This window comes from Colossoma macropomum, unplaced genomic scaffold (genome assembly GCF_904425465.1).
Source record: "Colossoma macropomum unplaced genomic scaffold, Colossoma_macropomum, whole genome shotgun sequence".
Taxonomy (NCBI): Eukaryota; Metazoa; Chordata; class Actinopteri; order Characiformes; family Serrasalmidae; genus Colossoma; species Colossoma macropomum.
In genome coordinates this window covers 19,348,366-19,419,462 of record NW_023494802.1, presented here as the reverse complement: position 1 = coordinate 19,419,462, position 71,097 = coordinate 19,348,366, and the positions used below count along the sequence as shown (strand labels likewise).

Below are 71,097 nucleotides of genomic sequence, written 5' to 3'. Positions count from 1 at the left end.
CGGCTCTTTCAGTGCGATTTCGGAGATCATCCAGTGTTGTGGAACCAACGACGAACGCTCTGAGCTGTTGGAGGTTCACTGCCCACGGAAATCACACTGCACAGTTATGACGGATTCACTCTTGTTGAAGTGGAGAACGCATAATGCTTTCTGCTCAGGGGTCTCATCTCCTCTCAGACTGAAGGGAGCCATCTTCCACTGACAGTCAGAAACTCTATGACCCCCTCTTTCAATTGGATTGTGATTGGTTCCTCTGCGCCTCACAGATGTAAAAAATATGGCGCTTTGAAATCGGATGAATCTTTTTGAATCACCCTGTATGTCATTTTTACAGGTTTGATACTGCCCCCTAGTGTACACGTTCACATTATGTGCACACATGAAGTACAACTTGGCTTCAACATTGCAATATCAATCTGTAAAGAAGCCTGTTAGAGTCTGAAAAACTGCCAAATCCAGCCCCACCGTTTTGACCTTTGAATGAACATTGTAGGCTTTACAAGGTGACTTGCTGCAGCACAAGGACACCAAGTTTTAGATTATTCTTTCTCTACTGACTCAGTAATACTCATTTCCAACAGACAGTCTTGCTTAGTGCAGCCAGAAGTGAGAACTGCAACTGAACAGGCTTGACTTTGGGCCTAATTTATCTACCCAACTGAGAAATCCTGCTTTGTGACATCCCCTCACAATATATTTTGTCCCCAGCAATCACTGTTTTTAATTGTACTGCTATTTGCAACCACTGCAAGATTTTACTTAGAAATTATGACCACCAATTTATCTAAGATAGATCTAAGCAAACTTTGAGAGGGAGAATAACTGGTGTTACCACTTACTACATATTTGGAGCTCATCTCTTGTACAACGTTGGCATCAGTCACTTCAAAAATGAGCTTTTCCGAAACACAGCGAGGCCTCAGGCTTCTCCAGCTCTCCTGCAGCTGCCTGGTGAGCATGTTCGAGCCCTTCAGGGTAGGGCTGGTAGGGCTTATGTCTAAAAAAGACAGCGCTAATTAAATGCAATTGTGAAACACCAAGAGAAGTGTGAACTCTTCTCACAGCTCTCTTATAAAAACAAGAAGTGAAAGCTAACTGCCCTTAAATATCTCCGTATATACCAGTTCATTTCTGGTTTCTTCTGGGTGCCGGCAGAGCAGCAGAAACCCATAAAATTTGCATTTTGGTTTAGAAAGGACTTTTGAGAAGACTGAAAATAAACCAAGATGAGCTTGTATGTGTTCAATATTACTTGGAGAAACATTTGTGTTGCAAATACAATCCAGTCTGTCTATTTTTGCGACCCAAATGACCACAAAGTCACTATAAACCATAATCTACTATCTACTTCCTTTGTGTACGACCAGTTATTACCGGACCTGAAGTGAATCCAGAAGTTGACAGAACTACTCACCTAGTAACACAACCTGAAAAACTCTCAGAACGATAGTAATATTGCTTTCGGTTGTTGTGTTCCACAGTGTAATAAAGTAAGTGGAAGGGTGGTAAGAACTACCTGTGCTGCTGCATGGATTATCCAAAGACTCCCCGAAGAAGTCTGAATCGCTGTCTTGGCCAGACGCTTCGCCTGCATCTTCAGAATCCAGGACTGCATCACCCTCAAAAGAGAGCGTTCCGCCAAGCCTGGCCGACACATAGTCCGTGTCGTCCTCGAGTTCAGAGCTTTCTGGAAAGTCGTCCGTTCCGTCTGCATCTCCGTCTGCATCTGCGGGGTGCTCTCCTTCTTTGAAAAGCGTGCGGCGAAGTCTGTCCAGCAGCTTAGAGGCCATCCCACGCTCAGAGACTATGGCACTGCGCATGCGAAAGCCAAAAACAAATGAAATTTCATACCCCAACCACAAAAAATGTTCAGTAGTACTGAATAATCTGTCACTTAGTTGCAATGGAAATAGTGAAGGCTCTACCCTTTCATGACATTCCACTGATCTGTGAAACCAGAGACCTAAACCTGGAAGAAGCTGAGCTGCCATTATGTTTAATTCATAGGGGGTGTGTGGCATTGAGTCTAAATAAACAAATAACTCCGGCTTTGGCAGATAAGGACCCAGTAACACTGACACAGTTTGGTATTTACCAGTGGTGGACAGTTGTCTGTACTTAAGTAGTTTTTTTGTGTATCTGTACTGAAGTTTTTCCATTTTGGGCGTCTGTTTACTTTCACTCCACTACATTTCAAAGTCAAATATCTCACTTTTTACTCCACTACATTATGAGAAATCTGTCGCTCCTTTTGGTTTGTGTGTGTATAAAAACGTAACATGTCAAAACGAAAGAAGAGTGAAGCAAGAACACCAATCAGGGCACAGGGGTCACTTTGTTTTGAGCTTGTTTTGACCTGTTGGTCATACCGACCCAGTGCAGCACACGGTTCAACATCAGTGCAGCAGCGTAAAATTTTGGGAGAGTCTATTCAACATAAATGATGAACTAACCTAACTTTGTGTAAATAGACCACAGTATAGAAATATGTACTCATATGCAGTTGTGACTGATGCGTCTTTTTTCTGAATTTATACAAACACTATTTAATTTTATAGTAAATTAGTTTTGGCTAGTTTATGTTTATGAACAGAGACCTACAGATGCAGTTTAGTAAAGGAAACTCATTTGTGAATCTGAGTTTAAAGTTTTTATTGAACTTAAACTTGTAACTAAGTTCAAATAAATCTTAAACTGAAACTTTGCTTGTTCGCAAAAAGTGATTTCAGAGCCACTCAGTTCTACCTGATGGAAACTGTTTGCCTCCAGTGTTTTGTGCTTATGATAATTTTAACAGACATCAGCGTCACTAATTAATGACATTCTATTAAAAGACTGGTTTACCAAGAGAGACACTGGAGTATTTTCACCTAAAATGAGTTAATGAAGCAGAGTCTTGTTACAAAAACAGTAATAGGACATCAGAGTCATGATTAATCTTTTACTTTTGATACTTAAGTACATTTGAAGGTGAATACTTTAGTACTTTTACTCAAGTGGAGGTCTAAAGGGAGGAACTTCTGCTTTTTCTGGAGTAATATTTTATCTTGGGTATCTCTACTTTAACTCAAGTACATGTTTTGCTGACGAAGCTAAAGTTAAATTGGCTTCTTATTCGAAATTCCGTTCCACCTTAAATGGTGCAGCGGTTACATTCTACTGTACAGGCGCCAGAATGGAACCCACGGCACCATTTAAGGTGGAACGGAAATTGAAATAACTTCAACGCCAACTTCAGCCTCGTCACTCATGAACTTCGTTTAAAACACACAGATTAATTCGCCAAATAAACAAAATAAACATCCCGTCGAGGGAAAACGACTGCGCTACACTGGCTAGCCCGCGTTAGCTACGTAGGTTCACTAGCAGAGGCGCTAATAACAGACATGCTGAATCAGCCGAAGTGGCTTAAAAACAACATGACAGTAAGAGCTCAAGCAGTAAAACCGCTTTCGCTTAGATAATCTGTACATTTCAGTAAGAGAACACTTAAAGAAACTTTGCTGAAGAGCAACAGGTCACCCGCTAACGACCAGCTAACAGGCTAATTCGGATGACAGAACTTCGGGAATACCAGACTGACGTTAACCTACACAGCTCCACGGAAAAAGCTGTGAAACGTGGACTTACCCGCTCTGCTGATCGCTACTGAGCACAGTCCATGTTCACAGACATGCCGTTAAAGTACGGTCCAAGAGGAGGTCGGACACGGACACTGGCTGAGCGCAGGACTGGGAAAACAGCAGGAGCGGATCCACCGGCCTGGGTGTGCTGAGGTAGGCGGACACTCACCCCCTCACACTGGAGCAGACAGGATGAGTTACACATGAGTGATAGTGGAGAGAGGAAGGCTCGCCAAGGCTGATAGCAGTGTGTATGAACAGGACCAGCTCTGTAAACGGCTTGAAGAACAATGGGTGACGAGGAATGAGCCTTATATATAGTGATTTATAAATTTAAACAGAAAAAGTTAATATGACTTTTAAAAAAAGAGAGTATTGGAAGAAAAAGTTAAACAAGAAAAGAATAATAGTCAATTAAGTCAGTTGCTGTGTCATATTTTGTAGCTCTACAGTTACAGACAGTCCATCTGTTCCTCTGCATACTGTGTTACCCTGTTCTTCAGTGGTCAGGACCCCCGTGGACCCTCACAGAGCAGGTACTGTTTGGGTACTACCTTGTCGGGCCGCCTTGTAGATGTGAAGTCAGAGACGATAGCTCATCTGCTGCTGCACAGTTTGTGTTGGTCGTCCTCTAGCCCTTCATCGGTGGTCACAGAACGCTGTTTGCTGGATATTTTTGGTTGGTGGACTATTCTCAGTCCAGCAGTGACACTGAGGTGTTTAAAAACTCCAGCAGCACTGCTGTGTCTGATCCACTCAGACCAGCGCAACACACACTAACGCACCACCATGTCAGTGTTACTGCAGTGCTGAGAATGACCCACCACCCTGTTCTGTGAGGGTCCGTGGGGTACCAGTCTGAGGTCCCGAGTGCTCTGGCTCAGGTTTTCATTAAGAATATCTCTGTATTTTGCTCCATTCAGCTTTCCCTCAACCCTGACCAGTCTCCCTGTCCCAGCTGCTGAAAATCAACCCCACAGCATTATGCTGCCGCCACCATGCTTTACTCTAGGGAGGGTGTTGGGCAGATGATGAGCAGTGCCTGGTTTCCTCCAGTCATGATGCTTAGAACTGAGGCCAAAAAGTTCAATCATGGTTTCATCAGACCAGAGAATCTTGTTTCTCACAGTCTGAGAGTCCTTTAGGTGCTTTTTTCAAACTCAAAGTGGGCTTTCATGTGTCTTTTACTGAGGACAGGCTTCTGCCATAAAGCCCAGATTGATGGCAAGCTGCAGTGATGGTTGACCTTCTGGAAGTTTCTCCCATCTGCACACAGGATCTTGGGAGCTCAGCCAGAGAGACCACTGGGTTCTTGGTCACCTCTCTCACCAAGGCCCTTCTCCCCCGATTACTTAGGCCCAATCCCATTTCACCCCTCGCACCTACCACTTAGCCCTTAACCCTCTGTTTTACGAGTACACGTCTAGGAGTAGGGAGTCCTGATTCTTGTTGAGATAGAGGGGGAGGGTGAAGTGTTGGGGCTACATGGCCCTCCAAACGGAGGTTTTTCAGAGACTCCAAACAGAGTGATAGGAGAAAAAAAGAAAAACCGGCAAGACGGCTGAACAAGAGACCAAAGAAACCCAAAAATGTGAGAATTTTCTCTGTTAAAAAATTACAATAACGACTGTATTATCTTAGTTTAATGTCGTTTCAGTGTATTATGATTGTTTTGTTCATAACAAGCATAAAAAATCGCTAATACCATGCTAATGTCTCGGTAGCTAGCTAACCTTCCCATTCCACCTTTAATAGTCCAGCAGTTCTGACGCCTGAAGCGCCAGAATGTAACTGCTGCACCATTTAAGGTGGAACGGGAAAATTCGACCAAGAAGCTGGTGAATATCTGACTTCAGCTTCATATCACTGAAGAATTAGGGGTGGGTGATAATAAATAATTGCCCCCCTCTTTGAAGTCATATGATGCCCTAAATGTAACTAAAGCCCAGCAGTGAGGAGCTGAACTTTACCCTCCTCTGCTGTCACTGCAGACTGGCAGGGTCGCCTACAGAGCAGTGCTGGTAGCTGTTAATGAAGCAATGTGTTTAATTTGAGGGTCCCATTTCGTAGGGCAAGATTTCAACCACTACCCCTTGTAACTCAGTTCCAAGGGGTTAGGGTGACACTCGAAAACAAGGGGTAGGGGTAAAAAGAAGAAATGGGATTGGGCCTTAGTTTGGTGGGGCAGCCAGCTCTGAGAAGAGTCCTGGTTGTTCCAAACCTCTTCCATTTAAGAATTATGGAGACCTCCACACAATCCTGTCTCTGAGCTCTACAGGCAGGTCTTTCCTCCTCATGGCTTGGTTTTTGCTCTGATATGCATTGTCAGCTGTGCGACCTTATATAGACAGGTGTGTCTTTCCAAATCATGTCCAATCAACTGAATTTACCACAGGTGGACTCTTATACATATAATAATATAAACTTGTACATATAAAGCGTCTCCTTGTTTCTACATTCACTTTTTCAGCTCTATTTCATCTGTTTCTCTGCATACTTTGTTAGCCCCCTTTTACCCTGTTCTTCAATGGTCAGGACCCCCATGGACCCTCACAGAGCAGGTACTATTTGGGTGGTGGATCGTTTTCAGCACTGCAGTAACACTGACGTGGTGGTGGTGTGTTAGAGTGTGTTGCGCTGGTCTGAGTGGATCAGACACAGCAGTGCTGCTGGAGTTTTTAAACACTGTGTCCACTCACTGTCCACTCTATTACACATCTAAGTTGTTGGTCTATCTTGTAGATCTAAAATCAGAGACGATAGTTATTGCTGCACAGTTTGTGTCGGTCATCCTCTAGTCCTTCATCAGTGGTCACAGGATGCTGCCTACAGGACGCTGTTGGCTGGATGTGGTTGGTGGACTGTTCTCAGTCCAGCAGTGACACTAAGGTGCATAAAGCGTCTCAAAATAATGACTTTTGAAATTTGAATTTCACCAATTCTTTGAAATTCTGCATAACTCATGTATCTCTCCACCATGGCTGGATTTTAAAAATTTGTTTCAGGCCCAATTTTTTTTTTTCCAAAGTTTTATAAAAGGCAACATAAGCATTTCAAGAAATAGCTTTCTGTGAGGGAGCTTTTAGAGGAATTAATTGCTTCAGACTTCTGGTTCTTATCAACACCACTGTGAAGAATTCTGACTCAGTAAGTTTCTCTGGAACGGAGTGTTCCACACCAAACCACTCTGAATGACCTTGTGTACAGTTTTCAAACAAATAGTGGAATTTCCCTTTTAAAAAGCTCCAAAACTAAGATAAGATGACTCAAAGCTGGCAAGCGACCCTGAAGTCTTGCCAGAAGAAAGGCTGACTTCTTATCAAATCATAAAAAGCCATTTAGAGTTTACTAAAATCACCAGAACTTTGATTTGAACTAAGATCAGATAAGAAATGGAGATATTAAGCCTTTTTGGTCACAAACACCAGGGGTGGAGTTGGGATAAAAAGGGAGATGCTTGTGCAGAAAAGAATGTAATATCCACAGTGAAGTGCGGACAGAGTAATGGACTCGAAGTCCAGGGTGAAGTATGGAAGTAACAAAACAAGTCATTTGCTCTGACTCTCCTACTGTAGGCCTACTAATAAGCCTGCAGCTATTTACATTGCAAAGCAGGCAGGATCTATTACATGAGTAGATACATGTCCATTACATACTGATCTGTGTCAGCTGAGAATACAATAACAAGGGTTTCAGTGCATACCAGCATAACGTGAGGGAATAAAGTATATAAGAAATGACTTTACATTTATTACTAAATCACTTTGTGGTAACCCAATGGTGTTTACAATGGCTACAAAAATAAAGACACACATGCATAAGAAACAAACAGACAGGCCTAAAACAAAACGGAAAACAATATGCTTTAATTTTCATACTTATGTTGAATCCAGAGTCTGAATCATACCAGAGAAGGAATAGTTTTGTAAGACCAGACATGGGTAGTTAGTTTGGTCATTTGGTCAGTTCCATTAACTAAAGTTAAAAACTGGTGGATTTTAAATGATAATACTTTTACTGAAGTATATTTGTGTATAAAGTAAACTTTTTACTCAGTTCCATTTTACTTGTTGACAGTATTACTAATCCCTTTTTGTGTTTAATTTCACTATGTTGCTTTATTTATGTGGCACAGTGGCGCAGTGGGTAGCTCTGTCGCCTCACAGCAAGAAGGGCCTGGGTTCGATTCCCGGCCAGGCGACCAGGGTCATTTCTGTGTGGAGTTTGCCTGTTCTCCCCGTGTCTGAATGGGTTTCCTCCGGGTACTCCAGTTTCCTCCCACAGTCCAAAGACATGCAGTCAGGCTGACTGGACATGCTAAATTGCCCCTAGATGTGTGTGTGATTGTATGTGTCTTTCTGTCTGCCCTGCAGTGGACTGGTGGACCCTGTCCAGGGTGTTTCCTGCCTTCCGCCCAATGACAGCTGGGATAGGCTCCAGTTCCCCCTGCAACCCAGAAGGATAAGCGGCTTAGAAAGTGTGTGTGCATGTGTGCGTGTGTGTGTGTGTGTGTACTTTATTTGCCTACTAACCTACCTAGGTCAACAGCTTTGGCCACACCACCACACCAAAATCTTTTTCTTGCTTTTTTTACTTTTCCTTCTTGCACTGATAATGGTACATGATAATGCACATGTTATATTACAGGTGTTGGTGAAGCTGTGTACCCACTGCTCAACTAGCCAGTCCCCTAAAACGGCGCACTCTTGTCAAACAAACAAAGAAAAATAAATAAATAAGTAAATAAATACATAAATATATGGGGAAAAAAAGATGGACATACAGATACACTCCGACAGACATAAACACAAACCTATGACATCTATAATTTAGATTGATATTAGATTGCATAGGAAATATTATCTTTTGTATTATTGCTGTTTTTTATACCTCAGTCCCTCAGTGTCCAGAAGTGGCTTGTCTTAAACATAACACCTGATATCCCATGAATTATGTCACATTGTTGACAACATCTATACTGCTCTACATTATTGATGAGGCCGTTCCTTGCTGTTACTGGTCGGCAGTTCTCTTCATGTACTTCTCCCGTTAATGTTCCATGAAAAATTCACTTATTTTGGCTCTCACCTCCTGCTTCAGACCACGGTCTCTCCCACAGTCCCATGCAAACAGTTTGACATATCCCAATAACAAAGTCTTGTAAATGCACGAATCCAGTACAACACAGATGCTAAGCTTATCACTTGTGAGGGTGAGAAGATTGTTCACCTGGATCGTTAAGAAATGCTAAGATTAATATCTGTTTCATCACATTCGTTTATCAGTCTACTCAGGCTTTAGCAGAAACTTGTAAAGAAGCTGTTTACTGAGTGTTTCACAGCAGGTCCTGGAGGCCCACTGCCCTGCACATTTTAGTGTTTGTCCTACTTTAACCCAACCACGAAATCTGATATCTTGAGATCACAACACAATTAAGTCATGATCTCAAAGTCAGAATCAGAATCAGAATCAAGCTTTATTGGCCAGGTTTGCTTACACATACAAGGAATTTGGCTTTGGTTACAGGAGCTCACAGTGCACAGAATCAGACAGACATTTACATGTAGTGAATAAAATAAAATAAAATAAAATACAATAACATAAAATATTTGATTGTATTTTATTTTATATGTATTTTGTTTTATTTTATATAACACTCCAGAAAATGATAGCCACATCTTATGACCTCTCTGGACTTCCATATCTCTGAGGCGTTGTGTGACAAGAACAAATTACGGAAAGATCAGGAATGCTACAAGCATAGCTAAAGAGCACAGAGCTTCAGCAAACATGTAAATGTTGTAAAGACTCCTTGAAAAAGCTCAGATAACAAACTGCCAGCTCAGCATTACCCTTTGCTCTTAACAGGCTCTCTTTAACTGGTTTACACTTTATTTTCTCTTTATAACTGGGTTCTGACCTTACCAGAGTAGGCTGAGCAGGTAGCGGAAAGCTAACCAGCTAACAGGCTAATGCTACAACAATAAAAGACAGACTTCAGGTTCAAACGGTTAAATAAAGCATTACTCAAAGACTGAGGCTTACAATATAAAGAATGTTACTTAGTCAAGTCAAATTTATTTATATGGCGCCTTTTACAACAGATGTTGTCACAAAGCAGCTTTACAGAGAATCCGGGTCCACGTCCCCAGTGAGCAAGCCTTGGCGACAGTGGCAAGGAAAAACTCCCTCAACAGAAGGAAGAAACCTCAAGAGGAACCAGACTCAAAAGGGGAACCCATCCTCCTCTGGTCGACACCGGATAACAGCACAGACACAAAACAGTATAAGTGGATACAGTTTTACACTTCTGTACACTGTTGGGTATGGAGTTGTACAGTGAAGACCACACAAGGATCCACATAGCACAAGGCTCTATGATGCACGCGAGCAGCCCATCCAGTCATGGCAGACGAAGCGACAGCACCACACAGGACGGAGCGCCGGCCGCATCAGACCCCCCTGGGACGGGATTGAGTGGTGTTCACATCAGACTCTCTTGGGACGGGCAGCCGCTCAGCTCAGGGAAAGAGAGGGGGAGGGGGAAGAGGGGGGAGGGGGGATAAGGGGGACAGATAGTTAGTTCTGTCATGGATGACCGAACAGAATAGAGAGTTGACAGAGTGCAGCGGTAGGCCTGGCTATGGCAGCATAACTAAGAGGGAGAGCCAGAAGGTAACAAGGACATGAGGGCTCCCTGAGAAGTCAGCGCCCCTCTGCTCCATCGTCAACAAACTTGAGTGAAGCAGTGGGACGACAGCACCAACATTCCCAGATTACCATAAGACTCTCTGTCCGTGAACCCCCAGATCTGCACCTTATTCTAACAGGAAAACTAATTAACCAATGGCTCGACTAAACAGGTAAGTTTTTAGCCTAGACTTAAAGATGGAGGCTGTGTCTGAGTCCCGAACACAGACTGGTGGGCTATTCCAAAGCTAGGGGGCTTTCTTTGAAAAGGCTCCTCCCCCTGATGTAACTTTATTTATTCTGGGTACTAATAATGAGCAGCACCTTGTGATCTAAGTGGGCGTGTCGGTTGATAATAGGAAATAAGGTCACTGAGGTACTGAGGATCAAGGCCATTCAGAGCTTTATACGTCAGCAGAAGAATTTTGTACTCAATGGGGAATTTAACTGGCAACCAATGTAAGGTACACAAAATTGGGCTAATGTGGTCAAATTTCCTGGTTTTGGTGAGAACTCTGGCTGCAGTGTTCTGGACTAACTGAAGCTTGTTAAGGTTTTGGCTGAAACAACCAGAAAGCAGAGCGTTACAGTAATCTAACCTGGACGTGATGAAGGCGTGAACTAACGTTTCTGCATCCTGTAGCGACAGTGCATTTCTTAATTTAGCGATGTTACGCAGGTGGAGGAAAGCTATTCTGGTAATATTGGTAATATGCTCATCGAAGGCCAGACTGGGATCGATCGTGACACCATGACTTTTTACAGATGTGCCTGGTGCAATAGAGAAACTATCGAGATTAAGAGTTAATGTAGGCAGATTATCTCTAGCAACCTTTGGACCAAGAAGAACTTCTGTTTTGTCCGAATTTAGTAAGAGGAAGTTACTTGACATCTATTCTTTAATGTCTTTGACACAGTCCTCTATCTTATTAAGTTCAGTTTTGTCCTCTGGTTTAGCTGAAATATACAATTGTGTATCATCGCATAGCAGTGGAAACTGATGCCATGTTTTCTAATGATGGTACCTAGTGGTAGCATATATAAGATAAATAATATGGGTCCTAAGAAGAGCCCTGTGGAACACCATACTTTACTCTTGTGAGAGCTTTACCTGTCACTCCTAATAGCTTTTCAAGCCTGTCTAATAGAATGGAATGGTCTATTTGTCAAAAGCTGCACTAAGATCAAGTAGAACCAGTAGGGATATGTTTTCATTTGTCAGCAGTTAATAAAAGATCATTCACAATTTTCACTAACGCTGTTTCAGTACTATGGTGAGGCCTAAAGCCAGACTGAAATTTTTCATATATATCACTCCTATGCAGATGGGAACATAATTGTTTTGCCACAGCTTTCTCTAAAGTTTTTGATAAAAAGGAAAGATTTGAAATAGGTCTACAGTTTGATAACTCAGAGGGATAAAGATTAGGTTTCTTAATTAGGGGTTTAATTACAGCTAATTTAAGAGACTTACAGCAATATAGCCGAGGCTGAGAGAAGAGTTATTATAGATAGAAAAGGCTTGGTTATTTCTGGCCAAACGTCTCTAAGTAAACCTGTAGAAATAGGATCTAGTATACAAGTTGTTATTTTTGAAGATGAAATAATTTGGACAAGCTCTGTTTGTTGGAGTAAAGTAAAAGACTCCAGCATCTCTGTAGTGGTTATACTGCACTCTAGATCTAGATTACTTAGAGGCCTGTTAGGAGCTTAAATGTCTGTATTTAAACCAGAGCTGACAAAAATCTCACATAGCACTGAGCTTGATGCTAACATACACTATTTTGCCAAAAGTATTCACTCACCCATCTAAATCATTCAATTCAGGTGTTCCAATCACTTCCATGGCCACACGTGTATAAAACCAAGTACCTAGGCGTGCAGACTGCTTCTACAAACATTAGTGAAAGAATTGGTCGCTCTCAGGAGCTCAGTGAACTCCAGCGTGGTTCCGTGATAGGACGACACCTGTGCAACAAGTCCAGTCGTGATATTTCCTCGCTACTAAATATTCCACAGTCAACTGTCAGTGGTATTATAACAAAGTGGAAGCGATTGGGAACGACAGCAACTCAGCCACGAAGTGATCGGCCACGTAAAATGACAGAGCGTGGTCAGCGGATGCTGAGGCGCATAGTGCGCAGAGGTCGCCAACTTTCTGCCGAGTCGATCGCTACAGACCTCCTAACTTCATGTGGCCTTCAGATCAGCTCAAGAACAGCGTAGAGAGCTTCATGGAATGGGTTTCCATGGCTGAGCAGCTGCATCCAAGCCTTACATCACCGAGCGCAATGCAAAGCGCCGAATGCAGTGGTGTAAAGCGCCGCCACTGGACTCTAGAGCAGTGGAGACATGTTCTCTGGAGTGACGAATCACGCTTCTCCATCTGGCAATCCAATGGACGAGTCTGGGTTTGGCGGTTGCCAGGAGACGGTACTTGTCTGACTGCATTGTGCCGAGTGTAAAGTTTGGTGGAGGGGGGATTATGGTGAGGGGTTGTTTTTCAGGAGTTGGGCTCGGCCCCTTAGTTCCAGTGAAAGGAGCTCTTAATGCTTCAGCACCAAGAGACTTTGGACAATTTCATGCTCCCAACTTTGTGGGAACAGTTTGGGGACGACCCCTTCCTGTTCCAACATGACTGCGCACCAGTGCACAAAGCAAGGTCCATAAAGACATGGATGAGCGAGTCCTGACCTCAACCCGATAGAACACCTTTGGGATGAATTAGAGCGGAGACTGCGAGCCAGGCCTTCTCGTCCAACATCAGTGTCTGACCTCACAAATGCGCTTCTGGAAGAACGGTCAAAAATTCCCATAAACACTCCCAAACATTGTGAAAAGCCTTCCCAGAAGAGTTGAAGCTGTTATAGCTGCAAAGGGTGGGCCGACATCATATTAAACCCTGTGGACTAAGAATGGGATGTCACTCAAGTTCATATGCGTGTGAAGGCAGACGAGTGAATACTTTTGGCAATATAGCATAGCTAACCTAGCTGACATGGTGAAAGGACAAGGAGCATTATGGAAGCATAGGTTGAAAAAACAGATTTCTCCGTTAGACATTGCTGTGTAATGGCTTTGCTCTGTGATTCTCTGCCTGTACCTGACTCTGAGTGTAAACACAATTGATAAGTTTAAATGAAATGACTTTATTCGCATGAATAATTGCTGTAATGTTAACTTAGTGTATATGATGTCAGCAGTTTGATGTCACTAAGCTACACGAAACTAAGACGGTGCTCTGACGAGCTGTGCTACCTTATCGAAATGTTCCACCGTAGCACATAATTACAGGTACACCCGTAAATAAAACCTCTAGGTGGGATATTTTAATAGACTAAAACTCCTTATCAAAATACTACTGGTGTTAAACTACAAGGCTGAATTTAGCTTCTTTTTTTGCCAGTTTCTTGTTTGAATGTTCCCATTTCACCTTAAATGCTGCAGCAGCTGCGACTAGCTATCACAAACATTAGCAAACGAGACAAAATACTGACCTGTCGGTTCTGTGAAACAGCAAAAATGTGATGTGAATGTGATGATTAAGTCGTGGCCATGACTTAGTAAAGCATGGGAACAAGATCCTAATGCATGGCCACGACTTAGTAAGCCTCGATCTCATTCCCACGCCTTACTAAGTCATGGCCACACATTAGGATCTTGTTCCCACACGTTAATAAGGCGTGGCCACGCATTATTTTTATTTATACAGGATTTCATCATCAGGGCTCCGTAAATCTAACAATATTATTACATGATTTTTTTCAAGTGATGCGCTTTTGAAGTCTCACGCCGCAATCCAGCTCAGTAGGGGGCGGTAATGCGCCACACGTTGGCCTGCCAACCTCCATTCACATGAAAGAAGAAGAAGAAGAAGAAGATCAAACGCGGAGGGAAGCCGCGAAAAGCTTTGTTTACAGAATGGCGACCAAGAAGAGTCTAAATGTTCGGAAAGTGCAGAAAACGGCCGCTGAAGACTCTCAGAAGTAAGAAATCAATACTCTAACAGTTTACAGGACTGGTAGAATGAACCAGCTGGCTGAGGGGAAACGTTGGTGCCTTTATAGCAAAACAATACGCAGATTTCTGTTCAGTAACGAAGCTATAAACACTGTTATTAACGTTACCACTGATGGACTGACTGACTCACACCAGACAGCCATGAGATTAAATAACTCAACCATACCCAGAATATTGTCTTTGTGTTTTGCTGAAACAGTAGCAGAGGTAGACGAAGTACACAAACCCTGTACTTGAGTTAAAGTAGAGATACCCAAGGTAAAATATTACTCCAGTAAAAGTAGAAGTTCCTCCTTTTAGACCTCCACTTGAGTAAAAGTGCTAAAGTATTTGCCTTCAAATGTACTTAAGTATCCAAAGTGAAAGTACTAAAAGATTAATTATGACTCTGATGTCCTATTATCATTTTTGTAACTCATTTTAGGTGAAAATACTCCAGTGTCTCTCTTGGTAAACCAGTCTTGTAATAGAATGTCATTAATTAGTGACGCTGATGTCTATTAAAATTATCATAAGCACAAAACACTGAAGGCAAACAGTTTCCATCAGGTAGAACTGAGTGGCTCTGAAATCACTTTATGCAAACAAGCAAAGTTTCAGTTTAAGATTTATTTGCAACTTAGTTACAAGTTTAAGTTTAATAAAAACTTTAAACTCAGGTTCACAAATGAGTTTCCTTTACTAAACTGCATCTGTAGGTCTCTGTTCATAAACATAAACTAGCCAAAACTAATTTACTATAAAATGAAATATTGTTTGTATAAATTCAGAAAAAAGACACGTCAGTCACAACTGCATATGTGTACATATTTCTATATTGTGGTCTGTTTACACAAAGTTAGGTTAGTTCATCATTTATGTTGAATAGACTCTCCCACAATTTTACGCTGCTGCACTGATGTTGAACCGTGTGCTGCACTGGGTCGGTATGTCCAACAGGTCAAAACAAGCTCAAAACTAAGTGACCGCTGTGCCCTGATTGGTGTTGTTGCTTCGCGCTTCTTTCGTTTTGACATGTTACGTTTTTATACACACATAAACCAAAAGGAACGACAGATTTCTCATAATGTAGTGGAGTAAAAAGTGAGATATTAGACTTTGAAATGTAGTGGAGTGAAAGTAAAAAAGTCGCCCAAAATGGAAATACTTCAGTACAGATACATGAAAAACTACTTAAGTACAGAAATGAATTACATTTACTTCATTACTGTCCACCACTGTCTAAACTTCGCTTTCTTTTCGTTTCAGTTCAGCTTCTGGAAATGACACCAGCTGTGGAAACAACAGCAGCGGAGCTCGAAGGAAGACTAAATGTAAAGTATTTAAACCGAATAGTCGATTAACTGAATGTTGTATTTGAACAGAACAGAATATTCGATTAAATATGTCTGTGGTGTTAAATTACTTTTTGCTGTCTTCTGCCATCTGTTGTCTTTTTCAGCATCTGGAACAATTGTGAAGTCTCGATATATGCAGACTGAAAAGAAAACATCTGTGGCAAAGGTAGTTTTTTCATTTATCATTTTATTATACATATTTATATAAAGTACAGGGTGTCCCAAAAAATTGACATCATTTGAGATCTCAATATCTAAGTAACTACATGTCGTAGGCAAACAAAATTAAATAGGCTTCATGTTGAACAATACAAGATTTATTTATCAAAATTAGAACAAGAAATTCAGAGGGATGTAGATTTTATAACCGATTTCACAGCTTCACAAACGTAATATCTTCCGATACTGGTGGTCGTCCAGACAGACAGCCTTCCTCTTTGAGTTTTTTGTGCCATGTCCAGATCTGCTTTCCAGTTGGTGCATTTTTAGAGAATTTTCTCGAAAATGCTGCTGCACTCTCTCGTTTGACTGTGTTTGAGCATATTCTAACACACAAAATGCCTCTTCATTTCTAGTGAACGCCATTCTTCAACCTGAAAAAACATTAAAAATTAAACTTGGTTAGTTTTTACACATTTTATTAAAATTTGAGATCATTTGAGGGAGAATTGGCTGTTATTAGACCACGAAATGATGTAAATTTTTTTGGGACACCCTGTACTTCTGTTTCAGAGAGGCTGTCTGCACACTGCAGAATGTCAGAACAGGTTATTTAATGCAGTTCTTTCCCTCTGTACCAGGATATGGTAGTACTGAGGCCTCATCTGTGTTCTGTGCTCTGTTTTTCTTTCAGAATAATATGCAGAATGAGTCTGTCCTTGTACCACCCAGGCCTGCTTCCCCTAAAGCAAGTGGTGCCCACAAACCCAGAGTTGGTACTCCACCAAGACGAACATTAACCGGATTATCCGGGCAACCTGATCAAAACTCCATGCGTATGTCATTGGCTCTGTTTGTGCTAATGCAGGGCAGTTGATTATGTTTTGTAATATTTTTATCTGTTGCTCACATTTTTGCAGCTCATCAGTACTTCTTTATTCAGATGACCTACAGATCGTTTGTATTTAGCTCATGTACAAGTTTAATAATGCTAGGATATCAGATGTTAATACTTATACAGTTTTATGTGATGGAAAATCTCTCCCACCGGCAGTTATGCCAAGCATTTTAGAGACCTCAGCTTTCGGAGGAAATGTCTTGCAGTCAACAGTGCTGGACGGCCACTGTTTGCGCCCAGACTTTGACCTCTCTGTGATTAAAGGTACGCCTTGACATTTGCACGATTTAGAAATACAGGAATACAGAATGCAGGTCTCTGTGATTCATACGAGGCAATATCTTTTTCAGAAAATGCAGCACCACCAAGTTCAGTGGACCCTAAAGCTCAGAAGAGGAACTTGGAGTTGGAGACGTTCTTGCTGGCCTTCCTCACTGCTAAGGTTAGGTCCAGGGGTGATCAAGGATAATAAGTCATTAATGTGGTTTGCAGTATTGTTTTTAAAGAAATTTGCTCAAAGTTGCTTTGTTTACATGCAAAGATTTTTGCCGATCTAATTGAATACATTCCGATTACAGATTAATACTGAGGTGTTTATGCTCACTCAACAATCTGATGGAAAATCTTCGTTAACATGCTCACTACAAGTAATCCGACCCAAAATGATGCGCATGCATAGAGAACCACTTGGAGTAAACGTTACCATGACAGTGAACATCACGTGAGGTCCAGTCAGAGTGAGATGAGTTTTCAGTAGGTGCGCTTGTGTTTTGAATTGCTTTAAATATGTCAGACTCAGGAAAACGTCCTTCACATGTCCTTATTAAAGAAGGCCGAGAGGAAGACGTCGTGTTCTGAGACACGTAAACTGGACGTCCGTCCCACCGCCGTCTTTTAAAGATCAGAGCATAAACTTCGTCTCCTCTGCAGACCAGTTTCTGCTCCGCCATGTTGAACAGTATAAACTTTCACTATGACGCGACGAACATGATCAGAACGGACTTAAACTTTCCGACAGGGAATGTAATCAGATACAGGCGTTTACACGGATATTATTCTTCTATTTAACGGATTATTTACAGGATTACCCACCTCGTTCAGTCGGATAGAGATTGTATTCCGAATGGCCTCAATCGGACTAGTCTATTCCATGGACGTTTACATGGACGTATTCTATTCCGATTGAGCTATTAGTCGGATTATTAACAGATTATTAGGCTGCTTGTAAACGTAGCTACTGAGCTTGAGCCAATAAAGTTGCTGGTCCAAGCTCCTGGAGATCTGCTGTCTTGCAGATATCATTTTCAAACATAATGAAACATGTCTGATCTGGTTCATTAGTGCCTTTAGGAGCGTCTGAATAATAATAGCCGTGTTTTGTCAAATTTGAGTTGCTTGGGCTGTTGTAGAGCTTCCTTTTCTATCGGCTTTCCTTGATTTTGCCTGATCTGTGGCCTCACTAAAGAGCTCATTAGAATTTGCATCCATATGGCATAGATCAGGAAGATATCCAGCAACGGAGATGGCAAAGGAAGTCTCATTCTGGATGTGGCTCTGGTCTGCAGTTGGAATGGACACAGGAGATGTTTTACTACCATTAGTGAATGAGATTATGGGATTTACTGATTAATGTAACATTACAGTTAGATTTGTACAAATGCAATGATAACAGAATAACCAAATGGTCATCTGAGCTGTGTTCCTTCACCCCTCTTATCACTGTTTGCTGTGCAACCTGTCATCTAGCCACTTTAAGCTGTTTGTTTTTATGCAGATTGAACATAATACCCATAAACTGAAGGAAGAGGCAGAGAGGAATCTCCTTATAATGATGGAGGAAGAGGAAAAGTTGCGTTTGAAAGTCATGAGCAAGAAGCGACAGTACCTCCTTCTTGAAAAACACAAGCAGCTCAACGATTTGCTCAACCTGCAGGTTACTTTTACGAATTCCAAAGTTCGTTTTCTATAGTCATGCGAATGTTTTTCAGTATTTATGTCATGCTTTTTTGGGGTGTTGTCTTCTGTCCGCAGATCACAGCACTAACTCCTGCAGCTGCCACTGCAAAACAATTCACAGAGGAGTACAAGACGTTTGCCACAGCCATAGACACGACTCGCCATGAGTTACCCGTGAAGAACCTGCACATTGAAGAGGATCGGGGGAAATTTCTGGGTTGGTGAAATGTTTCTCTATAAGAACAGAAAAACAGTAAAATTTTTATAATTGTCGCTGCCAGTGAGTAGAATTTCCGTCAGCATTCAAGAACAAGACTTGTAAAACATTTGTTATATTCTGTACATCTATAGTCCCAAAGGTGTTGTGCAGTTGGTGTTAAAGCAGTAGATCAAAAAACCTGCTAGAGCTTCAGAATTTCATCAAAAGCTCTATTTATTAATAGCAGGGTCATCACTTTATTACAAAAATGCACTGTCCACTTCATGTTACATATACACTGACCAGGCATAACATTATGACCACCTCCTTGTTTCTATGCACCCTGTAGTCCATCTGTTTCTCTGCATACTTTGTTAGTCCAATTTTTCCCTGTTCTTCAGTGGTCAAGACCCCCATGGACCCTCACAGAGCAGGTACTATTTGGGTGGTGGATCATTCTCAGCACTGCAGTAACACTGACGCGGTGGTGGTGTGTTAGTGTGTGTTGTGCTGGTACGAGTGGATCAGCTGGGGTTTTTAAACACCTCAGTGTCACTGCTGGACTAATAGTCCACCAACCAAAAATATCCAGCCAACAGCGTCCTGTGGGCAGCGTCCTGTGGGCAGCGTCTTGTGACCACTGATGAAGGACTAGAGGATGACCAACACAAACTGTGCAGCAGCAGATGAGCTATCGTCTCTGACTTTACATCTACAAGGTGGACTGGCAAGGTAGGAGTGTCTAATAGAGTGGACAGTGAGTGGACACAGTGTTTAAAAACTCCAGCAGCTCTGCTGTGTCTGATCCACTCAGACCAGCGCAACATACACTAACACACCACCACCACATCAGTGTCACTGCAGTGCTGAACATGACCCACCACCCAAATAGTACCTGCTCTGTGAGGGTCCATGGGGGTCCTGACCACTGAAGAACAGGGTAAAAGGGGGCTAACAAAGTATGCAAAGAAACAGATGGACTACAGGGTGCATAGAAACAAGGAGGTGGTCATAATGTTAGGCCTGATCGGTGTGTTCAAGAAAAAGACTTGTATAACATTTGTTGTATTCTGTACATCTGTAGTCCCAAAAGTGTTGTGCAGCTGGTGTTAAAGCAGCATTTTCCAATATTATGTCATTGCTCACAAACAGTAGATCAAAAACCTACTAGAGCTTCAGAATTTCATCAAAAGCTCTATGTATTAATAGCAGGGTCATCACTTTATTAATAAAATGCACTGTCAACTTCATGTTACATATAATGCTTTCTCTTGTCATACAGATAAGGCAGTTGTCTGTCTGAATCAGAGTCAGCGAGCCTTGGAGCAGTATGTAAAGGATGCTTCCACAGGCAGTGAAAGTGCTGTTGAGTGCCTTAAAGAAATGAAAAACACAGCGCATGAGATTGACCAGCAGCTGCTCAGGTAAGAGAATAACCATGACACCGCTACTAATGCAAAGTAGGCCTTTGTACACACACTGTGTAATTTAGAAGATGAAATACTGTACAGTGAAAATTCGAAATGAACATGTGCTACTCTGGACAACAAAGCAGAGAATGCCATGCTGCACCATTTCCTACAATTATGATGGTCAATATAATCCAAAACAGACTGGCAGCGTCAGTAAAGGCACATGCACAGATTTATTTGAGGCCACAAACAAAAAAAAGGTCCCTAACTGACGTTTGTAGTTACAGTGCGAGGTGCAGCACCTACCCAAGCAGCTAAACAAGCAGCTTAGTTCACTGCTTCACATAGTTAGCAACTTTTGCATAATTCAGCTTAACCTACTATAAAGTGGCTACTTTTGGAGTGCTGGCTTGTCAGAAAAAGTCTGAAATGGACTGTTCAGTTAACTCATACAAGAATGTATGTCTGCCTACTGCTCTTCAGTGTATAGAACAGACATAATGCTTTGTTGCTAAGATGTTTACAAATATCCCCATACATTTTTACAACTAATTAGGCCCCAATAGTTGTTTCATTTATTTAAGGTCCTTAAAGGCATGTTCTTCCAAGCGTTTGGTGATAGTTGCCCTGGGCTTCCCAGTCCTGAAGATCTACCACCCTTTGGAGTTTAGCTCCAAATAGGGCTGGGCGATAAAGCGATAACGATGATTGTTGGGATATAACTTTCCTCATTAGAAGTATAAGAAATGTTCGATAAATGTTTGATATAATAGAGCATCCTCACACATTTAGTGACAGCCCTGGTGGCGTTTTCTACTGCAAGGAAAGTGACATTACTGTGCTGCCGCCACAAGAGGGCGCACCTCCGAGTTTTTCAACATGATTTTTGGGGGGGGTTGGGTAAGGAGTGAAATGAGTCGCCAAATATACATTAGCAACGTCTGAAACGTGGAGTTATATATTCCCTGTTTCAGTGGAGCGACCGGCGATCTGCACTCCTGTGACCGAGTGTGAGTGACGAGATAAATGGTGTAACTGTACTGTCCTACAGTGAACTCACCTCTTTCTGTACATCCTAACAGCTTTAGCAGCGTTAAATCACGTCTGCTTTTCACAACTACAGCACTGTCACAGCGCTCAGTCATATTTTAGTATTAGTGCATTCCCAAACAACCAAAGCCCTGATTTAAACGAAGGTAAACTGAAGATGCTGTATGTGAGGCATTGGAGAGTGGGAGAGCGCTATCTTTCCAGGCTAGCTGTTTTTAGCAGCTGGCTAACTTGAAGCAGCGCTCCGTCACTCACACAGCACAGAGAATTGATGTTACTGTAGATCAAACATGGCAAAAAAGCACTGATTTCAGTTTAAATGTACCTAAAAGGAGGACTCTGTTTGTCTGGTGTGAGAGAATCACACTGCAGTTAATGCTTTTACACAGCGAGCGTCAGATATACTGCGGTTCAGCCCTCAAACTACTACGATACAATAGAGGAATCCAGACATCGCTAGCTGGTGTCTGAATACTGTGATACAGGTAAGACAGTGTGATCCATCACTGGCCTACTGAGTCAGCTAATGTTTGCTGTTCGTATTAAGCTGACGTTGAGAAACTAAACAGTTCAGCGCTCGTCACCAGACAGCTAAAAATAACCTATTTTCTATCTTAAATTATGACTATTACAAAAATTGCGACCGTGCTTTTCCAGCTGGTAAAAACAGCTCACCAGAAACTTTCTCCCACTGTCCCATGACAGATTTGTGAAATGTTCCACTGTTTGCTGAGTGTTTATCATGTTCTGACCATAAAGGATAGTTTAAAGCAGCAACTGACCACTCAGGAGCAAAAATCAGCCTTCAAACTTGCAAGAAATAATGATTTGACATTTATCGATATATCTATCGATATCAAGTGATATGAATTTTTTTATCGTCATACGATTTTTGGCCAGATCGCCCAGCCCTAGCTCCAAACCCTATCTAACAGTTGTGGTAAATCTTCTGAGATGTAGTATTAATCTCAATAGATAGAATAGAGAGTCCACTTTTTTGCCCAAGTGGCCAAAGTTGATTATGGACAGTCGGCTGTTTGATGCAAGTTTGTGAATTTTGTGAAAAGTTATTTACAATAGTTCGGATAACCATATTAACATAGTTGTGTTGCTTTCGTTTCAGTGTGTCTTCAGAGCTGTTGGAGCTGTCCTCACTTGTAAGCCGTGAGACTGTGTTGGTTCAGCAGTCTTTGGAGGAAGATAAAATTGGGCTTGGTACAGCGCAGACTCTCTTCTTAGACTAATGCAGAATTTGTTTCTTTGTTTTGTATGTAAAGTTATGGTATTAAAGCACTGAATTATCGCTGATCGTCATTGTATCCTGTTCTTTTTTCTTGTAGAAGTTTCAGTCATTATGACTCAGTGCTGATTCATAATGTGGCTTTCCTTTAGTGAAAGAAATAACCACAGACAAATGAAACTGGGCAGAACCAGATGTCATTATTTCTATATTACAGCCTATTGCAATGTTATCCATACTCTCCAAAACCTACATAGAATATATTGTACATCATCTTCAATATAATATTTTGTTACACGACATACATAATGCATGTTATCTTCTGTGTAGATTTACATTTTCAAAGCTTTTGTTACAGTTGATATTTTGTGTGTGACATAAAACAGCTGAAGAATTACTCATTTCTCTGAAATGCCACAGGTGGTTTTTTTGGATCATTATTAATGCAAAACTTCAACCTGATTGGCAAATGGTTGCTGAGAAACAAGCTATTTGCATGTTATAGTTTGAATACAGCTTCAAACAAAACAATAACAGCATTCTGATACCCTCTTTTTACCAGCTCCCTCATTTTAGTATGTTCCCGATTCCCAACACACCCACTTCAAGTGATGACGGGCTGAAGGGGTTGATGATGAACTGATTAGCTGGATCAGGTGTGTTGAGATCAGGGTAAAACGGGCAGAGCAGGGGCTTTTCCAGGATTATTGATTGATTTCAGGTTGACTAAGATATTTTGAATAAAATTACCAATCAATCATGTTTTTTTATTTTATATTATTAACTTATTTATTATATTTATTAATATATATGAGTTATTAGATGTTTTTATGTTATTATATATTTGTTATTAGCATATATTTTAACATAATTTGCTGCTTTCGGAAGAAAACCTCATATCTCCAAAATGGTAACTTTACAGGAGAAGGAGAAAGCCTACTTTTTAATGTAAGTCAGTGGAACCAGACTTTTTTCAGTCATTTTGGGTCATTTCTTTTGGTCCATTCATCATAAGTATTTGCAAATTATATATATATATATATATATATATATATATAAGGTTTTAGACAGACCTAAGTTGAACGGAGAGCGACATCTAGCGGCAGATTTTTTTGTTGTTTTCCAAAGACTCAGAAACTGGGCTCAGTTTGAACCGCAGGTGCGGTTTAAACCGCAGCTTCTAAAGCAAAACCGCGGCTAAATTTAATAACCCGCGTCACTCATTCAGGTTTAACCGTCCTGTCTGGTCGATTGCATTTGGGGTAAATAAGAAAACTGTCTACATTTGATTTGTGACCGAAGAATCGTTTTAGTCAACGATTACAGAATTTACCAGCCGTCAGATACAGATGTGCCCTCGGTGGTGTCTTAATCCGATCTAATTAATCTGCTCCATATATATATATATATATATGGGGTGTAAGGGAGAGACAATTACATCCCCCTTTTTCATTTTTCTTTTTCATGCACACTAAGGTTCTCAAATAGCACCTGGGCTCCTTGTGGAACATGTAGAAAGATGGTGTTGTTTTCCTATACCCTACTTTATGTATGAAAATACATAACAATAAAATAACATTCAACCTTTTCAAATAACCTTCTGTTTCTTTACTGGTCTATGTGACTATAGATATACATTCCTAGTGCCGTGTTGTCTGTTGTTCTCTATCTGAGGCGAGACGTCTGCGCGTCCGCCATGTTGGAGAGGTCAAGATCCGCTTGTGAACAGATTCACTTGTATTGAGAGACGAAGAGTCTCAGGATTAAATCAGCCACAACTTCCTTATTACGCAACCGATTTTCACCACATTTGTTTTGTTATAATCCTCAGACGTAGATTAATCTGGGCTGCACGGATCTGCTCTGGGTAGCTTTTATTACTTTAATAACTGATCGTGATAATTCGCCGTCCGGACCAGCAGGAAAGTATTCAGTCTGTACCTGACGTTAAAAACCGAGTTTAGCGCGAGAAACACAATCAGACACATCAGCAAATCTATCAATGTGTGAATCACTTATAATCTTAATACACATAAAAATAAACCCCCAAAACACAGTGAGAAGGACGAAGCTGAAGTTGGCTTCCTATTCGCCGGCTTCTTGTTCCACCTTAAATGGTGCAGCAGTCACTTTCTGGTGCCTGAAGCTGCACCATTTAAGGTGGAACGGGAAAATTCGAACATGATGCTGGCTGATGCTTCACGTTCGTATAATAAGGTGCTAATCTATTATAAATATCTACACGGACTAAGGAGTGTAAGGACTACTAAATGAAATAAGCTTCATATAAAACCAGAGGAAAAACAATCACATCAACAGGTTCTCTATGCTTCACCAACCACACGGCCATATCTACACGAACACCACACAAACAATACACATCACACAAACATGAGTGTGGATCACTGCGTTCCCTCCGTTATATAATCCTATCCCACTTTCTGAGTGTAATATTCTTGAAATAGTGTAATTTTGGACAGTATCTTTCTTAACCTGCCGCTCTGTAATGGTACTGAATGCTGTCCAGCAGCGATGCTGACCGCCCCAAAATGGCGGCGCCGTTGACGTGCCTGGCTGGACCCAATGCGGCATCTAGGTATGTATATCTATGTATATGACGTACAACCCGATGTGACAAAAACGTACGTCACAGAGAGGCGCCGCTCTGCTTTGATTCTCTGCCGCCGCCAATGAACAGGAGCTCTGCGAGCCGCGCGTGAGCGTTTGTTTTTGATCTGATTGTTTTTGTATCCAGTAAAGCGTTTTAACTCTTAATACTTCCAGTGTGTTGAGTTTGCACGGCGTTTTAATCGGCAGGTAGCTCAGCTGTGTCATGTTCTCCGTAGTAAACACTGACTATGTAACTCACACTGCGTTCAGTTTAGACGCAAAATAAACGTTTTAAGCAGCTTTGAACCTAAATTGGTACTGATATCGACACAGCCTCGCTTACTGAGCAGATCATGAATCGATTCTCCTCTGCACGACTGGCTGCCCGAGTTTCTGAGACGATTAACGCGAATATTTTAACCTTAAACGCCTCTGAGGTTTTATTACAGTTTTTCTATAGTGGCCAACCTCGTAGAAGAGAAGTTAACCTTGTTGATAGTGGGTGTTTCACTGCATGAGACAACATAGTCCACAACATTGAGTTAATGTCCACATGTATTTTATACACCATATATGTTTCTACGCTCATTGTCCATTTTATCAGCTCCACTTACTATATAGGTGCACTTTGTAGTTGTACAGTTACGGACTGTAGTCCATCTGTTTCTCTGATACTTTGTTAGCCCCCTTTTACCCTGTTCTTCAGTGGTCAGGACCCCCATGGACCCTCACAGAGCAAGTACTATTTGGGTGGTGGATCATTCTCAGCACTGCAGTAACACTGACGTGGTGGTGGTGTGTTAGTGTGTGTTGCGCTGGTCTGAGTGGATCAGACACAGCAGTGCTGCTGGAGTTTTTAAACACCTCAGTGTCACTGCTGGACTGAGAATAGTCCACCAACCAAAAATTTCCAGCCAACAGCGTCCTGTGACCACTGATGAAGGACTAGAGGATGACCAACACAAACTGTGCAGCAGCAGATGAGCTATCGTCTCTGACTTTACATCTACAAGGTGGACCGACAAGGTAGGAGTGTCTAATAGAGTGGACAGTGAGTGGACACAGTGTTTAAGAACTCAAGCAGCACTGCTGTGTCTGATCCACTCGGACCAACGTCATTGGTTTGGTCATTTTCCTGCTCAAACATACCTACTAAACCTGCCTATTATCTGCTGATTTTAACCAGCAAGAGCAAACTCACCAAACTACACTGGATTAAGGCCTTTGATGGCCGTAGCTGGACACCCCTGAGCTAAACGTCTTGTTGTGAACTGCCCCATGCACAGGAGACCCCGCTCCAGGAAGGCTGGAGGGAGGAGGTGTGAGGAACACTGCAAAACAGAAGAGAAAGCAGATGATGTGGCCCCTCGCGGCAGCTGCACCACCATGTGTCCCATTTCAGAGGTGCGGCAGAGGGAAGCGCAGAACCGGCTGCACCGCTTCGAGATCCTGGCCGGCACGGAGCGAGAGCGCCTGCCCCGTGCAGACGACGGCCGTGTAGTCAAGGAATACAGCCGTCCAGCAGCCGGGAAGGATACCACAAGAGCCAGTGAGCTGCGGCCGCCGGACGTGCTGCTGAAGACTGTGTGCTATTTGGTGGACGACATAGCAGCCTGTCCTACACTTCAGCCCTGGACTGAGGTGAGCAGCTGTGTCCCTGTATGTCTTCACGATGAGTGTAGATGCTGATCATATCCAGCTTAGACTCCTGTCGTGATTTGTTATGAGCTCTAACCTGTTTCTGCTCTATACCTGCCATGGTCTCTTATCTAATATCTTGTATTTTGCTGCTGTCAGACCAAAGCCTCGTATTTCCATTTTTGATGTTTTTTTAGTTTTTGACATAATTTGAAAGTGTCTGTTGCCCTTTACGTTGTACATAAATTTCATGATGAATGGACCAGAAGAAATAACTCAAAATGACTTGGAAAAAAGTCTGGTTCCATTGACTTACATTACAAGTAAAGTAGGTTTTTTCCTTCTCCTGTAAAGTTACCATTTTGGAGATACAAGGTTTTGTTAAACCATTCGATTTGTTCTCACAGTTTTCGGATAGACTTATAACATTAGTCATGGGCTTATCTCACAGACTTTTTTCTGTTTGATCTTTGATATGGTATATTAACAGAGTGCCTCTTCGGTGCAATTGTAAACTTATTTTGATGTTATCTGGTACGGCCAGGTGAGTACGGATTCCATTCAGTTCATCTTTGAGACTTGGGTCCGATCCTATTTCTTCTTTTAACCCCTACCCCTTGTTTTCAAGTGTCACACTAACGCCTTGGAACTGAGTTACAAGGGGTAGTGGTTGAAATCTTGCCCTACGAAATTAAAATAGAAAAAATTTCACTTCATTAACAGCTACCAGCGCTGCTCTGTAGGCGACCCTGCCAGTCTGCAGTGACAGCAGAGGAGGGTAAAGTTCAGCTCCTCACTGCTGGGCTTTAGTTACATTTAGGGCATCATATGCCTTCAAAGAGGGGGGCAATTATTTATTATCACCCACCCCTAATTCTTCAGTGATATGAAGCTGAAGTCAGATATTCACCAGCTTCTTGTTTAAATTTTCCTGTTCCACCTTAAATGGTGCAGCAGTTACATTCTGGCGCTTCAGGCGTCAGAACTGCTGGACTATTTAAGGTAGAACTGGAAAGTTAGCTAGCTAGCTGCCGAGACATTAGCATGCTATTGGTGATTTTTTTTTATGCTTGTTATGAAGAAAATGACCATAATACACTGAAACAACATTAAACTAAGATAATACAGTGGTTATCGTAATTTTCTAACAGAAAATTCTCACATTTGTGTGTTTCTTTGGTCTCTTGTTCTCCATCTTGCCAGTTTTTCTTTTTTTCTCATATCACTCTGTTTGGAGTCTCTGAAAAACCTCCGTTTGAAGGGTCATGTAGCCCTAACACTTCACCCTACCCCTCTATCTCAACAAAAATAGGCGGCACCCTACCCCTAGACGCGAACACGGAAAACAGAAGGCTAAGGCCTAAGTGGTAGGGGCGAGGGGTGAAATGGGCCTTGGTTCTAGTTTTTCGTACCACTTTTGGCATCTGCTTACTTGGTAGAGATCCAGAGCCGGATTTCTACAAAGCTGCTTTGTTATGATGTCTGTTCTGAAAGTGGTGTAGAAATGTAGAATTGACTTTCATACACATTAAGCGAATTTGAAATTTGGGTCTGGTAGCCTGTATATTGGCCTGTTCACCAAAAGTCATACAGTGGAGGAGGAAGAAAATGAACAGGAGTGTGCAAAAATATGTTATCGTTGAGTGAACAACTTAATTTAAAAGGGAATTTTACCAATTTTCTTCATTTCTGAATAATTCAGTCATTAAACAGTCATTCAGAGTGATTTAATGTGAAATGGTGGCAGTGACGGGGAACAGGGGTCACAATGTCTACAGTGCAAATATAGCCATTTTATTTACTTTCCAAAACCAGTGAACCTTCATATACCTTCTGAGTGTTTATATGTAATGTTGATAACAGTAAAATAGAGTTAAATCTTTTTTTGGTACAGTTTTACCTTACAGTGCTCTGTATGTACCGCTCCACTATAAATGCATTTAAAAATATGTTTTACACTCTCAAAAATAAATGTATTAAACCGTCACTGGGGCAGTTCCCCTCCTGTCACTGGGGTGGGACCCTCAAGGGAACATCTCAGTACCTTTAGTCAGGGAACATAACTGAACCATAATCCACTGAAATGATATGTTCTAAGCTGTACTGACTCCACACACCCCGTCTCGTCTCCAGGCTTTTATTTTACTGTTCTGTTTAAAACATTCAGTTATGAAAAGGTACAAATACGAACTTTTCACCTGGAAAAACTTATTTAAGGTTCACAATCAGACCTTAAAACTACTGTTAAACCTTTGAGGGCACATTTACACTGTTTGTACCTTGATGAAGGAAAAATGTACCTGCACAGAACCTTTATTTCTAACAGTGTAGGCCACAAGCTTGTCTCAAATCTGTTATTAAATATCAGGCAGCATATTTGTAACCATTTTGTGTAATTTTTCCATGAGGGAGCTTTTAGAAGCAATATAGATGCTTCTAACTTCTAGTTTGTATCACCACCATTGTGAACAACTTTGACATTTTAAGTTGGCACATTTCACATCAAAGCAGTGCGTATACATGCACTCAATAATCTGATAACTGCAGAACATCTGATTTTGTCAGTAATCCAATCAACATGTTTACATGCTCTTGAGTAATCAGATAATGGGAAACTTCGGGTCTACATGAGTCAGACAGTAATCAGATTTCTGCTTTGTAATCAGCCAATAAACTCTCAGAAGAAGACGCGACGTAAACATAATGTAAAACTCAAACTTCATACCGCAGTTTTTTTTTTTTTTTTTTAAATCCCGCTGGAAAATATAATATTTGCCTGGAAATATAAACGTACATCATCTAGAAGATGAAGAATATTCAAATCCTTCATTTCGTATTTGGTTTTAGCGCCGCTCCAACAGTGTTTTGCTGCGTCTCGTGACTTCCACCGTCTGTTCTCGCACATGCTCAGACTGAGAAATCCGAAAGAAATCAGAGTAAGAGTTTATATGCACTAAGAAATCTTACTGATCTAAAATCCAGCTCTTCTTAATCAGATTTCTTAATCAGATTAAGGCAGACCGGAGTTTGGTGTTTACATGACCATTTGAATAAACGGATGACTGCAGAAATCTGATTATGATCGGATTATTGAGTGCATGTATACGCACTCATTGTTCCCATTTTTCCAGCTCATCAGTAACATGGACAGGTTTATTTTGTCTCTGGATGTTATTCAGGTCTACAGCTTTGTGTTTGACCGGTTGCGCAGCGTGCGGCAGGACATGGTTATCCAGCGCGTTTCTGGGCCGGAGTGTGCGAGCGTGCTGGAGCGAACGGTGCGCTTCCTCCTGTACGCCTCTTACCGACTGTGTGGTCAACCTTTAAGGCTCTACGACCCGCACATCAACGACACACACCTACAGGAGAGTCTGAGCTGGCTGCTGGAGTGCTACAGTGAGGGACAGCACCAGCTCCAGGACGAGTTCCAGGCCCTCAGCCTGCTCTACAACCTGGGTGAGTGGATGCGATGCCTTTGAGTGTGTTTCTCATGCAGGAATGTTAGAATGACACTGAGTTGCCAGTTTATTAGGTGCCTACCACATGTACACTCACTGGCCACTTTAATAGGTACTTTGTGTCTACACTTGTCTTTTTTTTATCAGATCCACTGACCGTATATGAGCACTTTGTAGTTCTACAGTTACAGACTGTAGTCCATCTGTTTCTCTGCATACTTTGTTAGCCCCCTTTTTTGTTGTTCTTCAGTGGTCAGGACCCCCATGGACCCTCACAGAGCAGGTGTTATTTAGGTGGTGTCATTCTCAGCACTGCAGTGACACTGACTGTGTACACTGTAAAAACATTATGCAGCTTTTAACCTTTCCAACTCCTTGAGACCACCGGTGGTTCCAAAACGCACTTCGTCATATTCTTCATAACTTTCATATTTCATAAGCCTCATTCTAAAGGTGGGGGTCGTATGAGGCTGTAACTGTCTTCTTTCCAGTCAAATAGATGGGTGATGTAATTTTAAACCCTTATAATAAAAGAAGCTGAACTTTTTACTGAAAGTTGACCAATTTTTCCACAAATCTGGGCTATAAACTATAAACAGATGGCGTCTCTTCAGTGATCTGCTCTGTAAAAATTATTTTTATAAAATAATACAAAGAGCGTCTAAGATTTTTGGCTTTCAGCAGTAAATTGTAAGCATATAGCGATATGTGTATGATCATAAAACACATGTTCTGTTAATTTGAGGGGAGCTTTTACAAAAAAATAAAATAATTAGGACTATTTGGGTGGTGGATCATTCTCAGCACTGCAGTGACACTGACATGGTGGTGGTGTGTTAGTGTGTTGTGCTGGTACGAGTGGATCAGACACAGCAGTGCTGCTGGAGTTTTTAAACACTCAGTGTTACCTCTGATCGGCTCTCAGCTTCATTATTAGAGTGAGATGAAGGAGACAAAAGTGAGATGTGCTGCTTTTCCACTGTTTATAGGCTTTAATTTCTGTTCGGCACTGCTGCCATGGTAACGCTAAAGGGCTGATAAAAGCACATGAATTCCGATCTAAGCGTCACATTAAGGTCACATGGCCACGAATCAGATATGTATCCGATCTAGGACCACATATGAGAGTGACTCAGGTCGGATTTGTAAAGATCAGATTTGTGTCCACACAGCCCTGAAAACATCAGATCTGGGTCACATTAGGGCAGAAAATCCGATTTGTGCCACTTCAGCCTGGTAATGTGAACGTAGCCTTGGTCATTCTTTCCTAAAGCTTCCTTCTCTTTTTGTGTGTTTCCAGGTTCACCACGGGCTCTCCAGCATGCCCTTGAGCTACCTCACAAGGTGCGGCACTCTTCACCGGTTCAGTTGGCTCTGGCAGTCAATAGGGCCTACATGGAACGCAACCCTGTCCGGCTCCTCCGCCTGGCCCAGAGATTGGACTTTCTGCAGGCCTGCGCCCTCCACCGGCACCTGCTGTCCTGCAGGAGGGATCTGCTTCTGCTCTACAGCCACGGACACAGCAGCCGAAACTGCCGTTTCCCCGTCCAGAAATTAGCAGACATCCTGTCTCTGGAGTGTTCCCTAGCTGCTCGGCTTTGCCAGACTCATGGGATACACGTTAACGGGGACTATGTTGTCTTCTCAAAGGGTTCTTTCACAGAGAGCCCGTCTGAAGAACTGCAGTGTGCACATATGCACAAGCTAGTGGATGACAAGCAGCAAGACCTTTCACTTAGCAACATCATTCATGGCATTGCTTGAACATGGTTTATAATAGGGCTGCAACTAACGATTATTTTCACTGTCGATTAATCTGTTGATTATTTTCTCGATTAATCGATTAGTTGTCTGGTCTATAAAATGTCAGAAAATGGTGAAAAATGTCGACGAGTGTTTTCCAAAGTTTGGTGTCACAGAGAAGTAAAGAAACCAGAAAATGTTCAAATTTAAGAAGCAGAAATCAGAGAATTTTTTACCTTTTTTAAAAAAATTTACTCCAACTGATTAATCGATTACCAAAAATAGCGATTAATTCAATAGTCGACAACTAATCAATTAATCGATTAATTGTTGCAGCTCTAGTTTATAAAGGGGTTGTTTGCCAAAGTTTAAAATGTACTTTATTGTTCAGGTTTTTATGGTGGTAAACCAGGAGTGATGTTTTAATTCTGGGGATGTTCTGTGCTGCTTTTAAAGCCCTGTGCTATTGTATTGATCTGGGACTGTTTACTAAAGGTCACTGTTAAATCAATAAGGTGATCTTTTGGCAGGATTTCAGGTGGTACACAAACCCTTTTGCCACATGCCTTTCAGGGAAGTTCTATAGTTTTTTGCAGGTGAAACTGTTAATTTGAAAAATAAAAAATGTTTTTTTATGCAATGTTCTGTGGACTAAATGTTGTGGCTTGTAATTTTATCATATTAATATAAATTTGCTGTAGACAGACAGACAGATAGATAGATAAACAGACATCGATAGATGAACAGACAGGTAGATAGATGGACAGACAGACAGAGATAGACAGACGGACAGACAGGTAGATAGACAGACATAGATAGATATATAGACAGAGATAAACATAGACAGACAGATAAACAGACATAGATATATAGATAGAGAGACAGACAGAGATATATAAACAGACATAGACGGGTAGATAGACACAGACAGATAGATAAACGGACAGGTAGATAGATGGACAGACAGACAGATAGATAAACAGACATAGATAGATAGATACATGGATACATAGACAGAGAGATCTTTATTGATCCCGAAGGGAAATTGCAGTGTTTCAGTAGCAAGACATATAATTGCACATAAACTTACATATACTATGCAGAAAATAAAGACATAGACATAAGTTAAAGAGAGTAGAAATAAAAGTATCTCTATTTGCATATTTACATAGCATATAAGACAGATTTGTTGTATTTACATGATATCAGGCACTGAGTGGAATGAGGTCTAAAGGCACAGTGAGTACAGACATAACTAGGAGCTGCAGCAGTGTTACAGTGTAAAGCGCAGTGAGAGTGTCATATTCACAGACTTATGAATGGGGAAACCTTTGCTGGGTCTAAAAGTGGTAATTTATACCTCCGTTTTTACGATATACCTCCCTATGCGTTGCGATATGAAACACTGTGCGGCCCGTGTAGCCGGATTTGTTTTGGCCCTGTTGTAGGCGGGCTTTGAGGACTCTCCACTGCAGGAGCCTGGCTGGTCGTAGTAAGGCAGCCACTGGAAACTATGGGTGAAGCTGAAGCAGTCCCAGCCGACGAAAAGCAAGGGGATTCCGGGAGCTGTGCCGCTGATGAGTCGGTGGTGTGGAGTCAGGAGGTGGAAGTGTGTCTTTTTCACGCCATGCTGGGTCATAAACCTGTCGGTGAGACACATTTCTGTATTTTCCGTACGGGCTCATCACACTAGGCCTCAGTCCCCGGCGTAGAGTGCAGCTTTCAGTCCGTTAGCCGGCAACCCGAAAGCCCGCATACGGGACGGCCGTGTGGTCGGCCACATTTTTCCGGAGCCGGGGAGCCAGCGTTGTGAGGAATTTTTTAAGTGTAATTAAAATAATTTTAAAATGCAAATATAATTAGACAGGGTTCTGAGATCATTTTAATTAGACTGGTAAACCAGCGCTTTGAAACTGGAGTCAGTTAATTTGCCGGCTAACTAGCTTAGCTTAGCCAGTTAGCACAAGAAGCTAACTTATTGAGCTGTTTAGCTAACCAAGCACAAAGAACGACGAGTAAAGTTAGAAGAAACGGAGGTAAAAATAAATAAATAATTCGAGCGAACGTTTTGCAGGTCGTACGCGCGTTTTCTTTTATTCGTGGTCACGATTTCTTAAATCGTTCCCTCATTTTCTTTAAATCGTGCGCACGTTTTCTTTACATCGTGGGTACGTTTTTTTTTTCATTCATGATTACGATTTTCTAATTCGTTCGCTCGTTTTCTTTTAACCGTGGTCATGTTTTATTTTTAACTGAATGCACGTCGTTTGTGTTTGTGTTGTGACAGAAATGCTCATCAGGTCTGATTTTGATTTGGGGGTTTATGAATAAACTGCAGCTCCTCTTCACAGCAAACAGCTCAAGGTGTTTCTGCCCCCGGTCAAGCTGCGGTGTTAGAGACCATCACACAATTACAGGACAAAATGATCAGCGTTTCAACATCCTCACAGTGGTGGACAGTAACTAAGTAAATGTAATTCGTTTCTGTACTTAAGTAGTTTTTTCGTGTATCTGTACTGAAGTATTTCCATTTTGGGCGACTTTTTACTTTCACTCCACTACATTTCAAAGTCAAATATCTCACTTTTTACTCCACTACATTATGAGAAATCTGTCGTTCCTTTTGGTTTATGTGTGTATAAAAACATAACGTCAAAACGAAAGAAGCGTGAAGTAAGAACACCAATCAGGGCACAGCGCACTCTGTTTTGAGCTTGTTTTGACCTGTTGGTCATACCGACCCAGTGCAGCACACGGTTCAACGTCAGTGCAGCAGCGTAAAATTTTGGGAGAGTCTATTCAACATAAATGATGAACTAACCTAACTTTGTGTAAACAGACCACAATATAGAAATATGTACACATATGCAGTTGTGACTGACGTGTCTTTTTTCTGAATTTATACAAACACTATTTAATTTTATAGTAAATTAGTTTTGGCTAGTTTATGTTTATGAACAGAGACCTACAGATGCAGTTTAGTAAAGGAAACTCATTTGTGAATCTGAGTTTAAAGTTTTTATTAAACTTAAACTTGTAACTAAGTTGCAAATAAATCTTAAACTGAAACTTTGCTTGTTTGTAAAAAGTGATTTCAGAGCCACTCAGTTCTACCTGATGGAAACTGTTTGCCTTCAGTGTTTTGTGCTTATGATAATTTTAATAGACATCAGCGTCACTAATTAATGACATTCTATTAAAAGACTGGTTTACCAAGAGAGACACTGGAGTATTTTCACCTAAAATTAGTTAATGAAGTGAGTCTTGTTACAAAAATGATAATAGGACATCAGAGTCATAATTAATCTTTTAGTACTTTTACTTTGGATACTTAAGTACATTTGAAGGCAAATACTTTTGTACTTTTACTCAAGTGGAGGTCTAAAGGGAGGAACTTCTACTTTTTCTGGAGTAATATTTTACCTTGGGTATCTCTACTTTAACTCAAGTACAGGGTTTGTGTACTTCGTCCACCACTTTCTATTAAACTCTCTCACCATTTGACCTCATCCCACATGAATGTTTCTGTGTGTATAATTTGAGGATGTTGAAATGTTGACGCTGATCATTTCTTCCTGTAATTGTGTGATGATCTCTAACACTGCAGCTTGACGTGGGAGCAGAAACAGCGCTAAGCGTTTGCGCTGCGTCTCTGTCTCTGTTAAATATGATCATTAGAAAATGCAGTTTAGTGAACATTGTGGTTGTAGTTTATCGTCTTCGTTCATTTCTCCACCAAACTGCAGCTGCACTGATGAATCTGTGGGCTGTTTGCTGTGAAGAGGAGCTGCATTTTCCTCATAACCCCTTAAATGAAAATCCTGATGAGCATCTCCGTCCATCATCTCATCAGTTTAACACGTCAAAACCCGTCAGACAGTCTCAGGGAGCTGTTAGTTACTCCTGCACAGGACAAATAACACGACCTGCATCTACTACGTTGATCTTGCGCTCAAATAAAAAAATAAACAACATGCATTCAGTTAAAAGTTAAACATGAAAACGATTAAAAGAAAACGAGAGAATGAATTAGAAAAACGTGATTACGAATAAAAAAAAAAACGTACGAACTGCAAAATGTTCGCTACGGTATTTTTTTTTTGCCTCCGTCCCTTCTGGGGCTCCGTAGTTTGTTGTAGAGTAGCTGATCAGGGCGAAGCTAAAGTGAAGCTTCTTGTTCGAATTTTCTCCGTTCCACCTTAAAATCTACAGCAGTTACATTCTGGGACCTGGGGCTGCTGCACCATTTAAGGTGGACAGGGAAAAATCGAATAGAAAGCCAACTTCAGCCTCGTCTGATTAGCCCTCAGCGGGTGCTTTAGAGTCACTTCTACCTCAAAATGTGTTTAAATATGTTTACAAAATCATTTAATAGCTTGTTTAACCTCCCCTCTCGGTTACGTTCATACAGAAGTCAAATACAATGTCAGTGACACAGGAGGCCTCGTGGTCACTGTGTTCCTGCTCCAGTACTGGTGTTATGATGCTTAAGTACAGCTACCCCATATAACCAAACCCTTCATAAGCCATGCTTTTCTCTGCACAGAGAGCTTAGGACAGTATAGAGTACAGAGGCCTCAGATAAATAAGAGAGGGTGGGAATGGGGAAAGAGATGCATGATGTTATTGGCTGATTTCTTTTTCCCTACCTGCTGGTGAGGTATTATATCTTTTTTTATGACTCGATATGAATGTGACCCATAGGGGTCATGAACTAAGAAGGTAAACGGTTTTCAAGTTGGCTTCAGTCGGGGCGCATATCGGGTTTGTAGGGTTCATGTGGTTAAATACTACGACGGCGTTTTACGGCCACTGTGAATCAAAATAAAAATAGTAGACTTCGAGAAAAAAGTTGTGATATTTCGAGCAATAAGTCGTATTATTTGGAGAAAAAAAGCAGAATTACGACATTAAAGTGGCATTAATACCAGGAAAGGTTGCAATATCGTGGCCAAAGGCTTTGCAAAGGGAAGGCAGCACCTCCTCGTGTTAAATGAGGGGCGGTGAGTTGGTGGAGTTCTACTTTCATATCGATTCACCCATAAAGAAACACTCAGTCTCCCTGTCTCTCCTGCACATCAGCACCAGCCTGTTATTAGTATAAGAACCGGCTGAAACGGCTGAGCAGGAAACTGTTTATCTAGAATAAAGAGCCAGACGGACTCGGAGGAAACTGTCTGTCTGTGTTGAAGGAGAATCTCAGGCAGGGTCGTCTACACGGCTATCGGGGGCTACATCTCCACACCATTCAAAGAGGGCATGAAGTTTCACAGACAGAGAGAATGATGATCAAAATGATCCACAAGGAGACAGGAGTGTGTGCCCAATTTATCCTCGAAATATTACAACTTTATTCTCAAAGTCTACTATTTTTATTTTTATTATCAGTGGCCCTAAAACGCCCTCGTAAAATACAGCTAATTTGGCTCATCCTAGTTCATCTCAGCTCACTTAGGAAGTGTTAGAAGATGGAAAAGCTTTGTTGCCCGGAAGGAATCCAGTTTGCCAATCCTGATTTAGACAAAACTGAATCTGCAAATGTGAAATGTAACGTAAATCAGTAATTGGTCAGTAATCATTTACGACATAAGTCTGTATAGCACTGTAAATGTCTTATGCATGAGTAAACTATAGCTGTTAATCGAACCTGCTTTAGCCATGCTGGGGCTTACTGCTTCTTGTCTTATTGCAGGGGTCAACCGTCACTTCCATATGATTTGCATTCGTGATAAATTTAGTCAAAACATTGGGAGGCAGGTGTCTTCAAAAGTCATCTGGGATCACCTGGGGACAATGTACGACATGCAGGCACTGGTGAGTCAACCACCTGACTGAGAATACAGTTTAATTTATGGTAAGAAAAAGTAATTAACCTGTTTTCATTTCTACAGCACGAGTCTGAAATACTGCCCTTTCCCAACTCAGAAAAGACCTTTGTGCTACCTGAGGACATAATACAGGATGTTAAAGAAGGTGAGATGCGTTTATCTAAATATTTAAGGTTTGTTTCTTCGTATATAGTATTTGCCGTGTCTTGACTGAATGTCTTCTTTGGTTCTTTCTACAGGGAAGGTAGGCTCAGAGGACGACTTGAAAGAAGAGTTCAAAGAAGAGAGGGACCTTTCCGCCACACATGAAGAAGGTTCTCTCTCTCTTTTTTTTTTTTTTTCCCCCTCATTTTCTTCCACGTTGCTGTCCTCTGCCTTTTTGCTTTGCCCTCTCTTTCATTCTCTTTCTCTCTTTCTGACGCAAGACGTCTTTTTACATCTGCGTCATTGCATTTTTCTTCTTTTTCTTTTCCGGATCGTTCTCCCATTTGGCTCGTAGCTCGGTGCAGCTCACCCTGGTGATTTGTGTCTCATTTTCAAAGGTCTGGGTCCCAGTATGGCTGGCCAGGAGTTTGCAAGGTATGGACAGAAGAAAACGTTTCACTCTGTTCCAAAACTCCAGCTTGAGCTCAGTACAGACCAGCTCAGAACCAGAGGCCTCTGTAGGCAGCCTTCAGAGACCTCTGAGCATGTGCGTCTTTCTCTCTCTCTCTCTCTCTCTCTCTTTCATTTTTCTCTTTCTCTTTTCCTTTTGTGTTGCTGTGTGTGGATAGAGGCATGCCTTGTGAAGAAGTTGGATGTATGGGGCTGCTGAATACGAGTCTTAGGCCCAAAGCATACTTCACGCAAGGACGCTTCGAACTACGCAGACGGTAGTTGCATTAAAAAATGTGTATATATTTCATAACGCGACGCAAGCGCGAGCTGCATTCTGAGCGTTACAGCAGGGGGCGCCATAACGCCAGCCAAGCCTGACCAAGCTGTCTTGTACCTCCAGCGTGCTTTCTTAACTGCCATAGCAGACAAGCAGTTGAGTCTCACGCAAAGACGGCATAAAACTCCTTGAGACCACCGGTGGTTCCAAAACGCACTTCGTCATATTCTTCATAACTTTCATATTTCATAAGCTACATTCTAAAGGTGGGGGTCGTTTGAGAGCTGTAACTGTTTTCTTTCCAGTCAAATAGATGGGTGATGTAATTTCAAACCCTTATAATAAAAGTAGCTGAACTCAATTTTTTTGTCTACTGAAAGTCGACCCATTTTTCCACAAATCTGGGCTATAAACTATAAACAGATGGCGTCTCTTCAGTGATCTGCTCTGTAAAAACTATTTTTATAAAAAAATACAAACAGCGTCTAAGATTTTTGGCTTTCAGCAGTAAATTGTAAGCATATAGCCATATGGGTATGATCATAAAACACATTTTCAGTTAATTTGAGAGGAGCTTTTACAAAAAAATAAACAAAATAAAAACATACATTTATTTCATGCAGTTACTGAATAATTTGGTTAATTATCGCATTTCCAGTCCAAGAGAAGAGGTAAAGCAGCTCACTCTCCTCTACTGTCTACTACATGTTTAGCTGTTGAGGCTGTTGGAATAACAGTAGATCCCTCTCTGATTTGTCCTCTATTGCCCCCTTCAGTACTGAGTGTTTTAACCTCCGCAGCAACGTAAGAATGCGCGTTGAGTTTGTACAGAAGGACCGAGCGACCGAGAAAAAAGCAACCGAGAAAAAAGCGACCGAGAAAAAAGGTGTGATATTTCGAGCAATAAGTCGTATTATTTGGAGAAAAAAAGTCATACAATTACAACATTAAGTGGCACTGATACCAGGAAAGTTCACAATATTGTGGCCAAAGGCTTTGCGAAGGGAAGGCAGCACTTCCTCATGTTAAATGAGGGGTGGTGAGTTGGTGGAGTTATACTTTCATATCGATGGCCGAGTGTTTGCAGTGCATTGGCCAAGCGCTGTCATTTGCATTTGCGTCCTTGCGTAAAGTATGTTTCAGGCCTTAAAGCGGCTGTCGACTCGATTGCAATTGAAGATTGTAATCGAAATATCTCAGTGATGGTAAGGATAAGTGAATTTGACGATTAACCAAAGTTAGATTTGAAAGAATTGTATGCTAAACCATAATTTAAGTGAAGATGAAAGGTACTGAAAAATATTTGTACCATCAGAACTGTGTGGGTGTTTCAGACCGCAGTGATTGGCATAGCCACGGCAACGTAAACAACCCCACAGCAGTGGGCAGTGTGTGTTTTTAAGCTTTGCTTTTCTGACAGAAGTTGGGCTTTGAATCTGTGAGAGATGGCTGATTATGTCTGATTACAGAGATAGTTACAGTCAATGGGTCAACGGGAGAGACTACGGTAACCGTGAAAAGTAATGCAAAACATGCAAACACAGCATTTGCTCTGATAGGGTAATGTGGCTGAGATGGGTGACAAAACAAACAGTGTTAGCTTTTGTTTCACACATTGTTATACATATTGTTTTAATATTCGCTGATACTGAGTCCGATATCATTCTGGCTGTGTTTACATGCAAAGATTTTTGCCAATCTGATTGAATACATTCCGATTACACATTAAGACTGAGGTGTTTATTTTCACTCTACTCAACAATCTGATGAAAGTCTCAGTTTACATGCTCACTACAAGTAATCTGATCCAAAATGGCATGCATGCATAGGGAACCACTTAGTGTAGACATTACCATGACAACCAACTGTCTTGTCCGAGTGAGTCCAGTCAGAGTGAGATGAGCAGCAGTGAGCAGTGCTTGTGTTTTTAATTGCTTTAAAATGATGTCAGACTCAGGAAAACGTCCTTCACATGTCCTTATTAAAGAAGGCCGAGAGGAAGACGTCGTGTTCTGAGACACATAAGCTGGACGTCCGTCCCACCGCCGTCTTTTAAAGATCAGAGCATGAACTTCGTCTCCTCTGCAGACCAGTTTCTGCTCCGCCATGCAAAACGTACTTAAACTTTCCGATTGGGAATGTAATCAGATACAGGCGTTTACACGGATATTATTCCTCTGTTTAACTGATTATTACCCACCCCATTCAATCAGATAGAAAGTGTATTCCAAATGGCCTCAATCAGACGTATTCTACTCCGATTGAGCGATTAGTCGAATTATTAACGAATTATTAGGCTGCCTGTCAACGTGGCTACTGAGTAACTTGCTTAGAATTAAGCAGTTGTTAATGTAAATGAGGGCAGCGTATTTTAACAGCTAAATCATTAAATTCAGCTGATTTTAAATGATGTGAATTAGCTAGTTATGCTACACTAGTGACCTTTTATCAAGCAGTGCTGCAGTAGTGAAGAGTTTTGCTGCGCATCAGAAAAGCGCTTCTGTACAGCTATAAATAAAGTATGTTTCATAGTTTTGAACCCCAATCTATTCTTAGGCTCAACACCCTGTGCAGTCTCTGTAGCTCAGTGACAGCAGGAGTCACATCGGAGGCTAATCCAAGGAGCTCGCTTGTGGAGTTTTATGTCTGAAGTGTTTTGTTTGGCTGGTTGAGCTGAATGTCCTCTGAGGCCAGACTTAGGCCCAGTCCCATTTCTTCTGTTTAACCCTACCCCTTGTTTCCGAGTGTCACCCTAACCCCTTGGAACTGAGTTACAAGCGGTAGTGGTTGAAATCTTCCTCTACAAAATGAGACCCCCAAATGAAAAGAGCATCACTTCATTAACAGCTACCAGCGCTGCTCTGTAGGTGACCCTGCCAGTCTGCAGTGACAGCAGAGGAGGGTAAAGTTCAGCTCCTCACTGCTGGGCTTTAGTTACATTTAGGGAATCATATGCCTTCAAAGAGGGGGCAATTATTTATTATCACCCACCCCTAATTCTTCAGTGATATGAAGCTGAAGTCAGATATTCACCAGGTTCTTGTTCGAATTTTCCCGTTCCACCTTAAATGTAGCAGCAGTTACATTCTGGCGCTTCAGGTGTCAGAACTGCTGGACTATTTAAGGTGGAACGGGAAAGTTAGCAAGCTGGCTACTGAGAAATTAGCATACTATTAGCGATTTTTTAATGCTTGCTACGAAGAAAACGACTGTAATACATGGAAACAACATTAAGCTAAGATAATACTGTGGTTATCGTAATTTTTAAACAGAGAAAATTCTCACATTTGTGGGTTTCTTTGGTCTCTTGTTCAGCCGTCTTGCTAGTTTTTCTTTTTTTCTCGTATCACTCTGTTTGGAGTCTCTGAAAAACCTCCGTTTGGAGGGCCATGCAGTCCTAACACGTCGGCTTACCCCCCTAAATTGGGACACTCTAACCCTAGACATGAACGCGGAAAACAAAGGGCTAAGGGCTCAGTGGTGGGGCGAGGGGTGAAATGGGATTGGGCCTTAGAGTGTGATTTTAGAAATCTTGTTCTTGTACTCGCACTGTAACAAACGCTTGGTCTATGGCCAATTTCAAATAAAGTTTCATTCAAAATAACATGCAGTGCACGGAGCACTGATCACAGTGAATCTGAGCTACCTCTCTGCTAACACTGCACTGAAGCTAAAAGCCAGGCGTGCATTTTGTCTGGCTTGCATGTGCATGGTAGGATAGTATGGTCTTATCTACAGCCTAATGTTACTAAAGTTTCATAAATCACCGTATTAACATTCATAACTAGCAATTCTATTCAGTCAAACAGAGTAAAGTTGGCATAGACGGACTTTGGTAGCAAATGTCAGCGTTTTTCTCTCTCTGTTTAGCTGGTCTGTATGTTTTGAAGTGTAGGTCTGGCAGGAATATAACAAGGCTCTGTCCATGAACACCCAGATCTGCACCTTTTATCTAACAGGGGAAAACTAATTAACCAAAGGCTCCACTAAACAAGTAGGTTTTAGCCTAGACTTAAAGACTGAGGCTGTGTCTGAGTCCCGAACACTGACTGGAAGATTATCCCAAAGTTGGGGGATTTGTATACCTCATCTATGTTTGGCAAAAGGAGACAGCTGTGTAAATTTGATATTTCATTCGTTCATTCGCGAGTCATTCGTTTTTTCATTCGTGAGTCATTCGTTTAAGGCAAATTCCACCAGTTTTGAAGTCAAATGTGTTTTTAACAAGAATCAGACTACTCGATAGAAAAGACTGGGAGCATAACTTGGACTGTATGTATTGCAGTGGGAGAATATTTCTCCACGATTCTGCTTGTGTTTTGGCTAATAGACTATCATTCTAATGAAGCTGATGCTTGCTTGTTTGGTCAGAGCCACATCTCAGAAACTATTTTAGCCTGAAAATGTGTTGACCTTTTGGTTTAAAATGTCTGGCACAGACATTTTATAGGAAATGCACAGTTGAATTAATTGAATGTCTGGACATTTGCTGATACGTTTGTCCGAAATGTGAAATATATGACCATCACATTTTCTTCCTGGGCCAATGGCAAATAATGCTGTTCAAAATCATTATTTAAAACATTGCTATTAAAAAGAATATGAGGTGCATTTAGTGCTTTAAAATGTATTGCATAGGCTTTAAAATAGTATCATTTCATTTGTAAACAGGACCATCAGATTTACCACCAAGACTGGTGGCGCAACCACACATTACTGAAAACCTGTGCTTGAACACCCATATAAATTTATGTCCTTGAACTCAAGTTTATACATATGTAAATAAGTACACATTTTCATGGTTTTCCTGGGGTTGTCCTACCTGACTACCTGTAAACTGAACCAGCCTAATTAACTTGTATATTTGTGCAAGGCTATTGGGATTGCACTGCAAAGGTTTCTTGGGGTCTTCATTATGATGAAATACCCTGCCCAGTCTTTCTTAAAAACAAGTCAGAATGAAAGTCCTTTGTTGTCTGTTGTGCTACATGACATTTGGGGAAATCCGTATTTACAGACTAACATTTCTTAAGGAGTTGCATACTATCAACACCCCCCTATTTTGTGACGCTATTATAATTTTAAAAACATGACAAACAATTGTATTTAAAATTTTATATGACTGAATTACCCTTTATAATAGTTTTCTTAATCTGTATGTACCCTGATCAGGCATAACATTATGACCACCTCCTTGTTTCTGTGCTCATTGTCCATTTTATCAGCTCCACTTACTTTGTAGTTCTACAGTTACAGACTGTAGTCCATCTGTTTCTCTGCATACTTTGTTAGCCCCCTTTTACCCTGCTCTTCAGTGGTCAGGACCCCCATGGACCCTCACAGAGCAGGTACTATTTGAGTGGTGCAGTGGTTTTTAAACATTGTGTCCACTCACTGTCCACTCTATTAGACACTCCTACCTTGTCAGTCCACCTTGTAGATGTAAAGTCAGAGACGATAGCTCATCTGCTGCTGCACAGTTTGTGTTGGTCATCCTCTAGTCCTTCATCAGTGGTCACAGGACGCTGTTGGCTGGATATTTTTGGTTGGTGGACTATTCTCAGTCCAGCAGTGACACTGAGGTGTTTAAAAACTCCAGCAGCACTGCTGTGTCTGATCCACTCAGACCAGCGCAACACACACTAACACACCACCACCACGTCAGTGTTACTGCAGTGCTGAGAATGACCCACCAACCAAATAGTACCTGCTCTGTGAGGGTCCATGGGGGTCCTGACCACTGAAGAACAGGGTAAAAGGGGGCTAACAAAGTATGCAGAGAAACAGATGGACTACAGTCTGTAACTGTAGAACTACAAAGTGCACCTGTATAGTAAGTGGAGCTGATAAAATGGACAGTGAGCATAGAAACAAGGCGGTGGTCAGAATGTTATGCCAGATCGGTATGTATATCAGAGCATTGCTTTAGTAAAGATCTTTCATTATGTTTACATCGAGTTTATCAGGCCAATATTTGACCTGCATCTTGGCCCCATTTACTGTGTTTATTATCCAGATTCATCTTGAAACTTAGCAAGTAAAGCATAAAGAGAGGAAAGAATGAACTACTTTTGAAAGATTGGTGGTTCTTTCCTTAAATAATGACTGTATATGAAGCCCTTTATGGAATGTTGGACATTTAGCTGTGAGGAAAATGGGCTGAGACTTAAAAGGATACTCCACTAGAATAATACTTAATCCACACGTACTGCACTCCTGCAGTACGAACTGATCAGGTGGAGTAGCCTTTGAAAGTGAAATGCACTTCATCTACTTCTACTAACCCCTCTCTTTATCCTTCCCTCTGTTTCTTTCTGTTTTTTGTTTCGTCAGGCAGCAATTCTTCAGTAAAGACGGAGCGCTCGGGCAGCGGGCGAGAGAAAGAGAGAGAGCGCGACAGGGAGAGGGGGGCCTCGGGTGAGTCGGGTGGAGGATCGAAGGAGGCCACGGGCGAGAAGAGGAAAAGGAACCGCGCCACGGACAAGACGCTCGGCTCTGGCAACCCGTCCAGCCCCGGGGGAGCCAAGCGCCGCAGGACGTAGAGACGGCCGGCGGCGGGCGACCTACAGACCAGAGGCACATGGAGAGGCTGGCTGGTTGAGACTGAGAGAAATGGCATGCACTAGCCTAATCTGCAGTTCAGATGAGGTTGAGGCGCGAAGATCTGAGATCGTTAGATGTTCCAGCATTTGAGGTTATTGCAGAAGCTCACAGTGATGAGAGGAAGCTGTTGTGCTTCATGCATACAGAGCATTTCGCAGAAGAAAGGCAGAACTCTAGAAAAAAGTATCAGGAATTGAAGAGCAGTGGAAACCTGTAGACTTGCATCCATGTCATTGCTCATTTGGAAGGTTAGAAGCAGATGAAGTCGTGTTCTTTGTTAATGTTTTTTTCCATCTTAAACAGAATTTTTGTGTCTTAATTTTTTATGTTTTCCAGGTAATCTCATTGTGAATTTCCACACCTGAAAATGTGTCTTTTTGATTGAATTGCTGCAACAGGAAGATATGAGTTGCGTTCCAAAGCCTAGACTGCAGTCAGCATCATAGCAGCCTGTTCCAAAGTGAAGGACCCTTCATATACAACCTAGAAATGCAGCCTACGTTCTGAGTGATTTCAAGGACGTAGATGTATCGTTCCAGGCCTTCGGTTACCCACAGCTCTCTGTGCACAAACAACGCGAAGGAGAACAAAAAACACCACGAAAACGAAGCCGTTGAAGCAGAGTTTGTTTTAAAATGTAAGTTGTTCCCGTCCTTGAATTCGTCTTCGTTACCCTATAAAATGTAAAACGACTGATTAATTAAAGCATCTGTCCATATATCGTATATCGTCCATATATCATTTTATTTAGAAGTATTTGTATGTATGTAGTTTATCGTACTACATAAGAACATCTCAACAAAAAAGCAACAAACTCGATGCAGCGGCTCCATTTTCTCTCACCAGTTCCCTCCCGAGTTTGGCGCCGCTCTGGTGGCGTCACCACGCATCCTCGTTAGGACTGATCCATTAGTTTGACCAATAGGCTACTAAGGAGGAGTCTTCATAGGACAGTCCTACCAAGGAACCGCACTACCTCAGCTGCAGCCTAGGCTCTGGAACGCAGCTGTGGAGTCGTATTGCATCATTTGGCAGCTGTTGGAAATATGAATATGGTCTATGTTGGTTAGTTAGAATATATGGTATCGTAGTGGTCAGTTAGTAAAGAGATTTTTAAGTACATAAAGACATGGACTCAGTTTGGTTTTGATGTTCTCATGAGGCTCTGGATTTGTACTGAATGACTGCATAGTACGAGGAACCCAGCCTTGCTTGTTCTGAAGGTACATACACCCACAGTGCTTATATACTTCAGTCATACACTATAGCTGAAATTTATTTTTTTCATATGTGATTGAAAAACACTGTTGAACACTGTTACATGTGCCGGACTATGCATCACCATCCCTTACATTCTGTTTGTTGAGGAGAAATGTGATTTTTACAGCATTGTTTTACTGTATTTATTAGTTCTAAAAGCCTTGTTTCTAAAAGGTGTAAACCTTTTATTAAATCAAGCTGTATTTTAACGTCATTGGTGTTGTGTTATGAAAGTAAGACATGAGTGTAGATGTTCTTAGTCTGCTTTGGTGCATAATTCTACGACCTTTCAACTGTTTTGTATCCATAGACCCCCGATCAGTCATACCATTCTGACCACCTCCTTGTTTCTACGCTCATTGTCCATTTTATCAGCTCCACTTACTATATAGGTGCACTTTGTAGTTCTACAGTTACAGACTGTAGTCCATCTGTTTCTCTGATACTTTGTTAGCCCCCTTTTACCCTGTTCTTCAGTGGTCAGGACCCTCATGGACCCTCACAGAGCAGTTGGTGGGTCAGTCTCAGCACTGCAGTAACATTGATGTGGTGGTGGTGTGTTAGTGTGTGTTGCGCTGGTCTGAGTGGATCAGACTCAGCAGTGCTGCTGGAGTTTTTAAACACCTCTGTATCACTGCTGGACTGAGAATAGTCCACCAACCAAAAATATCCAGCCAGCAGTGTCCTGTGGGCAGCGTCCTGTGACCACTGATGAAGGACTAGAGGATGACCAACACAAACTGTGCAGCAGCAGATGAGCTATCGTCTCTGACTTTACATCTACAAGGTGGACTGACAAGGTAGAAGTGTCTAATCGAGTGGACAGTGAGTGGACACACTGAGGTGTTTAAAAACTCCAGCAGCACTGCTGTGTCTGATCTACTCGTACCAGCGCAACACACACTAACACACTGCCACCATGTCAGTGTTACTGCAGTGCTGAGAATGATCCACCACCCAAATAGTACCTGCTCTGTGAGGGTCCATGGGAGTCCTGACCACTGAAGAACAGGGTAAAAGGGGGCTAACAAAGTATCAGAGAAACAGATGGACTACAGTCTGTAACTGTAGAACTACAAAGTGCACCTGTATAGTAAGTGGAGCTGATAAAATGGACAATGAGTGTAGAAACAAGGAGGTGGTCATTATGTTATGCCTGATCGATGCATGTATGCTGTCTTAAAAATAAAGCAGACAAAAGGGGTTCCTTGGAGCAGCACACTTAGAAATAAAGGTTCTGTTCAGGTACATTTTTCGTTCATCAAGGTACAAACAGTGTAAATGTTCCCTCAAAGCTCCAACAGTGGTTTTAAGGTCTGATTGTGAACCTTAAATAAGTTTTTCCAGCTGAAAAGTTTGTATTTGTACCTTTTCATAACCGAATGTTTTAAAACAGAACAGTAAAATAAAAGCCTGGAGACGAGACGGGGTGTGTGGAGTCAGTACAGCTTAGAACATATCATTTCAGTGGATTATGGTTCAGTTATGTTCCCTGACTAAAGGTACTGAGATGTACCATTGAGGGAACCACCCCAGTGACAGTTTCATGCCCTTATTTCTGAGAGTGGACACTATCAAAGAAAAGCTTGGTTCACTAAAGAACAATGGACGGTTCTTTAAAGAACCATTTTTGTAAATGCAAGCATGAAGAGCCTTCTGAAAGTGCGAAGAGCCTCCATATAATGTGAAGACTGTACACCAGTTAAAGGTCTTTCCTAGAACCATACATCAAAGTCAGGAACCATTAAGAAACCTTAATTTTTAAAACAAATACAGTACTGCGTCAGAGTTACAGGCCACATTCCATTTATTTAATTTTCAGTCGAAACAGCCGTTATGTACAAGTTATTCATTTTTAAGAGTCGGGGAAACAAGCTGAAAACATATTTAACAGAAATTAATACAGAACCCTTTGCCTCTTATAATAGCTATCATTGTGCCTCATTCCCAACCGTTCTTAAGAAGAAATCTCTTCTTAACCTTTTTAACTTAGTGGGACCACCGGTGTTTCCAAAACACGCTTCATCATAGTCTTTACTTCATAACTTTCATATTTCATAAGCTACATTCTAAAGGTGGGGGTTGTATGAGGCTGTAACTGTCTTCTCTCCAGTCAAATAGATGGGTGATGTCATTTTAAACCCTTATAATAAAAGAAGCTGAACTCACAATTTTGTTGTTCTACTGAAAGTCGACCCATTTTTCCACAAATCTGGGCTATAAACTATAAACAGACGGCGTCTCTTCAGATTTTTGGCTTTCGGCAGTAAATTGTAAGCATATAGCAATATTGGTATGATCATAAAACACATGCTCTGTTAATTTGAGGGGAGCTTTCACATTGCATTTATTTTATGCAGTTACTGAATAATTTGCCTTACGATTGGGCATGTAAATTCAGATGGAAAAACTGATATATACCCACAAGCATAAGAGGTTATGTGTTTTCTTATTTGGGATTTGTTCTTAGGTAAGAACAGGGAGCACCTGTGAACTTAGACCCTTTTTCAAGAACAAATTTAAGGAAAATCTCAGAAAGATATTGGTGAATGAGGCCCATTGTTCTCAAGAGAGGTTTCCTGCAGGGATATTTCTTCTCCAAAGTTCAGTCTTAGAAGTTGGTTGTATTTTCTGCTTCACACAATCCAAATAATCACAAACGCATTTAATGATGTTGAGGTCTGGACCCTGGGGTGGTCAGTTCATTGTTCTGAGAACACCAGGGGCTTCTTTGTTTGATTTTCCTTTTTTATGTATTTTCTTTTCTCAGTGAGGTTCTTCTTGAACAGCTACACATCCTTTCAGACCCACAGCGCTGAGTCATCTTCTCACAGTGGAAGGATGGACAGAAACACCTGTGGATGTTTTCAGATCTGAAGCAGCTTGATTCTCTCAGAGATGAAAGTTTGGTAACACTTTACTGCAGGGTGCTGTTCATAAGGCTACATAACACTTACATAACGCTGTTGTCGGAAGAAAACCTCGTATCTCCAAAATGGTAACTTTACAGGAGAAGCAAAAAACCTACTTCACTTTCAATGTAAGTCAATGGAACCAGAAGTTTTTTCCAAGTAATTTTGGGTCGTTTCTTTTGGTCCATTCTTCAAGAAATTTACAAACAATGTAAAGGGTCATAGGTATTTTCAAACTATGTCAAAAGCGATAAGCTTGTCATGACAACTGACATAACCCTACATAAATGTTTATAAACGCTTATTCCAATAGGTGTCATCTGTCATAAACACTGCTTTAGCTAACTTTGATCAAAACTGGCAAATGTAGCCTTTATAATGAATGACACCTATTGGAATAAGTATATATAAACATTTATGTAGGGTTATGTCAGTTGATATGACAAGCTTATGTCATGTAGCCTTATGGATAGAACCCTACAGTAAAGTGTTGTCGAACGTTGTTCATTCTGTTTATCTGATGGTGGCGGTTTTGGTGGTTTAGCAGGTCTTGCATGGTTGTTTGGAGTCCCGTTTTCTCTGTATCTGCCAATATTTTTTTAAATCCAGTTTTGGAAACTCCTGTGTTGCTGCTTCAGTGGTTTTAGATATTTTTATCAGATATTTCTATGGTATACTGAAGTACAATTATGAGAATTTTGTATGTTTTATCCAACTTTTATTGACAAATATATCAAGTTTATGCAAAGACTCAATATTTACAGTGTTGACCCTTCTTTTTTCAAAACTTCTACACTTCGCCCTGGCATGCTGGACATCAGCTTCTGGGCCAAATCCTGACTAATGGCAACCCATTCTTCCCTAATCAGTGCTTGGAGTTCTTTACAATTTCAGTTTCTGAAAAAAAATTCTGTTTTTGTTTGTCCACCCTCCTTTTGGGGATTGACCACAGGTTCTCAATGGGATCGAGATCTGGGGAGTTTCCTGGCCATGGACCCAAAATTTCAATGTTTTGTTCACCGAGCCACTTAGTTATCACTTTAGCCCTGTGACCTGGTGCTCCGTCATGCTGGAAAAAGCATTGTTCATCACCGAATTGCTCCTGGATCGTTGGGAGAAGTTGCTCTTGGAGGATGTTTTGATACCATTCTTTATTCATGACGGTGTTCTTAGGGAAACTGTGAGTGAGCCCACTCACTTGGATGAGAAGCAACCCCACACATGATGGTCTCAGGATGCTTTACTGTTCACATGACACAGGACTCATGGTAGCACTCACCTTTTCTTCTCTGGGCAGTCATTCCCATTTCCAGATGTCCCAAACAGTCTGAGGGTGGCTTCATCAGAGAAGATAACTTCACCCCAGTCCTCTGCAGTCCAGTCCCTGTACTTCCTGCAGAATATCAGTCTGTCCTTGATGTTTTCCTGGAGAGATGTGGCTCCTTTGCTGCCCTTCTTGATACCAGGCCATCCTCCATGTGCATGCAGAGGCACTCACACCTGCCTGCTGCCATTCCTGAGCAAGCTCTGCACTGGTGGTGACCCCATCCCATAGCTGGGTCAACTTTAGGAGACGGTCCTGGCGCTTGCTGGACTTTCTTGACCGCCCTGAAGTCTTCTTCAGGCAATCTTACAAGCAGCAGTATCTTTGCCTGTGAAGCCCTTTTGATGCAGAGCAATGATGACTGCACGTGTTTCCTTGGTGGTAACCATGGTCAACAGAAGAAAACAATGATTTCAAGCACCACCTCCCTTTTAAAGCAACCAGTCTGCTCTTTTAATTAAATTCAATTTCAATTCAATTCAAATAACCTTATTGGCATGATTTGTAGTAAACTATTGTTGCCAAAGCAAAAAGTAAAAAAGAAAAAGTAAAATGATAAAAAATTCATATATATATATATACAAACTATATTGCCATAAGTATTCGCTCGTCTGCCTTCACACGCATATGAACTTGAGTGAGATCCCATTCTTAATCCATGGGGTTTAATATGATGTCTGCTATAACAGCTTCAACTCTTCTGGGAAGGCTTTCTTCCAAAAGCACATTTGTGAGGTCAGACACTGATGTTGGACGAGAAGGCCTGGCTCGCAGTCTCCGCTCTAATTCATCCCAAAGGTGTTCTGTCGGGTTGAGGTCAGGACTCTGTGCAGGCCAGTCAAGTTCTTCCACACCAAACTCGCTCATCCATGTCTTTATGGAGCTGCTTTGTGCACTGGTGCGCAGTCATGTTGGAACAGGAAGGGGCCGTCCCCAAACTGTTCCCACAAAGTTGGGAGTATGAAATTGTCCAAAATCTCTTGGTGCTGAAGCATTAAGAGTTCCTTTCACTGGAACTAAGGGGCCGAGCCCAACTCCACAACCCCACACCATAATCCCCCCTCCACCAAACTTTACACTTGGCACAATGCAGTCAGACAAGTACCGTCTCCTGGCAACCGCCAAACCCAGACTCGTCCATCGGATTGCCAGATGGAGAAGCGTGATTGGTCATTCCAGACCAATCTCCACTGCTCTAGAGTCCGGTGGCGGTGCTTTACACCACTGCATTCGACGCTTTGCATTGCGCTTGGTGATGTAAGGCTTGGATGCAGCTGCTCGACCATGGAAACCCATTCCATGAAGCTCTCTACGCTGTTCTTGAGCTGATCTGAAGGCCACATGAAGTTTGGAGGTCTGTAGCGATCGGCAGAAAGTTGGTGACCTCTGCGCACTATGCGCCTCAGCATCCGCTGAACCCGCTCTGTCATTTTACGTGGCCGACCACTTCGTGGCCGAGTTGCTGTCGTTCCCAATCGCTTCCACTTTGTTATAATACCACTGACAGTTGACTGTGGAATATTTAGTAGCGAGGAAAATTCACTTGTTGCACAGGTGGCGTCCTATCACGGTACCACGCTGGAGTTCACTGAGCTCCTGAGAGCGACCCATTCTTTCACTAATGTCTGTAGAAGCAGTCTGCAGGCCTAGGTGCTTGGTTTTATACACCTGTGGCCATGGAAGTGATTGGAACACCTGAATTGAATGATTTAGATGGGTGAGTGAATACTTTTGGCAATACAGTGTAGATATATATGTATATATATATATATGTACACATTGTAAAATCATACATCTGTCAATGGATGTATCAGTCAGCATGACAGAGTGATATCAGCTGCCTTGTCCTCATTAACACTTTCTCCTGAGCTAACGAGAAGATCACTGAAATGATGTGAGCAGGTGATTTTGTGGCAGGGCTCAAATGCAGTGGAAATTAGGTTTTTGCGATTACGGTCATTTTCATGGCAAGGAATGACTTTGCAGTTTATTGCAATTCATCTGAACAATCTTCAAAACAATCTAGAATTAATGCAAATTGCCAACACAAAAACTAAAGCAGAAACATTTTGAAAATCAAAATCTGTGTCAATCTCAAAACTTTACTGTATTATTTTTTATTTAGTCTTCTCAGATGCATCACCTGAAAAATGATTATCTTCACTTGATGGCTGTTTTGACTTAATTAAATACACAAGGGCTGCTCTCTGACTACTGCACAGTAATATATGCAACATGGAAAACAGGAGGGGAGCATATAAGTACAAATCTGCAATTTAAATATAATTGCACTGTAACTTTTTTACATCAAAGGTGCCGGTCAGGTACCAGCTGTCTCGCCCGTGTAACTGACACACTTAGGAAAGGAGTGATTAATCAGATTCTGTGTCTGAAGGGAATTGGAGTGAATGCGCTGAGTCACTCAGCCTTGCACTGTGCTGCTTTCTCTTTCCCTTTTCCTCCCTTTCTCACAACTTCCAACCCAGACCCCACCCCGCCCGCACTTACTTTCTCTTGCTGCCTTTGCAGTTCCCTTGCTTTAGCATCTCTCTCCCTCTTCCTCTCCCTCTCCCCCTCCTCCCTCCTTACTTAAAGTGCCGCATTGCTGTATCAAAGTGGGGTGCGTTCACTACGCAGACGGATTCAGAGCCTGCCGCCCCCTGTGTCGGTGTGCTGAAGGAGAGGGTGTTCAGAGGGAACACGCTGCGCTGCCTGAACACAGCTGCAGGTAAGCTGTCTGGTAATGTTTATGCTTCTTCCTTCCACAGCAGTCAGAATTCATAATAGGGCATTTTTGTGGGTGCATGTTTTTGGTTCTTCTAAGCTGTGGTAACACTTGTGTGCTTCAACATTAAGCTGCTGATGCTCACTGTACATTGAATATAACATCTGTGATGTTGTTTACAAACAGCACACATGACGTGATTTACTTCAACATACTGTACACTTCCAGTTTAGTACACGCTATAAAACACCTAAGCTGTAAATGCCTCAAAGACTACATATTTAATGCTTTACTATAGTTTGTACTTTAAATTCTACCTACTGACCTACAGTTACTGTCCATATATTAGTCTCTATGCACTTCTCATCTTTGCATTATTGTTGTTATTTTTATCTATATTTATCACTGCAAACCTGCATTGGTACAATGACAAAGCTGAGTTTAATTAAATTTAGGAAATTATTATTATTATTACGTTTCTTTTCGTCTGTTTAAAGGTTCAGATAGGCTTCATGTCTGTATCCAGTTGTGCTTGATGAGTCTGCAATAAGCTTGTTTTTCCGATACGCTGTCATGTCATGTCTGTGAAGAGCAGGGAACGCTGGGTGGCAACATTCTCTCGTCTTTCCCTCTGTGATCCCTTCGTCATGGGGAAGGAGAAGATCCACATTAACATCGTTGTGATCGGCCATGTGGATTCTGGGAAGTCCACCACCACTGGCCACCTCATCTATAAGTGCGGGGGCATCGACAAGAGAACCATCGAGAAATTCGAGAAGGAGGCTGCAGAGGTAGAACCGGACATTAGCTTCCCACCAGCTTCCACGTTTCATCTGATAGCCCTACTGAAAGTAGAGAATACAGAGAAAAGGGTGTGGGTTGTGCGTTTGAAGTGACGTCCCTGGATTTGAAAGGCCTGTCAGTGTGTTAATGTGAATACGTTATGCTTTTATGTGACTGTAAGGAAGAAAAGAGTTTAGTCTGGCTTGTGTGAGGCGTAACTGCAGGTCAATACTTGTGTGGTGTCAAGACTGGCACTTTATATGACAACATTATATTACATTTATATTAGATTATTTATTTAGATAAACACTTTTTAAATGAAATTTCAAATTTGAGGTGTATAAAATTGAATTCTAACATGAAAATCCATATTTTACCAGTAGGAATTTTATTTTAGAATGAAAAAAAAAGATACATATCTGTCAATAATTCTGTTTTTCTAATTAAGTTGAATGGGAGTCATAATTTCTCCTTGCATATATTACATTTTCATATGTAGTAATTGAATTTTCACAAGTAAAAAACTTAACATGTAATAATTAGATTTTTTAACATGTAAAAATTTAACATAAACTTGCAAAAAATGAATTATCAAATGAAAAACTACTATAAATTGTTACCCCCATTGCAATGAATTGGGAAAGCCATAAGTTATTGTTAGATAACTGAAATGTTGCATGATAAAATACATGGTTGGGATGTAACTAAATCCAAATATTGGATTCAGATTACAAAAATTAAGTGTCTGTATTCCATCCAAGTTACATTTTGTAAAGGCAGTTGCTTTTTGCATTTTTAGGAGAATACTTTTAGAATACTTACTCATACATTTAAAAACAGTACACACAGATCAGGCGTAACATTCTGACCACCTCCTTGTTTCTACGCTCATTGTCCATTTTATCAGCTCCACTTACTATATAGCTGTTTCTCTGTATACTTTGTTAGCCCCCTTTTACCCTGTTCTTCAGTGGTCAGGACCCCCATGGACCCTCACAGAGCAGGTACTATTTGGGTGGTGGATCATTCTCAGCACTGCAGTAACACTGAGGTGGTGGTGGTGTGTTAGTGTGTGTTGCGCTGGTCTGAGTGGATCAGACACAGCAGTGCTGCTGGAGTTTTTAAACACTGTGTCCACTCGAGGAGTCATAATGTTATGCCTGATTGGTGTAATTTCTAGTAGTAAATTTTAAATTTTGACAAGTTTTAATAAAATGTTTACTTCTTCAATTTGAATTACTGGTATCAAGAAACTAGCAATAAAGGCTAAAATAACTTACTATAAACAGTTTCCCTAAATTGTATCAAGTGAAGATGGTCATCATTGTAACGTGACAGGTTATTAAACTTAGTTCTGCTAGTTTTACGTCCAAGTTTTCTCCTCTCCCTCTGACCCAGATGGGGAAAGGCTCCTTTAAATACGCCTGGGTTCTGGACAAGCTGAAGGCCGAGCGAGAGAGAGGCATCACCATAGACATCTCCCTCTGGAAATTTGAGACTTCTAAATACTACATCACCATCATCGATGCTCCAGGACACAGAGATTTCATCAAGAACATGATCACTGGGACCTCCCAGGTAAAACAGCCTCACATATCTGGTTAACGATATTCTCCACTTAAAAAAAATTCTTTGAGACTTTATTTTGTGGTTCTATGTTCCAGATATTTTATGACAGCTCTTTTAATGAAGGTGGAATAAATCCAGTTAAATCTATATAAGTCTTCATCTGAAAAAAAACACACACCTCAGCATTTCTAAAGAGATTTTTAACAGTAATGAATCTTCTTTGACTTTTAAATGTCAGTTTATGTCCTGTTTCCTTGGAACAAGTTAAAAATCGTCTTTCAAAGCCTTTTTAAAGCCTCTGTTTCATTTTGCTGTAGTATTTAAATGTAACTTCATGATTACATAATTAAGTAGTATGATGATTAAGTAGTAACCAGTTATTCTCCAGGGTAAATTTTGGTTTTTCCATCAGAATTTTGGTGTTTTTTTGTAAAAGCTCCCCTCAAATTAACAGAAAATGCATTTTATGATCAAAAACAATGTCATATGCTTACAATTTACTGCCGAAAGCCAAAAATCTTAGACGCACTTTGTATTTTTTTATAAAATTAATTTTTGCACTGCATATCACTGAAGAGACGCCATCTGTTTATAGTTTATAGCCCAGATTTGTGAAAAAATGGGTCGACTTTCAGTAGAAAAAAAAACAACTGAGTTTAGCTTCTTTTACTATAAGGTTTAAAACTACATCACCCATCTATTTGACTGGAAAGAAGACAGTTACAGCTCTTATACGACCCCCACCTTCTGAATGTAGCTTATGAAATATGAGAGTTATGAAGTAAAGAATGTGACGAAGTGCGTTTTGGAACCACCGGTGGTTCCAGGGAGTTAAAGAGGTTAGTGACATAATGTACACTGCTGATCTTAAATTTGGAATCACTATTATAATATTTTCAATAATATACCGGTTTGGTCGCAGACAAGTGTATAAAATTATTCTAATATGCTATTATAATAATATAATAGGACACTTGGGAGATGCAGATAAAATTAAGAGAAGTTACATGTGTACAGAATGATGGAGAGAGCCAGCCATATATGACTAAAAAGACTCAGAAAGCTGTAGCACACCAAAAATGAAATTCTAATAAAATCAATTTTCAGACATCATTACATTCTCAGAAATAAAGGTATTAAACTGTCACTGGGGTGGTTCCCTCAATGGTCCATCTCAGTACCTTTAGTCAGGGAACATAACTGAACCATAATCCACTGAAATGATATGTTCTAAGCTGTACTGACTCCACACACCCCGTCTCGTCTCCAGGCTTTTATTTTACTGTTCTGTTTTAAAACATTCAGTTATGAAAAGGTACAAATACGAACTTTTCACCTGAAAAAACTTATTTAAGGTTCACAATCAGACCTTAAAACCACTGTTGGAGCTTTGAGGGAACATTTACACTGTTTGTACCTTAATGAACGAAAAACGTACCTGCACAGAACCTTCATTTCTAACAGTGCATAACTCGAAAGTGAAGATCAATCTCAAGTCAGATAACGTGATGAAAATGAATGTAAACAGATAATTACAGTGCATTATTTGTCATTTAATAACTTCATGTTCAAATTCTTAAACAAAACATCTACAATGCATTTGGCAAATAGTTTGTAACATTTATATCCACATTATATAATTAAACTGCAATGCCAAATAACTAAATGTGTTAATATTGTAAGCGATTCCAAGCTGTTGAAAGGTAGTATCTATTTAACGAAAGCTGAAGTCTGCATTTCTGACCTTTTCTGTCTGTTTCGATAGCTGTCAATGCCACAAGTTGGCAAAAATGTAAAGGGTGTTTTTTCTTTCTGCAAAACAAGACTCTGAAGTACCTTCTCTTCAGCTTATGAATACAAATGTGATACTGATTAAAAGTTAAAGAATCTGCACTTGCAGTAGTTTCCCTACTTATGTAAATGAGCTACAAGTCAGAAACAACATCATTTTGTTATTTCCTGCAATATCTTCAACTTTGAGAGGTTAAATCGAACTTAAAAATGACCTTTGTTAAAAACTTTGGTCATTTTTTTCAACATATGCCTAAACCTGACTCCCCTGGCTCTCTCTAATAGGCAGACTGTGCCGTTCTGATCGTGGCAGCTGGTGTGGGCGAGTTTGAAGCTGGCATCTCCAAGAACGGGCAGACCCGTGAGCACGCCCTGCTGGCCTACACGCTGGGCGTCAAGCAGCTGATCGTAGCTGTCAATAAGATGGACTCCACGGAGCCTCCCTACAGCGAAAAGCGCTATGACGAGATAGTGAAGGAGGTCAGCGCTTACATCAAGAAGATCGGCTACAGCCCGGCCGCCGTGCCCTTCGTGCCCATTTCGGGATGGCATGGGGACAACATGCTGGAGCCTTCCTCTAATGTAAGTCCTGAGGATGTGTGTATGTGTGGAATTGTGCATAGTTACTGCCATTATCAGTGTGTAATACCATCGTCCACTGCAGATGCCGTGGTTTAAAGGCTGGAAGCTGGACAGGAAGGAACATCATGCCACTGGAATCAGTCTGCTGGAGGCTCTGGACACTATCATGCCCCCCACACGGCCCACTGACAAACCTTTACGTCTTCCCCTCCAGGATGTCTACAAGATTGGAGGTACCGCAGACAAAATTCATTTAACAAGGGTTAAAGTGATGATGATGATGATGATTATGAATTTCCTTACTACAATACCCAGCATGCATTATGGAAGTATATCATACAACTACTGGGAGTCCCTGTGATGTCAACCAATCCTGACTGCTAAACTAGATTACCACTGATCAATAGGCTAGTAAATACAACCAAACTAAGATTAGTGTCCACTCTCAGAAATAAAGGTACTAAACTGTCTCTGGGTCAGTTCCCCTCTTGTCACTGGGGTGGGACCCTCAAGGCTCCATCTCAGTACCTTTAGTCAGGGAACATAACTGAACCATAATCCACTGAAATGATATGTTCTAAGCTGTACTGACTCCACACACCCCGTCTCGTCTCCAGGCTTTTATTTTACTGTTCTGTTTAAAACATTCAGTTATGAAAAGGTACAAATACGAACTTTTCACCTGGAAAAACTTATTTAAGGTTCACAATTGGACCTTAAAACCTTGATGAACGAAAAATGTACCTGAACAGAACCTCTATTTCTAACAGTGTAACTGTTACCTCAATTGTCAAACTAAATTGCAAAGGAAGCAGCAATTCTATCTTTATTCAGCACAGAATGGATGCCAGAGGCAACGTTTTTACCCTTTCAGCCAGAAAAAAGTGAAACTGAGGTGAGACCTTGACTCATTTCTGTCATTCGAGTTATCATTCACTCCTTTGAAGTGATGATCTGAAGACAGTTCCTACAGTTATATGGCTGCAATAAGATATTCTGCTTCTCAGGAGGAACTTCATTCATTCACCAGCTTAAAAATAAATCAGAACAGCCTGCTGCTAAAAATTCACCCCAAAGCAGTTCTAGTTTTTCAAAAGTTTCTCCCATCGTCAAGATACATTGTGTCTTTAAACGGGGAAATTTCACTGTAAAGATGACTGCGTTGCCGCTCTGGAATGGGAGTATGTTGTTAACAGATGTAATGATGGTCAAATTTTTCATTTTGGCCGGAATGTCTGTTTAAGATGTTTAACAAAATCTGTTTGACGCATGAAATTCTTGCATACGTTCATATTTAAAAAACGTATCATGTAAATTAATATGTCAGAGACATTTGCCATGAGTGTTACAGTATTCTGAAATACATAATACACACATTTGTTCACAGGTACAAGGTGATCCAAAAAGATTCATCTGATTTCAAAATGATTTATTTCAGTTGTAAATCATTACAGATCAATGCAGTAAACTGTAAATGGTTTAAATGAGCATAACGTTTATTATGTAATTGTACAAGGTCTCAGTATGAACCTCCTCCAGCTGTACAGACAACATCAACGCCATAGTCAAACTCATCCCATACTGGATTGAGCATGTCGGGTGTCGCTGCACTCACGGCTCTTTCAGTGCGATTTCGGAGATCATCCAGTGTTGTGGAACCAACGACGAACGCTCTGAGCTGTTGGAGCTTCACTGCCCACGAAAATCACACTGCACAGTTATGACGGATTCACTCTTATTGAAGTGGAGAACGCAGAACGCTTTCTGCTCAGGGGTCTCATCTCCTCTCAGACTGAAGGGAGCCATCTTCCACTGACAGTCAGGAACTCTATGAGCCCCTCTTTCAATTGGATTGTGATTGGTTCCTAAGAGCCTCATGGTTGTAAAAATATGGCGCTTTGAAATCGGATGAATCTTTTTTGAATCACCCTTTATATTCATGTTATCAGAATAGTCATAATTGTAAAATTAATTTGGGAACACCTAGCTATTCAGGTAATAGCTAACTAATATTCTAATAGGTAATATTTTCGATATGTGAGCATGTTTTCTTTATCCGTTTGCCATAACGTATTAAAAGATAAACGTTCTTTTGCAAAGTTGAAGGAGTATGAAGAAAAAATCAAAACGACACATCAAACTGTGTCCCTGATCATTTCTTCAGAATGTTCCCTTCATGCAATTTACAAATACAGTACATAATCACACATTTGGCATCACAGTGGCCTGGCGTCTGTGGAAGCTGCAGCTCTTTGCTCAGGGTCTTTATGCTGCTGTCTCTGCTCAGGCATCGGGACAGTGCCTGTGGGAAGGGTGGAGACTGGCATCCTGCGACCCGGCATGGTGGTGACCTTCGCTCCAGTCAACATTACCACGGAGGTGAAGTCTGTGGAGATGCACCATGAGTCTCTGAGCGAAGCGCTGCCGGGTGATAACGTGGGCTTCAACGTGAAGAACGTGTCTGTGAAGGACATCCGCAGGGGGAACGTGTGTGGGGACAGCAGGTCAGACCCACCCCAGGAGGCCTCAGGCTTCACAGCACAGGTCAGACAAACGCTGGACTGTTTTTGTGTTAACTACAGCAGCACACTGTGACTGGAACTACAGTACAGTAACACACACTAGAGGTTCTTTTAATTGACAAAAGACAGACAGACAAATAAGATAAAAGCCACAAGCCACACAAAAAACCTGACAACAGACAGACGGTACATAAGGCAAACAAAGTGAAAGCAAGACAAGCCAAACAAGGGGAAAAATACATATAATTATAATAGTAATTATGCTCACCCGGCCAGGCCCTTCTTGCTGTGAGGCGACAGTGCTACCCACTGCGCAACCTCATATTATATCATAATTATAATATTTTATAATACATATATTTACTTTCTTTGCTTGGTACACCGATCAGGCATAACATTATGACCACCTCCTTGTTTCTACGCTCATTGTCCATTTTATCAGCTCCACTTACTATATAGGTGCACTTTGTAGTTCTACAGTTACGTGACTGAAGTGCCCTTGAGCAAGGCACCTAACCCCCAACTTCTCCCCAGGTGCTGTGGATAGGGCTGCCCACCGCTCTGGGCAAGTGTGCTCACTGCCCCCTAGCGTGTGTGATTCACTAGTGTGTATGTGGGTATTTCACTGCACAGATGGGTTAAACATGTAGGTGAATGTCCCCTTGTGGGATTAATAAAGGATAACTTATTACTTACTTATTATTAAAATACAAAATCTGCCTTAACTTTTGAATGGGACACTTTTAATGTTTTGTTATATAATGTTATGTTAAATTCAGCAAATAAACAGTTATTTTGCATTAAAATGTGCAGCAGTGTGTTCTCTGAAAGAATGTGTTCACTTAGAAAATCAACTAAAAATGTAACTTCACCAAATTTTTGCATACAACTGTAAATCTGGGCCGTTGCGGTTCAATCCAGGCTGTCCACGATAATTTGCAGAAATCATACAGATACTTTATCCTCTATTAACAGTTGAATCTCTTACAAAATAAAATACCCAACTTTCCCTGCTAAACTCATCCAGTGCTCAGGACAGATACTACATTAATGGCTGGATTAATCCATACATCTAATGCAAAATGTTTCATGAAGCTACAGTGCACACCCTGTTGAATTGCACTTAAAACCCCCAAAATACCCCCAAACTCCCCCTTCTTTCTTTCAGGTAATCATTCTGAATCACCCAGGTCAGATCAGCGCTGGCTACTCTCCTGTCATCGACTGCCACACGGCTCACATCGCTTGCAAGTTCGCTGAGCTGAAAGAGAAGATTGACCGTCGCTCAGGCAAGAAGCTGGAGGACAACCCCAAGACTCTGAAGTCTGGAGATGCTGCTATTGTGGAAATGGTCCCAGGCAAACCCATGTGTGTGGAGAGCTTTTCTCAGTACCCTCCTCTGGGTGAGTCTCTGCTCAATAGCAAGTCACAAAGTATTGTGAGTAACAGTGTTGTTTATGAATCAGAACTGGCTTTGAGCGCATGGTGATAAAGGTCACTATACTGGAGAGATCTGATGTAGATCAGCAGTTCATTTATTAGACTGCAAACCAACTAGAAAAAAAAATCCAGAAAACTGTATTGCATATATACACTGATCAGACATAACATTATGACCACCTCCTTGTTTCTACGCTCATTGTCCATTTTATCAGCTCCACTTACTATATAGGTGCACTTTGTAGTTCTACAGTTACAGACTGTAGTCCATCTGTTTCTCTGCATACTTTGTTAGCCCCCTTTTACCCTGTTCTTCAGTGGTCAGGACCCCCATGGACCCTCACAGAGCAGGTACTATTTGGGTGGTGGATCATTCTCAGCACTGCAGTAACACTGACGTGGTGGTGGGGTGTTAGTGTGTGTTGTGCTGGTCTGAGCGGATCAGACACAGCAGTGCTGCTGGAGTTTTTAAACACCTCAGTGTCACTGCTGGACTGAGAGTAGTCCACCAACCAAAAATATCCAGCCAACAGCGTCCTGTGACCACTGATGAAGGACTAGAGGATGACCTACACAAACTGTGCAGCAGCAGATGAGCTATCGTCTCTGACTTTACATCTACAAGGTGGACTGACAAGGCAGGAGTGTCTAATAGAGTGGACAGTGAGTGGACACAGTGTTTAAAAACTCCAGCAGCACTGCTGTGTCTGATCTACTCGTACCAGCACAACACACACTAACACACTGCCACCACGTCAGTGTTACTGCAGTGCTGAATGATATATATATATATATATATATATATATATATATATATATGTATGTATGTTTGCTGTATTTCCAAAAAGGTAGCAAACACCTGCTCAATCCAACATCCTGTCTAAAATCAAGGGTATCAACAGGGTGTTTGTCCATCTTTGTTGCAGTAAGAGCTTCTACTGTTCTGAGAAGGCTTTACATTAGATGTTGGAACATTGCTGTGAAGGTTTGCATTCAGCCACAAGGGCATTAGTAAGGTCAGCTACTGATGTTGGATGATTAGTTCTAGATCGCCACTTCAGCTCAATCCAAAAGTATTGGATGGAGCTCTATCACTCCAGAGAGTACTTGAAGTGTTGCCTTTTGTTTACTGTTAGTTTGTCATCAGCTGCGTTCCATCCAAATGATTTTTTCAATAAAAAAAACAAGTTAACACTTCAAAAAAGTTGTGGATGTAGGCTGTGGAAATGAAAATTGTCTGTAATATTTTATGAATGTCACTAAACCTGTTTTCCATTCAGCTTTAGCTGTAAATTGTTTGTTGGTAACTGAAGTGTGAGACATGCGAAAACCTGCATATAAAACAGCATATTTTAGGGGAAAATCACACATTTTTGCATAAATTTAGTATAACAGATTTAATGTAGCAGATTTCACCTCAAATGTGTCAACAAACACAAAAAGCATGAAAAAGATGTAGAGCTGATGTCGAGACGGGAGTTCTTTTAAAAGAAATGATGCCTCTTTTTTTGACTTTTGGACTTTGGATATATATAAAATGAATGTACAACGAACTACATATATATTTCAGCTTTTTCAGTTCTTCCTTTTATTTTTATATTCTAAAAAAATCTTTCATATCACAGATCCTGTCTTTTTGTCTTAACATAAGATCTGACAGGTCAAGATAAGATTTTTCACAAACTCGTATTACTGAAACAAATCTGATCTTAATTTAGGAATCTTATCTTATCTTACAGCATCTTTTCTTATCTCAAGTTAGGAAATCTTAACTTACTCGACTGAAGTCGACAGTCAACTGTTGTTTCTGTTACCTAGCAACCGACCATACATACACAGCTGAAACGTAAACACACAATCAGAATAATAATAATGTTAGCTACCGTTACTGGGGTAAAAATCGGTCAAACAGAACTAAAGCGCGATAAACTGAACGTTAAGAATATTGTGTCAGCGCCCTCTGCTGTTTATCAGAGCGTCGCCACTCCACAGTTTCAGTCTCCATTTCCCAAACGCGTTAGCCGAGCACGCTAATGTTACTCCTCCTAATAAACAGACACACGTTCAGCTCTGTCTCCTCATTATTCACCACCATCACTGTAATATTTCATCATCAACATTAACACACGAAGGTGATCAGAGGGACGGTGGAGATCGAGTCTGCAGCGTCTGGGCTTTTAAAAAAACACTGTTTAAGAAAAAACCTCACAAGTCAAAACACCGTTTTCAGTGTAGATAAATGGAGCGTCATTATGCTGGTTATAGTGAACTGAGCTGCCTGTCACTGCATAAACAATAGAAACAGACGGTTAATCTTACAGTTAAGAAAATATTTAGGATATTTTGGCAACTTAGGATGTTTCTGTAAAACCGTTTCTTATCTGGAAATAAGAGAAGATTATAGACTTAAGACCTGTTGTTCTGTAATGGCTTCTGTCCTAAACTCTGTCTTAACTGAAGTTACCATGACAACAAAGCAGATAAGATATGATCTCAGACTTAAGAATTTTCTGTAATTTGACCCCTGGTCTCTGTGTCTTGACCACTCTTGGTCTTGACTCAGATTTGCTTACTACAAAGTCTTGGCCCTGACTCGGACTCGCCTCTAATTGACTACAACACTAGTTTGACGCAAACAAGCTTCTGGACAGCAGCTTTTTACGCATTTTCATTGTATCGCTTAACATTTGTGCAGAAAGTCGATGAAAACAAAACTATTGGCTTATGCTTCATAAATGACCTCTAAGGCTTTCATATAGTTAAACTAGGCCAGTTTAGCCTCTCACCTCTCTCCATGACCTGACCTGGCCTCACAGCCCTGTCAGCTTGCTTTGGTCTCCATCTGTTTTTCTTTTCTTTTCTTTTCCTCTTTCTCTTTTTAAACTTGTACTCAATGACCTGAAGCCTGGTTTGTGTAAGGCACAGATAACCCACACCACTTGAGACATGGAACACTAAAAGGCACGGTTTCTATCTGTGCCACATTTCCATAAAATACGCCTGCTAACCCTTAGGGATCTGCAAACGCTTAAGTGGGAAAGGCAGTTTATGTAATGCCAGCTTCTTCAATCAAACTCTCCTAAAAACCACTCATTCGTGACTTACTTTCACACACTGCTTACATTTACACCGATCAGGCATAACATTATGACCACCTCCTTGTTTCTACGCTCATTGTCCATTTTATCAGCTCCACTTACTATACAGGTGCACTTTGTAGTTCTACAGTTACAGACTGTAGTCCATCTGTTTCTCTGCATACTTTGTTAGCCCCCTTTTACCCTGTTCTTCAGTGGTCAGGACCCCCATGGACCCTCGCATAGCATGTACTACTTGGGTGGTGGATCATTCTCAGCACTGCAGTAACACTGATGTGGTGGTGGTGTGTTAGTGTGTGTTGCGCTGGTCTGAGTGGATCAGACACAGCAGTGCTGCTGGAGTTTTTAAACACCTCAGTGTCACTGCTGGACTGAGAATAGTCCACCAACCAAAAATATCCAGCCAACAGCGTCCTGCGGGCAGCGTCCTGTGACCACTGATGCAGGACTAGAGGATGACCAACACAAACTGTGCAGCAGCAGATGAGCTATCGTCTCTGACTTCACATCTACAAGGTGGACTGACAAGGTAGGAGTGTCTAATAGAGTGGACAGTGAGTGGACACAGTGTTTAAAAACTCCAGCAGCACTGCTGTGTCTGATCCACTCGTACCAGCACAACACACACTAACACACCACCACTACGTCAGTGTTACCGCAGTGCTGAAGTCATGGTTCTATTTGTGAGTGTGCATGTGGGTGTTTTTCAGGACGCTTTGCTGTCCGGGATATGAGACAGACCGTCGCCGTTGGGGTCATCAAGAACGTGGAAAAGAAGGTCGGCGGGAGCGGCAAAATCACCAAATCGGCGCAGAAAGCTCAGAAAGCAGGCAAATGAACCTGAGCCTCCAGTTCGCCCTTATAGCCCGGACCCCGTCCTGCTCCTACACAACTAAAAACCCCCTCTGTCTACCTGGGCATGCTCAGCCCGTCCTCTTGCAGCTCAAACTCATTCTGCATCGCTGATTGGATGAAGGTCAACTGAGTGTGAAGGACAGAGAACGTCTGTCGAAGGGTTTTGCCACGGCCTTGTTGCAATTTATTCATTTTTACTGTACTGCTCAGGCTGCAGCTTATATGTATTCACATCATATCAATATAATATGTAGGAGGTTTGATTTTGAGGTACCGGAACCTTAAAATAAATGAAGATGGTGTCCATGAGCTACGCAGTGTGAGTGGACAAACATCTGTTTGGTAAGACTGTTCTAATGACTGAAATGTTTGAGAGAAATAAAACGTTGTTTATTTTATATTGCTTATAATTTCCTGTTGTTTACAAAGAGCCATTACACAACATAATTAATTCATGCTTGGTGCGTACTTGTCCTTACTATAAGAGGGGACTTTGTGACCCTGAGGCTTAAATGATTCATGAATAAACATGTTGCTGAATGTGTCCAGACTTTGAGTTCACCATGGACTCAGGCTGTTCGCTTTTTTCTTTCATTTAAAGCCTCAAACAACCTTTTTTTTACTACATTAAAATGATTAAAGCTGTAGGTCAGACGCTTCACATGCATTTGAAAGCTGCAATGCTGGACATTCACTGGGGCATTCGTATTACTGAGAACACGCTCGCCATCTTAATTAAAAACACATACCGAGTACTCTCCGCAGCCACTTTATGAGCTTCACCTACCTTATCACTGTTCCTTTTACTGTGCAAAAGTCAGAGACCACCCTCTATGTACTCATTTCCAGTCAGAATGGCTGTTAATTTAATTTAAATTTAATTTCATTTTGCAGCAGGAAATAAAGCAGAAAACACATTCAACAGAAAATGACACAGAAGACTCAACTAATAATGTAATTGAATATTTTTTAGTATTTATTTAGGCTTTATTACAGCTTCCGTTCTTATTGGTTGCAAATTCTGGTTCTCATGATCCAAGTAATACCAAATGCATTCAGTGATGTTGAGGTCTGGACTCTGAGGTGGTCAGTCCATTGCTCTGAGAACATCAGCAGCTGTGTTTTATTTTATGGTTGTCTTCTCACAGTGGAACAATGGACAGAAACACCTGTTGATTTTTTTTTTCAGATCTGAATAGGTGTTAAGTGTTGTTTATCTGATGCAAACAGTTTAGGTGGTCTACCAGATCTTACATGGTTGTTAGGAGTCCCATTTTTTCCTTTAGGTTTTAATTATTTCTTAAATTTGACTTTCCCCTTCCTTACACGAATCAATTGTCCTCAAAAATATATCCTGAAATTTAAAATTACTTGCAAAAATAGCCATTTTGACTGGAAATGAAATAAATGAAGGGTCTCAAACTTTTGCACAGTACTGTACGATATGTATGATCAGGCATAACATTATGACCACCTCCTTGTTTCTACGCTCATTGTCCATTTTATCAGCTCCACTTACTATATAGGTGCACTTTGTAGTTCTATTCTAGAGAATAGTCCACCAACCAAAAACATCCAGCCAACAGCGTCCTGTGGGCAGCGTCCTGTGACCACTGATGAAGGACTAGAGGATGACCAACACAAACTGTGCAGCAGCAGATGAGCTATCGTCTCTGACTTTACATCTATAAGGTGGACAGACAAGGTAGGAGTGTCTAATAGAGTGGACAGTGAGTGGACACAGTGTTTAAAAACTCCAGCAGCACTGCTGTGTCTGATCCACTTGTACCAGCACAGCACACACTAACACACCACCACCACGTCAGTGTTACTGCAGTGCTGAGAATGATCCACCACCCAAATAGTACCTGCTCTGTGAGGGTCCATGGGGGTCCTGACCACTGAAGAACAGGGTAAAAGGGGGCTAACAAAGTATGCAGAGAAACAGATGGACTACAGTCTGTAACTGTAGAACTACAAAGTGCACCTATATAGTAAGTGGAGCTGATAAAATGGACAATGAGCGTAGAAACAAGGAGGTGGTCATAATGTTATGCCTGATCGGTTTATATCAACTATGTAGGTTTGCAATTACAGATTGTAGATCTTGTGCTATGCACAATTTGTTAGCCACCCTCTATCCCATTAATCACCGGTCAGTTTTTTAAGCACAGAAATGATGGTTATCGACGATGCACCATTCTCAACACTAGCATAGCAGTGTTTGTGATGATAACAGCTTAAATAGTGGCTAACACAAGCTGTGTGTGGCCTACAGTCTCTAATTCTACACCGGCAAGGTGAACCTATAGGGTAGGTGTTTCTAATAAAGCTGTCAGCGAGAATAAAGCGATGTGAACGCTAAAGGAGAAGGACTGAAGCAGAATGTGTCTAGTCTGGATGCCAGTTTTGAGAAATGGATCTCAGATTATAGATGGAGGCCTCAGTGGAGGCCAGATTGCTGAACTTTAAACGAGACACAGCTGGATCCTCTAATCGTCTTTCACATACTTCTCTCCCAAAGCCAATCTCCATTAGTTAACCACTGATTAGAGCGATAACTACCCCGTTTATGGTCACTAACAGATGTCCGAGAGCAGAGTCAGTTGGGATTCGTTGCTGCAAGGCAAGTTTTAGGTCTCTTGTAATGGAGGAAAGGTTAAGAGGACTAAGTGATAATGGACTTAAGGGCTCCTTTTTGACCAGATGAACTCCATTTGGCAGCCGAATACTGATACATGTCAAGAATCCAAGTGTAGTGATGATTTTGATGATAGGAGGTTTAACGATGCAAGAGGGAGCTTGACCTTTGACCACTGCTGATGATATTGCATGTCTGTTGTACACAAATCACTTCTTCCAGTAACAGTTACTACTTCTAAGCACTGTAGACACAATTATTTCTCAGTGCAAGTTCTTTTTTAGCAGTGGTGGACGAAGAACACAAACGCTGTACTTGAGTTAAAGTAGAGATACCCAAGGTAAAATATTACTCCAGTAAAAGTAGAAGTTCCTCCCTTTAGACCTCCACTTGAGTAAAAGTACTAAAGTATTTGCCTTCAAATGTACTTAAGTGTTGAAAGTAAAAGTACTAAAAGATTAATTATGGCTCTGATGTCCTATTATCATTTTATAACAAGACTCAATTCATTAACTCATTTTAGGTGAAAATACTCCAGTGTCTCTCTTGGTAAACCAGTCTTTTAATAGAATGTCATTAATTAGTGACGCTGATGTCTATTAAAATGATCATAAGCACAAAACACTGAAGGCAAACAGTTTCCATCAGGTAGAACTGAGTGGCTCTGAAAGAACTTTTTACAAACAAGCAAAGTTTCAGTTTAAGATTTATTTGAACTTAGTTACAAGTTTAAGTTTAATAAAAACTTTAAACTCAGATTCACAAATGAGTTTCCTTTACTAAACTGCATCTGTAGGTCTCTGTTCATAAACATAAACTAGCCTAAACTAATTTACTATAAAATGAAATAGTGTTTGTATAAATTCAGAAAAAAGACACGTCAGTCACAACTGCATATGAGTACATATTTCTATATTGTGGTCTGTTTACACAAAGTTAGATTAGTTCATCATTTATGTTGAATAGACTCTCCCAAAATTTTATGCTGCTGCACTGATGTTGAACCGTGTGCGGCACTGGGTTGGTATGACCAACAGGTCAAAACAAGATCAAAACTTTGTGACCGCTGTGCCCTGATTGGTGTTCTTGCTTTGCGCTTCTTTCGTTTTGACATGTTACATTTTTGTACACAGATAAACCAAAAGGAACGACAGATTTCTCATAATGTAGTGGAGTAAAAAGTGAGATATTTGACTTTCAAATGTAGAGGAGTGAAAGTAAAAAGTCACCCAAAATGGAAATACTTCAGTACAGAAACACGAAAAAACTACTTAAGTACAGAAACTAATTACATTTACTTAGTTACTGTCCACCCCTGTTTTTTAAAAACACATTATTCCCTCTCTGAGTAAAGTACCAGTGTTCAGCTGAAAAAGCAGAAAAAAGCAAGAGGCAGAAAAGCCTAACACACACTCTACTATGTGTTTTCATAGACTGTGTTGGTTAATGCACTTTAATATGCTTAGTTAGGCCACTTTATTAAAAAACACCTACGTAGCTCCATCTGTCTGGCATACAGATGTAGCCCATCTGTTTCCATTCAGTTTCTGTTAGCCATCCTCTAACCTCTTCATCCGTGGTCAGTTTCTGATCGTAAAACTGCTCATTAAACGTTTTAGACGTCTGGTTCCTATCACCACCACTATAAAAAATTCTGACTCGGTAAGTTTCTCATGAAAAGAGCATTTCACATCAAAACACTTTGGATGACTTTGTTTATACTTTACTGATTTAATTGTGCAGAAATTTTGAAAAACCTGTGAAATTCCCCTTTCAGCCCTAAGTGAGGATTGTCCGGTAGAAATGTCCCTTAGCTCTCCTCCTACAGTAACAGCACTGACATCACACCGATCAGGCATTACATTATGACCACCTCCTTGTTTCTACGCTCATTGTCCATTTTATCAGCTCCACTTACTATATAGGTGCACTTTGTAGTTCTACAGTTACAGACTGTAGTCCATCTGTTTCTCTGATACTTTGTTAGCCCCCTTTTACCCTGTTCTTCAGTGGTCAGGACCCCCATGGACCCTCACAGAGCAGGTACTATTTGGGTGGTGGATCATTCTCAGCACTGCAGTAACACTGATGTGGTGGTGGTGTGTTAGTGTGTGTTGCGCTGGTCTGAGTGGATCAGACACAGCAGTGCTGCTGGAGTTTTTAAACACTGTGTCCACTCACTGTCCACTCTATTAGACACTCCTACCTTGTCGGTCCACTTTATAGATGTAAAGTCAGAGACGATAGCTCATCTGCT

At 41.2% G+C, this 71,097-nt stretch overlaps 5 protein-coding genes across 6 annotated transcripts in view; 4 read left to right on the top strand and 1 right to left on the bottom strand.

The window, feature by feature from the left end:
- The window catches only part of snx21 (sorting nexin family member 21), a 7,459-nt gene extending 3,669 nt beyond the window's left edge, over window positions 1-3,790 (bottom strand). The window contains exons 1-3 of the mRNA XM_036592295.1: window positions 3,631-3,790; window positions 1,517-1,812; window positions 840-997 (exon numbers count right to left, since the gene is read on the bottom strand). Of these exons, the coding sequence (XP_036448188.1) occupies window positions 840-997; window positions 1,517-1,790 (432 nt within the window). The 5' untranslated portion in view covers window positions 1,791-1,812; window positions 3,631-3,790. The remainder of the gene's footprint in view (window positions 1-839; window positions 998-1,516; window positions 1,813-3,630) is intronic.
- Window positions 3,791-14,161: 10,371 nt separating this feature from the next.
- Window positions 14,162-22,653, top strand: haus8 (HAUS augmin like complex subunit 8). The gene is made up of 10 exons (XM_036591603.1): window positions 14,162-14,299; window positions 15,582-15,646; window positions 15,775-15,836; window positions 16,524-16,665; window positions 16,884-16,991; window positions 17,078-17,169; window positions 18,502-18,660; window positions 18,759-18,900; window positions 20,165-20,306; window positions 22,468-22,653. Exons 1-10 carry the CDS (start codon window positions 14,169-14,171, stop codon window positions 22,586-22,588), a joined length of 1,164 nt encoding a protein of 387 aa, XP_036447496.1. The 5' UTR covers window positions 14,162-14,168; the 3' UTR covers window positions 22,589-22,653.
- A 2,587-nt stretch (window positions 22,654-25,240) lies between these two features.
- sac3d1 (SAC3 domain containing 1) lies at window positions 25,241-32,643 on the top strand. The gene is made up of 4 exons (XM_036592472.1): window positions 25,241-25,300; window positions 26,481-26,835; window positions 30,012-30,288; window positions 31,591-32,643. Exons 1-4 carry the CDS (start codon window positions 25,275-25,277, stop codon window positions 32,052-32,054), a joined length of 1,122 nt encoding a protein of 373 aa, XP_036448365.1. The 5' UTR covers window positions 25,241-25,274; the 3' UTR covers window positions 32,055-32,643.
- An 823-nt stretch (window positions 32,644-33,466) lies between these two features.
- Window positions 33,467-46,812, top strand: LOC118822800 (MRG/MORF4L binding protein). Its single transcript, XM_036592078.1, has 5 exons — window positions 33,467-33,682; window positions 37,726-37,847; window positions 37,925-38,006; window positions 38,101-38,175; window positions 45,069-46,812. The coding sequence occupies exons 1-5, from the start codon at window positions 33,547-33,549 to the stop codon at window positions 45,275-45,277; spliced, it is 624 nt and encodes a 207-aa protein (XP_036447971.1). The 5' UTR covers window positions 33,467-33,546; the 3' UTR covers window positions 45,278-46,812.
- Window positions 46,813-53,434: 6,622 nt separating this feature from the next.
- Window positions 53,435-66,743, top strand: eef1a2 (eukaryotic translation elongation factor 1 alpha 2). 2 transcript variants are annotated; one of them, XM_036591612.1, is made up of 8 exons: window positions 53,435-53,562; window positions 54,150-54,350; window positions 55,741-55,920; window positions 57,988-58,284; window positions 58,367-58,517; window positions 60,572-60,828; window positions 61,975-62,209; window positions 66,055-66,743. In XM_036591612.1, exons 2-8 carry the CDS (start codon window positions 54,207-54,209, stop codon window positions 66,180-66,182), a joined length of 1,392 nt encoding a protein of 463 aa, XP_036447505.1. In that variant the 5' UTR covers window positions 53,435-53,562; window positions 54,150-54,206; the 3' UTR covers window positions 66,183-66,743. The 2 variants fall into 2 exon arrangements, with proteins under 2 accessions (XP_036447505.1, XP_036447506.1); XM_036591613.1 differs by having other exon boundaries at window positions 53,443-53,562; window positions 54,155-54,350.
- The last annotated feature ends 4,354 nt before the right edge of the window (window positions 66,744-71,097 follow it).

Coding starts and splice junctions, on each gene's coding strand:
- LOC118822800 (XM_036592078.1), top strand. CDS start 33,547: ATGGGTGAAGCTGAAGCAGTCCCAGCCGACGAAAAGCAAGGGGATTCC. Junction 33,683..37,725: donor GCTGGGTCATAAACCTGTCG/GTGAGACACATT, acceptor GTCTTATTGCAG/GGGTCAACCGTCACTTCCAT. Junction 37,848..37,924: donor TGTACGACATGCAGGCACTG/GTGAGTCAACCA, acceptor TCATTTCTACAG/CACGAGTCTGAAATACTGCC.
- haus8 (XM_036591603.1), top strand. CDS start 14,169: ATGAAAGAAGAAGAAGAAGAAGAAGATCAAACGCGGAGGGAAGCCGCG. Junction 15,837..16,523: donor AGAAAACATCTGTGGCAAAG/GTAGTTTTTTCA, acceptor TTTTTCTTTCAG/AATAATATGCAGAATGAGTC. Junction 18,901..20,164: donor GGATCGGGGGAAATTTCTGG/GTTGGTGAAATG, acceptor CTTGTCATACAG/ATAAGGCAGTTGTCTGTCTG.
- eef1a2 (XM_036591612.1), top strand. CDS start 54,207: ATGGGGAAGGAGAAGATCCACATTAACATCGTTGTGATCGGCCATGTG. Junction 58,285..58,366: donor TGCTGGAGCCTTCCTCTAAT/GTAAGTCCTGAG, acceptor CGTCCACTGCAG/ATGCCGTGGTTTAAAGGCTG. Junction 58,518..60,571: donor GGATGTCTACAAGATTGGAG/GTACCGCAGACA, acceptor GTCTCTGCTCAG/GCATCGGGACAGTGCCTGTG.
- sac3d1 (XM_036592472.1), top strand. CDS start 25,275: ATGAACAGGAGCTCTGCGAGCCGCGC. Junction 25,301..26,480: donor AGGAGCTCTGCGAGCCGCGC/GTGAGCGTTTGT, acceptor CCCCATGCACAG/GAGACCCCGCTCCAGGAAGG. Junction 30,289..31,590: donor CAGCCTGCTCTACAACCTGG/GTGAGTGGATGC, acceptor GTGTGTTTCCAG/GTTCACCACGGGCTCTCCAG.